Below are 63990 nucleotides of genomic sequence, written 5' to 3'. Positions count from 1 at the left end.
CGGTTCCTCTTCAAGAATTTGATGAACTTTCTTGACAGCAAGCTAAGGTTTTTCTCATCACTATCTGATCCTGCCTGTTGACCAAAACGCTGGAGCCTTGCCTCGTCAAACTTGGATCGACTTCTGCGCCGTGTTAGCCTCCGTCCTTCACCGTGATTCACCTCAAGAACCTGCAAAAGACAGAACGGCGCCGCTGCGGCCGATCACGCTCCGACGCCCAAGTCAGCGACTGAACCACCAATTACTAAGAGAAAACTCAAGAACTCTAAGGAACCGTGCAAAGTTCTCTCTCAGCGTACTCTCGACTCGCAAGCGTAAAGAAGTAATCTAAACGTGCGTACCTCAGAAGTTCGTTGGAAACTCTTATATACCTGGGCACTTTCTCTCTCCTGGCAGTTACACATCTGGACACGTGGCTCGCATCCAGCTGTACACGTGCCATCATCTGGAGCATCCTTGACTTGGGCGCCACTTCTTACTCTTCAGGTTTTGGCTAAGTTACTTATGCATGACACAACTCAGTGCATAGTTGCCTTGGAGCGTGATCTCTTCTGGGTGGCGAGTTCGGGTGCCTTCGTACACACCTTCCCTGTGGTCTCGCCGGCCGCCTTCATGATCTACTCTTCTGCTTCACCGTGTATGTTCAAGGTGCTATCTCCCGAGCTCATCCTCTGGCCAGCTGGGAAATGACTATCTGACTTCATCTTCGGCGATGTCCTTGTTTCGGCGATCTCTAATCACTTGGTCGCCTGGGTTCACATCTGGCGACTTCATCTTCAACCCGGTGACCGCCGGTTTAGGTATGCTGGAGATCGGAGCACGCCAACTTAATAACTGGCGACTACACGAGCCCCCCGACTTCCTTCCCTTCTGCCAGCCAGGTGTCCCATCCAACACGCCTATATAATAGCTCGATGCCACGTCATCACTTCCGACTACCAGGGCGGTACACAAGCCCCCCAGTCTTAAGCGAAGACTTGTCCAGCGAAAAGACTAAAGGAGTCACGTCACTACCGATCTACGTGGCGCTGGCGCAGAATTCCAAGTTTGTACTTTCTGCTTTCCTGACGCTCCACCAAACACTCTTCCAATCGCTCGACACGTGGCTTCATCAACGGTCATCTTTAGTTGTCGTTTACGCTTCCAAAAATCATTTGAAAAACCCTTAAACCCATTTCATTTCTACTGTTCCATCACCTCTTTGCCTTCTCAAACGCTCTGAGTTTCTTCTGCAAAAACCCACGACGCTCTTCAACCTTCTGAATCCTCAACTTCCTTCAGCGTTCGTTGATCATCAAAGGTACTCCCTTTACTTCTTCTGTTGAGTTTTCCTGCATTTTAACCGATTCGCATCATCCATTAACTGCCTGGTGCATACGCTGTGGGTTGTTTCTTCTGCTTCTCCCTTCTCGTAACTTAGGGCTTCGTCTTCCATTTCTATCAACAACGAACTTTCGTTCGTTCGTTTTTCATCCTTCTTCACAATCAGTCACCTCTGCAACCTTCGCTCACCTTTCTTTCTTTTTCCTTTGCAGTTCCGCGATGGCTCGTCAAAGATCACCGCGAATCCTCCTCCCTCGTCACGAAACCCTCCATCTCAAGCTCATAACCCACGCGAGCACCTGGTGCTTCCTCTTCCCAGGCTGAGAGGCCTGCAACCTCTCGCCCAACCTGGCTCAGGCAACTCCACCGTCGCCGGAGGAGCCTCCATCCCTTCCCCAGACTATAAGAAGCTATACCCATGGGCCACTCGACTTTGCTGAAGGAACTTCTTCAGTAAACTCTGCTGGGGCTTCGATTGAAGAAAGGGGACGAGCCCACCTTTCGTTCCACAAGGAGCACGATGACAAGCTGATGGTGCTACCTTGCCCCCCGACGTGCCAGTTTGCGCAGACGACAAAGGGAACAACGGCGAGTTGTTCTGCTTTGTGTACACCACCTTATTCAAGAAGGTGAAACTTAGGTTTCCCTTCACTCGTTTCGAAAGGGAGCTACTAACCGAGCTCGACATCGCCGCCGCCCAGCTCCATCCCAACAGCTGGGCATTCGTGCGGGCGTTTCAAATCATGTGCGCACATCTGGGACTGCCAGCGTCAGTGGACGTTTTCCTTTTCCTTTTGAGGCTAAGATCCAGGAGATCGCCTTTGGGTGAGTCTGAACGGGATTGCTGGGAGGTCGATCCTCTCTATCTTCCAGCAATCCTACAAGGATTGGAAAGGCAAATTTGTCCAAGTGCGCCAAACGACCAGGACGCTTCGCTGCTCGACGGCTTTCCCTTGTACTGGGTAAACAAGGGAAATAAAGACTCCAAGGGAAGCTTCAGGAGCCAAGAAGCCCTGACAACATGGGCGCTTTGGACAAGATCTGTGCCTCTTCTGGAAGAGCGTGGCAGACGCCAACATCACCTTTCCTCACACTGCGCTCATCTCCTTTGAGTTCTTCGAAGGGCCAACTCGAGGCTCGCATAGGTTAGTGCTTACTCAACTTAAGTTTGCCTGTGCTGTACCTCTGTTAACTGTTGTTGGGTCTTGTCTGTTGCACAAGACTTGGTTTATTTTCTGCACCACTTGTTTTCATTTGCATACTTACTCATGTGTTTATCTTTGTCTCTTGAGCTGACCTGTATACCTTTGTATTATGCAGATCTCATGTTGGGCAAAGGAAAACTGGCTGAATTGAGGGCGCTCGCCCGAGCCCATGGGTTGGCGTCGGGCTCCCAGACTGTGCCCAACTCAGTGGTGGAGATCGCCGCTGCCAGGGCAGATCGCCCCCAAAGGCCCAGCTCCTTCAGAGGCCCTGCCCGCCCAACAACGCAAAAAACTCATCCTCAGGAAGCCAAAGAGGAAAACCCCTCAGGTGGTCCATGAGGAAAGAAGAAGACGATGAGGCAACTGAAGATGGCCTCATCACCAAAAGAAGAAGGGTGGCGCCTTCTTCACCACCTGCTCCACCTCCTCTCCAACATCAACACCGCCTCCGCCAGCTCCAACTCCAACACTGCCTCCTCCCCAGCTCCCACAGCCAGTCCAAGCAGTTCCCTTGGCGCTGCATTTCCCGTGGTTGAGGCTGCTGAGCCCAACTTCATGGAGAACCCCCGAGCGCCTCCACGCCATATGTATCTGCTGGAGGGGGTCCTCCTTCAACTGCCTCAACGCGAAGCTGCACCAGGCGGGGATGAAGGTGCTCACAACTCGCCTATATCATCACCGAGTCCCCCTCGTCACCACCGCGCCAAGAAGCTCCAACTCAACCAATCAAGAAGGTGGTGGCGAGAACCAGCAACAGGCTCCCCAGTGCTTCCACAAGCAAACCTTCCCTTGCGGTCAAAGGTGTGGGAACCCTTCTCAGCAAAACTCAAGATGATGGCAGAGGATTTCCCCTCCATCATATCAAAAGCTGTGGAGAGTTCCAGCAAGAAACTCCAGGAGACATCTCCGTGCTCCAAGAGGAGAATCGCCTAATAAGGATCGAGGCGGAGAAGTTGTCCTGCAACCTTATGCTGGCGGAGATCGACCATTCGCGAGTGGAGGATGCTATGAGCACCGAGCTGCGGGTGGCGCGCAAGGAGGCCACCGATCTACGCCATAGGTGCACCTCTTAGCTCAAGAGAAATTGAGCTGGAGAGCAAGCTGGTCCCCTATCGCCTCAAGGTGGCTGACCTGGAGGCGTCGATCAAAGCAGATGCAGCCAAGGTAGAAAACCTTGAGAAGAGGTCAGTAGATCGGGAGGTCTTCTTGGGGAAAGTTGAAAAGGAGAGAGACGACACCATGGCCAAACTCGCCGAGGCCAAAGAGGAAAAAAAGGGATCGCCGCAGAGCTGGCCAGCGCAGGCGGAGAACAAGAGGGTTACTGAAGACCTTCTTCAAGCTCGGGAGACTGAAGAACTAAAACAGCAGAACGAGGGGCTCAAGAAGCAGATTGAAGAACTCGAGCTGAGCTCTGCCCAAATCCTCGCTGCTGGGTTTGACGCCGCCTTGGAGCAGTTCGCCTGCCAATACCCTGATTGGATCTCTCCATGGTGTCGCTAACAATGAAGTGGTGGATGGGAAGATTTCCTTCTGAAGACTAGCTGCTTCCCCTCCATCACTTATCATCTGTCTCTCTCTTACACAATTACTTGTAATAATTTTTCCCTTTTGTACATGTAATTTGAACTGATGCCACTTATGTTATGACATTTCCTTCTTTATAATCTCTCTGTTAACTTTATTTCCTTGCATAAATCTCTTAGACGAAATTGACTTAGCAACTTCGGAGCGCAATTGTATACTAACTGCTTCGAACCATCAACTTTCGAACGATAACATTCTAACAACTTGTAACTTAAGGTAATGAACCTCAGCGCGAAACCACTTTCCAAATAACGAGCTTCAACCCAACTAATAGCTTAAAACATAGCTCACCTGATCTGCCTTATCAAAACGGGCCTTGGCTTCTTGCCATCGCTTGAATTTCTCCTGGTCGCCAAAGAGTCTTGGCGATACCAGCTTCCTCTTGCCTTCACAACTTGGCCATTGTTCCCTCATCTGGGGGTAGAGGCGCCTTTCGGATCCTTCTCTACCTTCCCTGACTTCAGAACAGTAAGCCGGATAGCTAAGTGTTCTCTTCGAACCTACCTTAGCTATCCTTTAAACTTCTTCCACCCTCCACACCGTACCTGAACTCGTTCGAGACGAGAAGGATTTTATCTTGCCTGAACTCGCTCGACGGCGAGAAGGTCTTTAACTCGCCTGAACTCGCTCATCGGCGAGAAGGTCTTTAACTCGCCTGAACTCGCTCATCGGCGAGAAGGTCTTTAACTCGCCTGAACTCGCTCATCCCGAGAAGGCTTTTACTGGTGCCTCTACATTGCCCCAGAGGCTACATCTTCTCTCCCCTGGAAGCACTGAGGACTTTTCACTGGTGCCTCTACATTGCCCCAGAGGCTACATCTTCTCTCCCTCTGGAAGCACTGAGGACTTTTATTTCTAACTCGCCTGCACTCGCTCGTCGGCGAGGAGGTCTTTATCTTTTTCTCGCCTCAGGACGCGCGAGGGCGTTGAGGTCTTTATCTGGTGCCTCCGATCGCTAAAGACGATGAGGACTTTAAACTTCAACTGGTGCCGCCAATCGCCGAAAAACGATGGGGACTTAGAAACTTTTTTAGAAAGCATGCGACATAACTTCAAAACTCGCCTTAATCACGTATAAGCGACAAGATCTTTTTTCAAAACTTTCGCAATAACGACAAGCATGCAATCTAAAACAACCTTAAGCTTCGAAAACTCTTCTTTATTGGGTGGCCTCATTAAAAACCCTCCTTAGGGAAAAAAGAGTGCCCCCTTCAAACTGTTTTAACAAAAATCTTTGCAAACTCTACATGTTCGTTTTTACTTACAACGCTTTTGTACCGCCCTGGTGGTCGGGGTGATGACGTGGCATCCTGTTACAGTGTAGCGTGTTGACAAGGCGCCAGGTTGACAGTTGGGAAGGAAGTCGGGAAGCACGTGTAGTCGCCGATAGTTAAGTTGGCGTGTTCCGATCTCCAGCTTACCAGAATAGGCGATCGCCAGGTTGAGGACGAAGTCGCCAGATGCAGACTCAGGCGACCAGGCAGTCGGAGATCGCCAGAACAAGCACATCGCCGAAGTTAAAGGAGAAGCAGATTATGAAGGCGGCCGGCGAGACCACAGGGAAGGTGTATGAAGGCCCTACCTCGCCAGTTTCAGTAGAGATCGCACTCCTGAGTTAGCTATGCACTGGGCAGCACCATGCATAGGTAACTTAGCCAAAATGAGAGTAGAAGTAGCGCCAAGTCAGGGAGCCTCCAGATGATGGCACGTGTACGGTTGGATACGAGCCACGTGTCCAAGTCAGTAACTGCCAGGAGAGAGAAAATCACCAGGTATATAAGAGTTCCTAACAGATTTCCTAAAGGTACGCACGTTCAGTTCATACACTTTACGCTTGCGAGTGACAGAGCTGTTTGTGAGAGAGGTTTGCACGGTTCCAGTCCTTAGTATTTGGTGATACCGTCACTGACTTGAGCGTCGGAGTGCGATCGGCCGCAGCGGCGCCGTATCGTTTCTTTGCAGGTTCTTGAGATAGATCCAGAGGAGGAACGGAAGTGAGAAGCGGCGCGCACGTCGATCCTTTGACGAGGCATTCTCCAGCGCTCCGGTCAACAGGCAGGATCATCAGGCGCCCACCGTGGGGCCGTGTAAAACGTGCTCCCATCCACAGCGTGAGTTCGTGGAGGTTTTGAGGTTTTCTGCGCGGGTTGTGTGCTGGTGCAACCGTCGTTCTTGGTTTCTCTGAGTTTTGTTCGGTGAAGTTTGTGTTTTAAATCATTCATTCAGCTTTTCGGTCGGTGGATTCGAGTGCTTTCGAGTGGTTGTTTGGTTCGCGGGGAAACGGTGGTTTTTGGTGAAGCTGCGATTTTCTTCGAAGGTTCGCGGTGTTCTTGAAGTTCTTGCGCAGTTTCCTGAATCTTCTCCGATCGGTCGCTAGTTCGTTCGTGGTTGAAGTGTTATTTGCTGTATTTCTGTGGTTCGCTGAAGTTGATGAGAAAGATGAGGAGCAATCGTTCCAGTCCTGTGGCTCCCGTCGCAGCTGAAAGCGACGCCGCCATGACCATGGCGCAGATGGCAGAAATGATGCGCTCATTGCAGGCCACTGTAGAAGCCTCGCGCGTCGAGCAGGCGAGGATACATGAAGACCTGGTCGCCTCTCGCGCCAGGAACGAGGAGCTCAGCAAAGTAGCTGAAGAGCTACGTCGAGCTCTTCAGGAGCAGCAGGTTCGTTCTTCCGCTGAAGAGGTGGCACCGTCGACGCCGCCTCGTGTTTTCCCAATGCCTTTCATTCAGGCGATTACCGATACGCCAATTCCCACGAGCGTGGTCCGGTTAAAGCTGTTTTTACTGGCGTGGAAGACCCAGAGGCTCATCTGACCACGTTCCACACGCAGATGATGCTGTCAGGAGGGTCGGATGCTGTCTATTGTAAGATGTTCGTGAGCACGCTCCAGGGAACGGCGATGGAGTGGTTTGTGAGCCTGCCTAATGGCCACATAACTAATTTCAGCAGTTCTCGAAAATCTTTGTCGAGCAGTATATTGTGAACAAGGCACCGCCCAGGGTGTCCTATGACCTGTTTGATATAAGGCAGTACCACGGGAGTCCCTCAGAGACTACCTCAATCGCTTCGGAGCGCAGATGATCAGGTCGCCGGCCAAGGATGAAGAAATGCTGGTTTATGCCTTCAAGAAGGGCGTGCAGCCAGGGCCATTCTGCGAAGCCTTGATCAGGGCTCATCCAGCGACGTTTGCTGAAGTCAGGCGACTTGCGGTGGCTCACATCGCTGACGAGAGTGAGGTCGCCGAGAAGAGAGGCAGTGTGGCCCCCGTCAGGCCACGCGCCCAGACCAGGATCCAGCCACAGAGGGTGCTGGAAACGGCAGCGGCGGCCAGAAAGGATCAAAGGACTCGCTATCCTTACGATAGGAGAAAAAAGGGAAGAAGCCAAGCGCGCCAACCGCAAGCACGCCAACAACCAGCACGCCGGGAATACAATCGCCCGCCTAAGCACAAATTTGTCATGGGACTAGCGGACCTGATCGCTATCCCTAACATATCTGCTAGGTTGAAGGCGCCCGAGAAGGTGGGTGACAAGGTGTTAGGGTCGAAGCCGGATGTCTGGTGCGAGTTCCACCAGTGCTTTGGCCACAACCTGGACTCGTGTTTGTCTTTAGGGTACCAGCTCGACGACCTGGTTAAGAGCGGGTTCCTAAACGACTATCTGCTGGACAGAAGGACCGGAGGAGCGTCGAGTTCCCAGCCGGCAGGGGGAGAAGCCCAGCAACACGAGATGCCCATCCATGGGGAAATCCACACCATTGCAGGGGGTTTCTCAGGTGGTGGATGCACCGCGTCGCAGAGGAAAAAGTACGCGCGATCGGTGATGTCATTAGACATGTTTGAAGATCACTCGCCTGAAGTGGACATTACGTTCACCAAGCAGGATCTTCGGGACGTTGTGCTCATGACAACGATCCCATTGTTATTTCGTTGATCACGGCGGGGAGGAAGGTCCACCGAGTTCTGGTGGACCAAGGAAGTTCGGCAGACGTGATGTTCTGGCCGACTTTCACACAGTTGGAGTTGCCCCTTGACCAGCTAAGGCCCTATGGAGGGTGCTTGTATGGGTTCGCTGGCGACCAGGTGGAGGTCAGGGGGTACATCGAGCTGAGAACCACGTTTACCGATGAGGCTGGGTCGAGGACGGAGAAAATCAAGTACCTCATCGTAAACGCCCCTTCAGCATACAACATCCTGCTGGGAAGGCCACTCTCAACAGGATAGGCGCAATTCCATCGACTCGGCACATGAAGGTGAAGCTGCCGTCCATGGAAGGGGTGGTAATCACGATAAAGTCTGATCAGAAGGAAGCGAAAATGTGCTATGAAAATAGCCTGAAAAATAAAAGATCAGTGAGTTATGTCACAACCACCCCACCGCCCGGCGTGAAGCCCAGACCGCCGATAATGGAGGAGGCCGCGGGAAGGGACGTAGAGATGGTAGATGCTGCCCTGGAGGAGGAAGAGGCGCGGAATCGCCCGGAGGAAGCAAGGGAACTCGGAATCACCAAGGCGGTGATCGCCAGAGAGTCCAGGCCCAAACCCGTCGAGCAGTGGCTCGAGAAGGAGATCGGGGGAAAGGTTTTCAAGCTCGGAAGATCTCTGGAGGTCGATCTCCAGGACCAGATCGCCAAGGTGATTGAACGGCATCTGGACGCGTTTGCCTGGTCTGCTTCGGACATGCCCGGGATCGATCCCGACTTCTTGTGCCATCATCTGGCGATGGACAGCACGGTGAGACCGGTGCGGCAAAGAAGGAGGAAGTTTAATGAAGAAAGGAGGCAGGCGATCAAGGATGAAACCCAGAAACTCCTCGCTGCAGGCCACATCAGGGAAGTCCAGTACCCTGAGTGGCTGGCAAATGTCGTGCTGGTAAAGAAGAGCAACGGGAAATGGCGCATGTGCGTCGATTTCACCGACCTGAATAAGGCTTGCCCAAAGGATTCGTATCCTTTACCGAGCATTGATGCCCTAGTTGATAGTGCTGCAGGGTGCAAGCTGCTGAGTTTCCTGGACGCCTTCTCGGGCTATAATCAGATCAAGATGCATCCCATGGATGAAGAAAAAACAGCCTTCATGACGGAGAGGTCGTGCTACTGCTATAAGGTGATGCCGTTCGGGCTGAAGAACGCGGGGGCCACGTACCAGAGGCTGATGGATCGAGTACTTGCACCGATGCTGGGAAGGAACGTGCAAGCTTACGTCGATGACATGGTCGTGACCTCGCATGAGAAAAGCAAGCACGTTGCAGACTTGGAAGAATTGTTCACGACGATCGCCAAGTTCAAGCTGAAGCTCAACCCGGAGAAATGCATTTTCGGCGTGGAGGCTGGAAAATTTTTGGGTTTTCTGTTGACTGAAAGGGGGATAGAGGCCAACCCGGACAAGTGTGCCGCCATCTTGGCAATGAGGAGCCCGACTACAGTGAAAGAAGTCCAGCAGCTGACGGGTCGGATGGCGGCCCTATCCCGCTTCGTGTCAGCGAGCGGAGAGAAGGGACATCCCTATTTCCAGTGTCTGCGGCGCAATAACAAGTTCGCTTGGACGAAAGAGTGCGAGGAAGCTTTCGTCAAGCTGAAGGAATATTTGGCGAGCCCGCCGGTTTTGTGCAAGCCACTGGCGGGAATCCCTCTCAGGTTGTATTTCGCTGTGACTGAGAGGGCGGTGAGTGCGGTGCTCGCCCAAGACCAGGATCAGGCTCAGAAGCCTATTTATTTCGTGAGTAAAGTGTTGCAGGGCCCAGAAACGAGATATCAGGCCCTGGAAAAGGCTGCTTTGGCTGTGGTGTTTTCGGCGAGGAGGTTGCGCCACTATTTCCACAGTTTCACAATACTGGTGATGACTGACCTGCCCATCCAGAAGGTCTTGAAGAAACCTGACGTTGCAGGAAGAATGGTGAAGTGGGCAGTCGAGTTGTCAGAGTTTGACATTAAATATGAGCCTCGAGGACCGATCAAAGGGCAAATCTTTGCAGATTTTGTAGTCGAGCTCTCTTCAGAGGCAACGCGGGTTGAAGGAGATGATTTCCGTTGGGTACTCTCGGTGGATGGATCGTCAAACCAGCAGGGTAGCGGTGCTGGAGTCATATTGGAAGGACCCAACGGCGTGCTGATCGAACAATCGTTGAGATTCGCCTTCAAAGCCAGCAACAATCAAGCAGAGTATGAGGCACTGATCGCCGGGATTCTGCTGGCTAAAGAAATGGGAGCCAGAGTGCTGATGGCTAAGAGTGACTCGCTGCTAGTCACAGGGCAAGTAACAGGCGAGTTCCAGGCTAAAGATCCACAAATGGCGGCTTACTTGGCGTATGTGCAGGAATTGAAGAGTTCCTTTGCCTCTTTGAAGTGGTGCATGTGCCCCGAGAGCAGAATGCCCGAGCTGACTTGCTTGCTAAGCTCGCCAGCTCAGGCAAGGGGGTTAGGCAGAGGACGGTGATTCAAGAAACTTTGAAGACGCCGAGGGCATTTGTAGCAGATCACCTGGTCCTTCAGATAAGCAGGTCGACGGAGAGAGCAGCGGGAAGCCATAAGTCTTTGACACAAGAAACTCTGAGATCGCCAAGGATTAGAGCATGTCGAGGAGAGAAGGTGGACGTGATGCAGGTCTGCGCCACCCATGAGCCAGACACGTGGATAACACAGTACAAGCGGTGCCTGGCGGATGGCCTCCTCCCGCTAGATCCAACAGAAGCTAGGAAGGTAAAGAAGAATTCCAGCAAGTATACATTGATTGATGGCGATCTGTACAGATTTGGATTCACTCACCCACTCCTGGAATGCATACACGGCGAGAAGTGCACGAGGATTATGGCAGAGCTCCACGAAGGGATATGTGGAAGTCACGTCGGGGGTCGAGCTCTGGCCGCGAGGACTCTCCGTGCAGGCTACTATTGGCCATCCATGAGAGAAGATTGCAAGAAGTACGCCCAGTGCTGCAAACAATGCCAGCAGCACGCCGATTGGCACAAGGCGCCTCCCGAGGAGTTGAAGTCGATCTACAGCCCTTGGCCGTTTCATACTTGGGGAATCGACATCCTGGGGCCTTTCCCGCTGGCGATCAGGCAGATGAAGTACTTGGTGGTGGCGATTGAGTATTTCACCAAGTGGATTGAAGCAGAACCAGTGGCCCAGATCACCGCGCACAAGATCGAAGGCTTCGTATGGAAGAATATTGTGTGCCGGTTTGGAGTGCCTAAGCGCCTGGTATCAGATAATGGGACTCAGTTTGCGAGCCACCTGTTGAAGAAGCTTTGCGAAGGGGTCGGAATTCAGCAAGTGTTTGCATCCGTCGAGCACCCTCAGACTAATGGCCAGGTGGAATCGGCTAACCGGGTATTGCTGAGGGGTTTGAAGAGAAGGCTCGAGAAAGCCAAGGGAAGTTGGGCTGAGGAGGTACCCCGAATAGTTTGGGCATACCACACCACCGAGCAGTCAGGAACCCATGAGACCCCGTTTAGCTTGGTCTATGGGTGTGATGCCATGATCCCAGTCGAGATTCAGGAGAGTTCGCCGAGATTCCAGAATTTTGTGGAGGAAGACTCGAATGAAGAGCGAAGACTGAACCTGGATCTGCTGGATGAAGTCAGGGAGGAGGCAAGGCTGAAGGCTGAGGCGGTGAAGAGAAGGGTCGAGCGAAGGTACAACTCAAAGGTGATGCCAAGGCGGTTTAGAGAAGGCAATCTGGTGATGAGAAAGGCCCACCAGTACGAGATGGAGAACAAGCTATCACCCAAGTGGACTGGACCGTTCAGAATCACCGAGGCACTCGGGAACGGAGCCTATCGCTTGGAGACGTTGGAGGGGGGGGCGATTCCTCGTACTTGGAACGCCACACACCTGAAGTTGTACTATAGCTAAGAGCTTTGTAAGTAAAGACAAACACAAATATTACATTGCAATGTCTCTGTAAAAACAGTTTTAAGGGGGCACTCTTTTTTCCCTAAGGAGGGTTTTTAATGAGGCCACCCAATGAAAGAAGAGTTTTCAAAGTATACGGTGTTTTCAGATTGCATATGTGTTATTTCCAAAAGTTTCGAAGAAAGACCTTGTCATTCGTACATGATTTAAGGCACGAAAAGATATGTCGCATGTTTTCTAAAGTTTTAAAGTCCTCATCGTTTTTCGGCAATTAGAGGCACCAGTTAAGTTTTTAAAGTCCTCATCGTTTTTCGGCGATTTGAGGCGCCAGTTAAGGTTTTAAAGTCCTCATCGTTTTTCGGCGATCGGAGGCACCAGATGGAAGACCCCAACGCCCTCGCGCGTTTTGAGGCAAGTTAAAGACCTCCTCGCCGTTGAGCGAGTGCAGGCGAGAAAGAGAAAAAGTCCTCCGTGTTTCTGGGAGCGAGAAGATGTAACTCCCGGGGCAACGTAGAGGCAAGTTAAAGACCTCCTCGCCGTTGAGCGAGTGCAGGCGAGAAAGAGAAAAAGTCCTCCGTGTTTCTGGGAGCGAGAAGATGTAACTCCCGGGGCAACGTAGAGGCAAGTTAAAGACCTCCTCGCCGTTGAGCGGGCGCAGGCGAGAAAGGTCCTCAGTGCATCCGGGGGGGAGGAGATGTACGCCCTGGGCAAGTTGAGGCACCGGATAAAGTCCTTATCGCCGTTGTGCGAACTAAGGCCCATCAAAGACCTCCTCGCCGTCGAGCGAGTGCAGGCGTGAGAAAGAAAAGGTCCTCAGTGCATCCAGGGGGGGAGGAGATGTACACCCTGGGCAAGTTGAGGCACCTGATAAAGTCCTTCTCGCCGTTGAGCGAGTTAAGGCCGTTTAAAGTCCTTCTCGCCTGTGCGCGAGTATAGGCAAGATAAAATCCTTCTCGTCTTGAACGAGTTCAGGTATGGCGAAGAGGGTGGAAGAAGCTTGAAAGGTGGCTAAGGTAGGTTCGAAGAGAACGCCTAGCCAGCCAGTCTTTAGCTCTGAGGTTCAGGGGAGGTAAAGGAAGGACCCGAGGGGCATTTCTGCCTCGGATAAAGAGATGACTGCCAAAGCCTGAGGCTAAGGAAAGTTGGTGCTGCCAAGAGGTCTTGGCGATCGGGAAAAGATTGAAAGACCTGTTTGATAAAGCAGGACGAGCGGGACGTTGCTTGAACCAATGATTGAGTTACAGTTCATTGCTTGGAATTTTTCTTACGATCAGGTTAGTGCCTCAGGGGTACAAGTTGTTTAAAGCGATTATTACTTAAGTTTGAATTGGCTCGAAGCAGTTACGCCAAAGGTCATGTTTGCAAAATCGCTAAGTTAAACGCAGCAGAGTTAACATACAAAGAAAGTAAAGCGCTCAAGAGAAGTCAGAAGACATATCCAAATTTTGCTATTGAAGTAAATGGCTGTTCAAAATACATGTGCAAGAGTTTTTACAAGATAAATACAAGCGAATTCATAAAGAGGCAGATGGGGTAGAGTTGGTTGAGCCTTCGGCGGGAACGACTTTCCCATCTACCACTTCGTTGTCTAACGACACCATGCTAAGGTCAAGATCAGGGAAGAGGCATGCAAACTGTTCTCGAGCGGCATCAAACCCAGCAACCAGAATCTGAGCAGAGCTTAGCTTAAGTTCTTCGATTTGCTTTTGAAATCCTTCAACTTGCTGTTTAAGCTCCTTGTTCTGCTGCTCCAGCTCTTCGACCTGTTTTTGGAGTTGTTTGTTGGTCTCTTGAGCTTGGAGAAGGTCGTCAGCCACCTTCTTAGATTCTGTTTGAGCCTGGGCCAACTCGGCAGCCACCTTCACCTTCTCTTTGTTGGCCTCGGAGAGATCAGCCATGGCGTCGTCTCTTGCTTTCTCTACTTGCCCAAGTAGCTTCTCGCGGTCGATCGACCTCTGCTCCAGCTTCTGTACCTTGTCGGCATTGGCTTGAATTTGAGCCTCCAGGTTGCTCGCCTTGGTACGCAGAGGCACGATTCTGCTTTCAAGTTCGACCTTTTCTTGGGCAAGTTCGTGGACCTTGCGGCGCAGGTCGACAGCTTCCTTGCGCGCAAGCCTGAGCTCGGTGCTTAGGGCATCCTCTACTCGAGAATGTTCCATTTCCGCGAGCGTCAGGCTGAATGACACCTTTTCCACCTCGACCTTCATTGTGCTGTTCTCGGTCTTGAGGTTGTAGATGTCATCCTGTAGCCGCCTGGTGGAGCTCTCCACAGCTCTCGTTATGATTGATGGGATATCCTCTGCAATAGTTTTGAGTTTCGCAGTCAGAGGTTCCCACATCCTCGTCACCTCGAGGGAAAGATTTGCAGCTTGGAGAGGCGCCAGGGGGGCTTGTTGAGGGTTCTCGTCGCCGCCTTCCTTAGCAATATTTTCGGTGTTTGCTTCTTGGCGCGGCGACGCAATCGGGGACTCGGTGATTAGGATTGGAGAGGTGTGAGCGACCTCATCCCCGATTGGAGTGACTCCTGCAGCTGAGGTGTTGGAAGGAGGGCCCCCTCCTGCTGATATATGGGGAGTAGAAGCGCTCGGGGGGTCCTCTAAGAAGTTTGGCTCTTGGGCCTCAGTTGCAGGTGGCGCAGTGGCCAATGGAACCGCTTGGACTGGTGGTGAAGGGGCTCTTGGCGTTGGCGATGAGGGAGGAGGGGCAGGTGTTGACGGTGGTGTTGAAGCTAGAAGAGGGGGTGGGGCAGGTGGAGAAGGTGGTGCCACCCTACTCCTTTTTGTGACAAGGCCGTCCTCCGTGACCTCGTCGTCCTCTTCCTCATCCTCTTGGACAACTTGGGGGGCCTTCCGCTTTGGCCTCTTAAGGACCAGTTTCTTTCATTGGGCGGGCGCCTTAGGCGGTGATCGCCCCTGGATGATGGCCTTCTCGACCGCTGAGTTGGGAACCGTCTGGGAGCCGGTCGCCAACCCATGACTGCGGGCGAGCGCCTTTAAATCGGCGAGCATGTTCTTACCCAACATGGTGTCTGCATGAAATGAAAGTGCATATGTTAGCTCAAGGGAGAAAGGGGTAAGTACACAAGATAATAAGACAGCAAAGCAGGTATATGCAGAAAAGATAAAACCAAAGCCTTGTGTGTATTGCACAAGACGCCCAGAAACAATATCAGAAGCAATGTGAAGATAAGGGTGCAGCGTCCTAACCTATTTGGAATTCCAACTGGTCCTCAAAGAACTCAAAGGAAATGAGGGTGGGGGTCAAGAATGTTATGTGGGCATCCGCCACCCTCTTCCAGAAGAGACAAAGGTCTCTGTCCAAAGCTCCCATGCTATCAGGACTTCTGGGCCTCCTGAAGCAGCTCTTGGACTCTTTCTTCCCCTTGTCCACCCAGTACAAGGGGAAACCGTCGAGAAGGGAAGGGTCTTTGTCGTTTGCACGGACCTGGATGAACTTCCCCTTCCAATCCTTGTACGATTGCTGGAAGATGGTGAAGATGGATCTCCCAGCAATGGCGTTCAGACTGACCCACAGGCGATCGCCTGGGTGTTTGGCCTCAAACAGAAATAAAAATACGTCCACTGACGCAGGCAACCCCAGGTGGGCACATGTTACCTCAAAAGCTCGGACGAACGCCCAGCTGTTGGGGTGAAGCTGGGCGGCGGCGATGTTGAGCTCGGTTAAGAGTTCCCTCTCAAATCGAGTGAGAGGGAACCTGAGTTTAACTTTCTTAAAGAGAGTGGTGTAGACGAAGCAGAAGGGCCCGTCGGCGCTCACTTTATCATCAGCACACACTGGCAGGGTGGCCGGGCAAGGCAACACCATCATTCTCTCATCGTGCTCCTTGTGGAATGATTGAAAGGCCTCGTCCCCATTGGTCAGTCGCAGAACCGCTCCCGCGGTGTTCACCGACGACGTTTCCTTTAAGAGGGTTGAGTTAGCCCATGAGTATAGCGTCTTGAAGTCTGGCAGTGGGGTGGGGGCTCCTCCAGTGTTTGGTGGAGTCGCCTGGGCCAGAGTGGGTTGAGAAGACGCGGGCCTCACAGCCTGCGATGAGGAAGCACCACGAACTTGCGAAGAGTCGTGTGCTTGTGAAGGGGGGTTTCGCGCTGACGGAGGGGGGTTCGGGGTGATCTTCGTGCGAGTCATGGTAGCAACTGCAAACGAAGGAGGAAGGAAAAATGATCAGGAGGGTTACGAAGGCTGACTCAATCATGAATGGAAAGTGAAAGACGAACGAATGTGAGTTCGTTGCGACAATCGGCAAAGCCCTAAGTCACGCAGAAGGAGAAATGGAAAAACAGCCCACAACGTATGCACCAGACAGTTATAGGATGATGCAAATCGGTGAAAAATGCGAGAAAACACAACAGATGAGAGAAAGTAGTTACCTTTCGATGATCGGGAGAATATTAAGGGGAGTTGGTGATCTAGAGCGTCGAGGAACGTCGAGAGCTTTCGCAGAAGAGAGGGAGAGTGTATGCAAGTGCGAGGGAAGTGATGGAACAGTAGGAGCGTAAAGAGGTTTAAGGGTTTTCGAACGGTTTCGGGAAGCGCTAACGGCAGATAAAGATGGCCGTTGATGAGAGCCACGTGTCGAAGGATGCGCGAAGAGTTTGGTGGAGCGTCAGAGCAGTAGAAAGTACTACCGCTTGGAATTCTGCGCCCATGCCACGTAGACCGGTGTTAACGAAGGCTTTTTTCAGTCTTTTCGCTAGACAAGTCTTCGCTTAAGACTGGGGGGCTTGTGTACCGCCCTGGTGGTCGGATGCGATGACGTGGCATCCTGTTACAGTGTAGGCGTGTTGACAAGGCGCCAGGTTGACAGTTGGGAAGGAAGTCGGGAAGCACGTGTAGTCGCCGATAGTTAAGTTGGCGTGTTCCGATCTCCAGCTTACCAGAATAGGCGATCGCCAGGTTGAGGACGAAGTCGCCAGATGCAGACTCAGGCGACCAGGCAGTCGGAGATCGCCAGAACAAGCACATCGCCGAAGTTAAAGGAGAAGCAGATTATGAAGGCGGCCGGCGAGACCACAGGGAAGGTGTATGAAGGCCCTACCTCGCCAGTTTCAGTAGAGATCGCACTCCTGAGTTAGCTATGCACTGGGCAGCACCATGCATAGGTAACTTAGCCAAAATGAGAGTAGAAGTAGCGCCAAGTCAGGGAGCCTCCAGATGATGGCACGTGTACGGTTGGATACGAGCCACGTGTCCAAGTCAGTAACTGCCAGGAGAGAGAAAATCACCAGGTATATAAGAGTTCCTAACAGATTTCCTAAAGGTACGCACGTTCAGTTCATACACTTTACGCTTGCGAGTGACAGAGCTGTTTGTGAGAGAGGTTTGCACGGTTCCAGTCCTTAGTATTTGGTGATACCGTCACTGACTTGAGCGTCGGAGTGCGATCGGCCGCAGCGGCGCCGTATCGTTTCTTTGCAGGTTCTTGAGATAGATCCAGAGGAGGAACGGAAGTGAGAAGCGGCGCGCACGTCGATCCTTTGACGAGGCATTCTCCAGCGCTCCGGTCAACAGGCAGGATCAATTTCTAACTCTAATTAGTTTTAATGATTATAACTTTTATTTTAGTATACATTGGAGTATGTAACTTGCACATTAGAAATATAAATATTATATACATTGTTCTTAGTTAAAAGGGTCAAATTTTAAAGTTATGTTATGAAATATAAATTTATAACACAATTTATAAATATTATAGGAATTGAATAAATGAATAACCAAAAATTAAAATTATAAATGTGGTCTAAATGTACAATTACGTTTTAAAGTGATTTGAAAATATTGCCTAATACATAAATTATAAATTAAGAAAAGTGTTGTGTAATATAAATTGTTATCTAATATATTTCAACAACATATAAATTGCTGTCTAATATATTTCATATTTTTCCACATTAGAAAAATGTTGTGTATAAAGATAAACAACAATAAATAAGTGTTCTCTTCATGAATGACAACATTTTACAAAATGTTCTCTAAACAATAGGTAACACTTAAAATGCGTTGTCTAAACATTATGAGAAAAAATATTGCCCAAAAGTTATTCTAAAAAATGTGATCTATTCTATCCATATAAGACAACGTTTTAAAATATATGTGACCTTAGAAAAGAAATCGTTGCCTATAACTTAAGTTCACAATTACATACTTCATGGTTGTATATTCCACGACTGCATTATTCTCTAAAGTTAAGACAGCATTTTTTATTTATTTTAAAAGATGAAAAATTATATAATGTATAGTCTATTTTTTATTTGAAGAGTGGATATAATATATGCTAGCTAGTTTTCTGAAAAGCTAACATGCATGCAATTGCATAACATTGGTGTTTGTTTGCTAAGAAAGAGTGTATAGGGACATAACTTTATGCATCACAAAGTTATGTAATTTAGCATCTACAAAGTCTTTTCATATTTATTTTAAAAGAGGTAAAAGAAAAAGAAAAAAAGGGAAAAGAAAAACAGGAATTTCACAGTTTGAGAAAATTGTCCAGTCATCTAGTATAAACTTGTATGCTGGTTTTGCAAAGGATCAACCTACAAATTTGTTACCCTACAGGTTGATTGGACAAGAGGAATCTCCACTATATACCTTTTCGCTTGGCCACATCATTCTCCTCTTTTTGCTCCGACCAAATCCTCCAACAAATAGGTTAACAAAAAATGGGGCTTGCTCAGTGGCTATTTATAAAATAAGACATTGAATTTGACATCTACAAGCACGAACTAACTAGAGTTGGAGAAGAAATTTCAACCTTCTTTTTTAACAAGTCAGCGACTGAACCACCAAAATACTAAGAGAAAACTAAGAACTTCAGGAACCGTGCAATGTTCTCTCTCAGCGTACTCAAGTTCTTGCAAGCGTAAAAGAAGTATTCTAAAACGGGCGTACCTCAGAAGTTCGTTAGGATTCCTTATATACCTGTGCATTTTCTCTCTCCTCACAGTTACACATCTGGACACGTGGCTCGCATCCAGCTGTACACGTGTCACCATTTGGAGCATCCTTGACTTGAGCGTCACCTCTTACTCTTCAGGCTTTTCGACTAAGTTACTTATGCAGGAAGCAACTCAGCGTATAACTGCCTTGGAGCGCGATCTCTTTTGCGTGGCGAGTACGGGTGTCTTCATACACACCTACCCTGTGGTCTCGCCGGCCGCCATTATATTCTACTTTACTTACTTCACCGTGCATGCTCGGGTAAGCTGTTCCCCGACCTCAACCTCTAGCCAGCTAGGGAATGACCATCTGACGACTTCATCCTTTGCTTCGAAAGCCTGGAACAAGCTTTCTTGATCCTTCGGCGATGTCATCCTCTCGGCGATCTCCGATCGCCTTGTCGCCTGGGTTCGCACCCGGCGACTACACGAACCTCCCGACGTCCTTCCCTTCTAGCAGCCAGGTGTCCCGTTCAACACGCCTATCCTATTGCTTGCGGCCACGTCATCAATTCCGACTACCTGGGCGGTACACAAGCCCCCCAGTCTTAAGCAAAGACTTGTCCAGCGAAAAGACTAAGAGGTCACGTCACTGCCGATCTACGTGGCGCTGGCACGGAATTCCAAACGTTCGTACCCTCTGCTTTTCTGACACTCCACCAAACCCCTTTTTCCAATCGCTCGACACGTGGCTTCATCAACGGTCATCTTCAGTTGTCGTTTGCGCTTCCAAAAACGTTTGAAAAACCCTTAAACCCCTTCATTTCTACTGTTTCATCATCTCTCTGCATTCTCAAAACGCTTTGAGTTTTCTCTGCAAACCCACAACGCTTCTCAACTCCCTCAATCTCCAACTCCCTTCAACGCTCATCTGATCATCGAAAGGTACCTCTTTTACTTCTTCTGTTGATACTTGCTGTATTTTAACCGATTCGCATCATCCATTATCTGTCTGGTGCATACGCTGTGGGTTGTTTCCTCTTCTTCTTCCTTCTCGTAACTTAGGGCTTCGTCTTCCATTACATTCATCACAACGAACTCCCGTTCGTTCGTTCTCCATTCTTCGTCCACAATCGAGTCGATCGCTGTAACCTTTGTTCATCCTTTTTCCTTTTTCCTTTGCAGTTCCCGCGATGGCTCGTACGAAAACCACCGCGAATCCTCCTCCTTCATCACGAAACCCTCCACCCCAAGCGCATAACTTACCACGAGCATCTGGTGCTCCTTCTTCCCAGGCTGAGAGGCCTGCAACCTCTCACCCCAATCTCGCTCAGGCAACTCCACCAGTCGCCGGAGGAGCCTCCGTCGCCACACAAGACTACAAGAAACTTTATCCGTGGGCCACCTCAGCTCTGTTGAAAGAAACCTCTTCCATAAACACAACGTTGGGCGTGCACCGACTAAGGAAAGGGGACCAATCTGATCTTTCATTCCATAAGGAGCATGACAGCAAAATGGCCGTGCTGCCCTGCCACCCGGATGAACCAATCTGCGCTGACGATAAAGCGAGCAATGGCGAGTTGTTCTGCTTTCTCTACACGACGTTCTTCAAGAAGGTGAAACTCCGACTTCCCTTTACTCGCTTCGAGAGGGAATTACTAACTGAGCTCGACATCGCCCCCGCCCAGCTTCACCCCAACAGCTGGGCGTTCGTAAGGGCGTTCCAGATCATGTGCGCACACCTGGGACTGCCAGCTTCGGTTGACGTTTTCCTCTTCCTCTTTGAAGCTAAGAATCCAGGAGACCGCCTCTGGATCAGCTTGAACGGGATCGCTGGGAGGTCAATCCTCTCCATCTTCCAGCAATCTTACAAAGATTGGAAAGGAAAATTCGTGAAGGTGTGCGCCAACGACCAAGATCCTTCCCTGCTCGACGGCTTCCCCTTGTACTGGGTACACAAGGGGAACAAAGACGCCAAAGAGAGCTTTAGGAGGCCCAAAAGTCCCGACAACATGGGCGAGCTAGACACAGATCTATGCCTTTTCTGGAAGAGAGTAGCAGCCGCCAACATCACCTTTCCCACCTCCGCCATAATATCCTTCGAGTTCCTCGAGGACCAACTCGAAGCTCACATAGGTTAGCACTTACCTCGACATTTAGGTTTTCGTTTTGTGTTGGAACTGATTGCGCATCTCTGTTATCTACCATCGGGCGTCCTGCTTGTTGCGCACTGGACTTGGTTTTTAATTCATGCGCCATTTGTTTGTATTATTCGCACACATACTCGTATATTTTGCTTTTGCTTTTGTGCTTACTTGTATATTTTTACCCTGTGCAGACCTCATGTTGGGCAAAGGCAAATTAGCTGAACTGAGGGCGCTCGCCCGAACTCATAAGTTGGCGACGGGTTCCCAAACCGTGCCCAACTCGGTGGTGGAGATCGCCGCTACCCAGGGCAGATCGCCTCCTCAAGGCCCAACCCCTTCAGAGACACTGCCCGCCCCTCAACGAAAAAAGCTCATCTTAAGGAAACCAAAGAGGAAAACTCCTCAAGTGGTTCAAGAAGATGAGGATGAGGATGATGAGGCGACTGAGGACGGCCTTGTCACCAAAAGGAAAAGGGTAGCACCTTCTTCACCACCCGCTCTCCCAACACCAACACCGCCCTCTCCTCCAGCTCCAACACCGCCCTCTCCCCCAGCCCCAGCAGCGCCGGTCCAATCAACACCTTTGGCAGTCGCGCTTCCTGCGGTTGAAGGCAACGAGCCCAACTTCATGGAGAACCCTCCTAGTGCCTCCACGCCGTTGTATCTGCTGGAGAGGGTCCTCCTTCGACCGCCTCAATTGCTAAAGCCGCACCAGGTGGGGATGAAGGCGCTCACAACTCACCGATACTCACAACCGAGTCCCCCACTTCACCACCACGCCAGGAAGCCCCCCTTGCTCAAACAATTCAAGAGGGTGGTGGTGAGAGTCAGCACCTCCACCAACAGCAGCTGCAAGCCTTCCCCCCTTGGTCAAAGAAGTCTGGGGGCCTTTCACAGCTAAGCTAAAGATGATGGCAGAGGACCTTCCCTCAATCATAACAAAGGCTGTGAAGAGCTCCAACAAAAAGCTTCAGGACGAGATCTCCACACTCCAGAAGGAGAATCGCCTGATAAGGATCGAGGCGGAAAAGCTGTCTTGCAACCTGATGATGGCAGAGATCGATCACTCAAGGGTGGAGGACGCCATGAGTGCCGAGTTGAGGGTTGCGCGCAAGGAGGCCTCCGATCTGCGTCAGAAACTGCACCTCCTAGCTCAAGAGAAAATCGAGCTGGAGAGCAAGCTGATTCCCTACAGGCTTAAGGTGGCCAACTTGGAGGCATCGATGAAAGCGGATGCAGCCAAGGTAGAGAACCTTGTAAAGAGGTCGGCTGATCGGGAGGTTCTCCTTGGAAAGGTCAAGAAGGAGAGGGACGACGTCGTGGACGAGCTCGCCAAGGCTCAAGAGGAAAACGAGAAAATTGCTTCAGAGCTGGCCCAGGCGCGAGACGAAGGCAAGAAGGTTGCTGACGACCTTGCTCAGGCTCGTGGGGAAACTGAAGAACTGAAGAAACGAGCTGACGAGTTGAAGCAGCAAACCGAGGGGCTCAAACAACAAAACGAAGAGCTCGAACTAAGCTCTGCCCAAGTCCTTGCCGCCCTGGAGCAAGTCACCTGCTAGTACCCCGAGCTTGACCTCTCCATGGTGTCGATATGCAATGAAGTGGTGGATGGGAAGATCGTGCCTTCTGAAGATTAGTCGTCTCCCTCCATCACTTACTCCCTGGGAATTAATGCTTATTCCTTTTTGCACAAACTTTATCTGTAATAACTCTTCTTTCTTCTTATGCATTTGAACTGATACCACCTTTATTATAACTTCTCCCGCTTCTGCACATGGTCTCTCTGTTTACTTTGCTTTTCCTTGTAGAAACCGCTTAATCAAATTAACTTAACGATTATGCGGGCTCAATCGTTTACTTACTGCTTCAAACTCGAGCCAACTATCAACTCTTAAACGATGGCATTTTAATAACTTGTGAACTTAAGGCAACGAACATCATCATGAAACTACTTACTAAACAGCAAGTTTCAATCCAACTGATAGTTTAAGATATAGTTCACCTGATCTGCTCCATCGAAAAGGGGCCTTACTCTTGCCATCGCCTGGACTTCTTCTGATCGCCATAGGGTCCCGGCGATGTAAGCTTCCTTTTGCCTTCATAACCTGGCTATTGTTCCCTCATCTGGGGGTAGAGGCGCCTTTCGGATCCTTCTCTACCTCCCTGAGTTTCAGAACAATAAGCCGGATAGCTAGGCGTTCTCTTTGAACCTACCTTAGCCATCCTTTAAACTTCTTCCACCCTCCACACCATACCTGAACTTGTTCGAGACGAGAAGGATTTTATCTTGCCTGAACTCGCTCGATGGCGAGAAGGTCTTTATCTTGCCTGAACTCGCTCGACGGCGAGAAGGTCTTTATCTTGCCTGAACTCGCTCGACTGCAAGAAGATCTTTATCTTGCCTGAACTCGCTCGATGGCGAGAAGGTCTTTATCTTGCCTGATCTCGCTCGACGACGAGAAGGTCTTTATCTTGCCTGAACTCGCTCGACGGCGAGAAGGTCTTTATCTGGTGCCTCTACTTTGCCCAGGGATTACTTCTCCTCTTCCCTGGATGCACTGAGGACTTTTAACTTGTTCTCGCCTGCACTCGCACAAAGTCGAGGAGGACTTTAATCCCTTTCTCGCCTCAGGACGCGCGAGGGCGTTGAGGTCTTTTAAACATTGTTGGTGCCTCCGATCACCGAAAGACGATGAGGACTTTTAACTTTAACTGATGCTGATGCCGCCAATCGTCGAAAAGCGATGGGGACTTTAAAACTTTTAGAAAGCATGCAGCATAACTTCAAACTTGCCTTAAATCACATACGAGTGACAAGGTCTTTTTCTAAAACTTTCGAAACAACAATCATGCAATCTTAGAAACTTTAAACTTTGAAAACTCTTCTTTATTGGGTGGCCTCATTAAAAACCCTCTTTAGGGAAAAAAGAGTGCCCCCTTCAAACTGTTTTAACAGAAAACTTGCAAATCTCTTCGTGTTTGTTTTTACTTACAAAGCTTCAACTGTAATATAACTTGAGGTGTGTGGCGTTCCAAGTGCGAGGAATCGCCCCTCCTTCCAATGTTTCTAAGCGGTAGGCGCCGTTCCCGAGTGTCTCGGTTATTCTGAACGGTCTCGTCCACTTAGGCGACAACTTGTTTTCCATCTCGTACTGATGGGCCTTCCTCATCACCAGGTCGCCTTGTTTAAACTGCCTCGGCATCACCTTCGAGTTATACCTTCGTTCAATCCTCCTTTTCACTGCCTCGGCTTTTACTCTCGCCTCCTCCCTGACCTCATCCAGCAAATCTAGATTCAACCTTCTTTCCTCATTCGAGTCTTCCACTACAAAGTTTTGGAATCTCGGCGAGCTCTCCTGGATTTCCACTGGAATCATTGCGTCGCATCCATAGACCAGGCTAAACGGGGTCTCATGGGTTCCTGATTGCTCGGTGGTGTGGTACGCCCAAACTATGCGGGGTACCTCCTCAGCCCACGATCCCTTGGCTTTCTCCAGCCTCCTCTTCAAGCCTCTTAGCAACACCCGATTGGCGGACTCTACTTGGCCATTTGTCTGAGGGTGCTCGACGGATGCAAATACTTGTTGAATTCCTACCTCTTCGCACAGCTTCTTCAACAGGTGACTCGCAAACTGAGTCCCGTTGTCTCACACCAGACGCTTAGGCACACCAAACCGACACACGATGTTCTTCCACACAAAGCTCTCGATCTTGTGTGCGGTGATCTTGGCTACTGGTTCTGCTTCGATCCACTTGGTGAAATATTCAATTGCCACCACCAAGTACTTCATCTGCCTGATCGCCAATGGGAAAGGTCCCAGGATGTCGATTCCCCACGTATGAAACGGCCAAGGGCTGTAAATCGATTTTAACTCTTCTGGAGGCGCTTTGTGCCAATCGGCGTGCTGCTGACATTGCTTGCAACATTGTGCATACTTCTTGCAGTCCTCCCTCATTGTTGGCCAGTAGTAACCTGCACGGAGGGTTCTTGCAGCCAGAGCTCGACCCCCAACATGACTTCCGCATATCCCTTCATGGAGCTCGGCCATAATTCTTGTACATTTCTCTCCGTGCACACATTCCAGGAGTGGGTGTGTGAACCCAAACCTATACAACTCGCCATCAATCATTGTGAACTTGCTGGAATTCTTCTTTATCTTCCTAGCCTCCGTCGGATCCAGCGGGAGAAGGCCATCTGCCAGGCATCGCTAGTATTGTGTTATCCATGTGTCTGGCTCATGCGTAGCGCAGACCTGCGTCATGTTCACCTTCCCCCCCCCCCCCCCCCCCCCCGACATGCTCTTATTCTCGGCGATCTCAAGGTTTCCTGAGTCAAAGACCTGTGACTCCTCACCGCTTTCTCCGTCGACTTGTTTATTTGAAGGACCATGTGATCTGCCACAAACGCTCTAGGCGTCTTCAGAGTTTTTTGGATCACCGTCCTCTGCCTACCCCCCTTGCCCGAACTGGCGAGCTTAGCTAGCAAGTCTGCTCGGGCATTCTGCTCTCTGGGCACATGCACCACTTCAAAGGAGACAAAGGAAACCTTCAATTCCTGCACGTACGCTAAGTAAGCCGCCATTTGTGGATCCTTGGCCTGGAACTCGCCTGTTACTTGTCCCGTGACCAACAGCGAGTCACTCTTAGCCATCAGTACTCTAGCTCCCATCTCCTTGGTCAGCAAGATTCCGGCGATCAGCGCCTCATATTCTGCTTGATTGTTGCTGGCTTTGAAGGCAAACCTCAGGGACTGTTCAATCAACACACCGTTGGGCCCTTCCAGGATGACTCCAGCACCGCTACCCTGCTGGTTTGACGATCCGTCCACCGAGAGCACCCAACGAAAACCATCCCCTTCAACTCGTGTTGCCTCCGACAAGAGCTCGACCACGAAATCGGCGAAAACTTGCCCCTTGATCGGTCCTCGGGGCTCATACTTGATGTCGAACTCCGACAGCTCCACTGCCCATTTCACCATCCTCCCAGCTACATCAGGCTTCTTCAGGACTTTCTGGATGGGCAAGTCGGTCATCACCAGTATTGTAAAACTGTGAAAATAGTTGCGCAACCTCCTCGCCGAAAACACCACAGCCAGTGCAGCTTTCTCCAAGGCCTGATACCTCACCTCCGGGCCTTGCAACACCTTGCTGACGAAATAAATAGGCTTCTGAGCCTGGTCTTGGGCGAGCACCGCACTCACCGCCCTCTCAGTCACAGCGAAATACAACCTGAGAGGGGTTCCCATCAACGGTTTGCACAAGACCGGCGGGCTCGCCAGGTACTCTTTAAGCTTGACGAAGGCCTCTTCACACTCCTTTGTCCAGGCAAACTTATTGTTTCGCCTTAAACACTGGAAGTACGGGTGGCCTTTCTCTCCGCTAGCCGACACGAAACGAGACAGGGCGGCCATCCGACCTATAAGCTGCTGCACCTCCTTCACGGTAGCCGGGCTCCTCATCGCCAAGATGGCAGCACACTTATCAGGATTTGCCTCTATTCCTCTTTCAGTTAAGAGGAATCCCAAGAACTTCCCTGCCTCCACACCAAAAATGCACTTCTCGAGGTTCAGCTTCAACCTGAACTTGGCGATTGTGGTGAACAACTCCTCCAGGTCCGCAACGTGCTTGCTTGTTTCCGGCGAGGTCACGACCATATCATCTACATACGCTTGCACATTCCTACCCAGCATTGGTGCAAGTACCCTATCCATCAATCTTTGGTACGTGGCCCCCGCGTTCTTCAGCCCAAAGGGCATCACTTTGTAGCAGTAGCACGATCTCTCGGTCATGAAGGCGGTCTTCTCTTCGTCCATAGGATGCATTTTTATCTGGTTGTACCCCGAGAAGGCGTCCAGGAAACTCAGCAACTTACACCCTGCAGCACTGTCGACCAGGGCATCTATGCTTGGCAAAGGATACGAGTCCTTTGGGCAAGCCTTGTTCATATCAGTGAAGTCGACGCACATGCGCCACTTCCCATTGCTTTTCTTCACCAGCACGACATTGGCCAACCACTCAGGGTACTGAACTTCCCTGATATGGCCTGCGGCGAGGAGCTTCTGCGTTTCATCCCTGATCGCCTGCCTCCTCTCCTCGTTAAACTTCCTTATTCTCTGCCGCACTAGTCTGACCTGGTTGTCCATTGCTAGGTGAGGGCACAAGAAGTCGGGATCGATTCCCGGCATGTCTGAAGCAGACCATGCAAAAGCATCCAGATGCCGCTCTATCACCTTGGCGATCTGGTCTTGGAGTTCAGCCTCCAAAGATCTTCCCAGCTTGAAGACCTTTCCCCCGATCTCCCTTTCGAACCACTCCTCGACGGGTTTGGGTCGGGTTTCCCTGGCGATCACCGCCTTGGAGATTCCCAGCTCCCTCGCTTCCTCTGGGCGGTTCCTCGCCTCTTCTTCCCGATCGGCGTTCTCCTCCCTTGCTTCAGCATCTACCATCACGACATCGCTACCGGCGGTCTCCTCCACCAGCGTCGACCTGGGCTTCACCCCGGGAGGCGGGGTGGTCGTGATGTAACTTACTGACCTCTTATTTTTCAGGCTATTCTCATAGCACTTCTTCGCTTCCTTCTGGTTAGATTTGATGGTGATCACCACCCCCTCCATAGACGGCAACTTCACCTTCATGTGCCTGGTCGAGGGCACAGCTCCTATTCTGTTGAGTGTTGGTCTTCCCAACAGAATGTTATATGCTGAGGGAGCATTCACGACGAGGTACTTGATTTTCTCCGTCCTCGAGCCCGCCTCATCTGTGAATGTAGTTCTTAACTCGATGTACCCCCTAACCTCCACCTGCTCACCAGCGAAACCGTATAAGCACCCCCCATAGGGCCTCAGCTGGTCAAGGGGTAGTTGCAGCTGTGTGAAAGTCGGCCAGAACATCACATCTGTCGAGCTTCCTTGGTCCACCAGTACCCTGTGGACCTTCCTTCCCGCCGTGACAAGCGAGATAACTATGGGATCGTTGTCATGAGGCACAACGTCCCTGAGATCTTCTCTTGTGAACGTGATGTCCACATCTGGCGAGTGGTCCTCGAACATGTCCACCGTCATCACAGACCTTGCATACTTCTTCCTCTGTGATGCGGTGCATCCACCACCCGAGAAACCTCCTGCGATGGTGTGGATCTCTCCATGAGTGGGCATCTCATGCTGCTGAGCCTCACCACCCGCCGGCTGGGAGCTCGACGTGCCCCCCGTCCTCCTGTCCAGCAGGTAATCGTTCAGGAAACCGCTCTTGACCAGGTCGTCGAGCTGGTATCCCAGTGCCAAACATGAATCGACGGTGTGACCAAAACTCTGGTGGAATTCGCACCAGGCGTCTGGTTTTGGCCCTAACACCTTGTCGCCCACTTTCTCAGGTGCCTTGAGCCTGGCTGCTATATTGGGGATGGCGATCAGGTCCGCCAACCCCATGACAAACTTATGCTTTGGCGGGCGATTGTACTCCCTGGGGCATCCTGGGCCCCTGCCCTTGTTTTTCCTTGGATCATAAGGATGGCGAGTCCTTTGATCCCTCTTGGCCGCCGCTGTCTCCGGCACCCTCTGTGGCTGGATCCTGGTCTGGGCACGTGGCCTAGCGGGGGCCACGCTCCCTCTCTTCTCGGCGACCTCACTCTCATCGGCGATGTGGGCCACCGCAAGTCGCCTAACCTCAGCAAACGTGGCGGGGTGAGCCCTGATCAGCGCCTCACAGAAAGGTCCCGGCAGCACGCCCTTTTTAAAGGCGTATACCAGCATCTCCTCGTCTTTCGCAGGCGAGCGGACCATCTGTGCTCCAAAACGATTCAGATAGTCCCTGAGGGACTCTCCCTGGTATTGCCTTATGTCGAACAGGTCGTAAGACACCCTAGGTGGTGCCTTGTTCACAATGTACTGCTCGACGAAAAGCTTCGAAAACTGCTAGAAATTGGTTATGTGACCGGTAGGCAAGCTCACAAACCATTCCAGCGTTGTTCCCTGGAGCGTGCTCACAAACATTTTGCAATATACAGCATCCGAGCCTCCTGACAGCATCATCTGCGTGTGGAACGTGGTGAGATGTGCCTCAGGATCCTCCACGCCAGTGAAAATAGCCTTCACGGGTACCACGCTCGCAGGGATAGGCGTGTCTGTGATCGCCTGAGCAAATGGCATAGGGAAAACGCGAGGTGGCGACGACGGTGCGACCTCTTCAGCGACTGGGCGGCCTATCTGCTCCTGAAGAGCTTGGCGCAACTCTTCAGTCACTTTGCTGAGCTCTTCATTCCTGGCCTGAGAGGCGACTAGGTCCTCATGCATCTTTGCCTGCTCTACGCGCGAGGCCTCCACATTCGCCTGCAGTGCACGCAAAATCTCCATCATCTGCGCCATGGTCATGGCGCCTTCAGCAGCAACTGGCACAACTGGACTTGAACGGTTGCTTCTCATCTTTCTCATGAAAACTCAGGAAACCAAAATTCGACGAACAAAATCTCCTCAGAACCACCACTTCTTCAGCAAACCCCCGATTCCCTAACCAGAAACGCAATCAAACAGAAACACACCGAACGGCCGATTGAACACCGCGCGAACGGCAAGAAACTCCAAGAAAACCGATCGAAAGCTTGAACGAACGGTGGAGAACCTCACTCCACCGATTAAAACTCGAACAACGGTAGAAACCTCAAATTCACCGAACAAGACTCAAACGAACGGTGAAAAACCCGAGTTTACCGAACAACAGCTTGAGCGAACGACGGAAAATGGTTGCACCAGCGCACAACCACACAGAAACTACTGAAACTTCAAGAACTCACGCTGTGGAGAGGGACAGGTTTTACACGGCCCCACGGTGGGCGCCTGATGATCCTGCCTATTGACCAAAACGCAAGAGCCTTGCCTCGTCAAATCTGGATCGACTTCGCACCGTGCTAGCTTCCGTCTTTCACCTTGATTCACCTCAAGAACCTGCAAAAGACAGAACGGCACCGCTGCGGCCGATCGCGCTCCGACGCCCAAGTCAGCGACTGAACCACCAAAATACTAAGAGAAAACTAAGAACTTCAGGAACCGTGCAATGTTCTCTCTCAACATACTCAAGTTCTTGCAAGCGTAAAAGAAGTATTCTAAAACGCGCGTACCTCAGAAGTTCGTTAGAATTCCTTATATACCTGTGCATTTTCTCTCTCCTGACAGTTACACATCTGGACACGTGGCTCGCATCCAGCTGTACACGTGTCACCATCTGGAGCATCCTTGACTTGAGCGTCACCTCTTACTCTTCAGGCTTTTCGACTAAGTTACTTATGCAGGAAGCAACTCAGCGTATAACTGCCTTGGAGCGCGATCTCTTTTGCGTGGCGAGTACGGGTGTCTTCATACACACCTACCCTGTGGTCTCGCCGGCCGCCATTATATTCTACTTTACTTACTTCACCGTGCATGCTCGGGTAAGCTGTTCCCCGACCTCAACCTCTGGCCAGCTAGGGAATGACCATCTGACGACTTCATCCTTTGCTTCGAAAGCCTGGAACAAGCTTTCCTGATCCTTCGGCGATGTCATCCTCTCGGCGATCTTCGATCGCCTTGTCGCCTGGGTTCGCACCCGGCGACTACAACACAAACTTGGTGACCGCCGGTTTAGGTATGTCAGAGATCGGGGCACGCCAACTTAACGACTGGCGATCGCACGAACCTCCCGACGTCCTTCCCTTCTAACAGCCAGGTGTCCCGTTCAACACGCCTATACTATTGCTTGCGGCCACGTCATCAATTCCGATTACCTGGGCAGTACAGTGAACGAGAAAAAGTTTCGTTGAAAATTTTAGAAGATAAAAGGTTATGATTTTCATAGTTTATGACAAATGAATTATATTTGTACCTTCATTTAGTACGTATACTTTATTAAAAAGTTAAAATAATAGATAGAATTGGTTTCACCAATGTATTCAATAAGAAAATTTAATTTAGTGGAGTAAACTAAACTAACATAATACTTTTTGTTAAAAAAAACCTCTTGACTAGACCAACGTTAGAAATAAAATTTTAATACATTTTTTAACGTGTTAAAAAAATTAAATATTTTATTTTATCATAAATTTGTTTAAAAGTTTAATATCATATAATTTTACATAATAAAAATAAAATGTTAAATAATTTAAAGTTTTTAATTTATAAAAAGAATAATTTTTTATATATTACTCTGACATTGGATTAAGTGACTCTAGTAAAATCCTATGTAAGGGATTCTTTTTAGAAGCTAATTGTCTTCTCTAGTTACTCAAGCCGTTGGAAAAGGTGTAAAAGTATTATATACTGCTTGCCAAATAATTATTCCACTCACTTCTGTATTATTTATGTACTACTTGCTATATTAAAAAATAAAAATATAATTCACACTCATTTTAAAATCTTGAAATTTTTTTATTAAACTTTTTTTAATAAAAAAAATCTAAATTAAATAAAACATTTACGAATACTCCAACCATATAAGAAAAAAACCAAAAATATCTTACAGTTCATTGACTATATCCTCGATTCTCCATCTTTCTCTCACTTTCTTCTCACTGCCTAGGTGCGTGGAGAATACACACAAGGACATGCAAACGCATTAGATATATAAAATGAAATGATAAAACCAAGACATTGACCAGAATTTGTAGTAAATTTAGTGGTAATGTTTTTCATAAATCGATATCAACATCTATGTCTCTACCCACAACAACCCTAAGCAGAACTATAAAGAATGAGCAAGATTGTCCCCGTATATAATAATTATTACTGTGCTCGGAGATCATGTTTTAGAAATCCGAAGAATGAACTGATACTAGTAAAATATATGTCTCGTGGTCGTTTCGTACCATCATATCAACCTCCATGATGGACTAAATTAATTAATCCTTACATTTCAAGTGGTAAGAGTTGACATTTTCCATCGTAATGCTGTCCATGTGCTAAAATGTAAGACTATCCACGTGTTTTTTCATAAATTCCGAATTATAAAATTAGTGCCCTCTAATTTGGTGTCTTTCTCATTGGCGTCTACTTTAATATTTCTCATAAAATATTATGGACCAAAATATATGCCTTTCACATTTAACTCAGATTTTAATTCATCAAGATCCTCTGTTTGGAAATTGGAAAACTGTAAAGTGGAATTTCTTTTTTACATCTACTTGAAAGCAAGGGTTTAAAATATAATTTTTTTTCCTTACTTAATTAGACAACTTGATAATATACAGATAGAGCTTGTATTTCATGAGAGACAAATTATGTGATTAGATATTTCTAATTCTAATAATTTTTTACATGATTGTATGATTTAAATTCACTTTTTTTATTGTGTGATACTCATAAACACACACATATATATTCCAACGGTTTATTCTAGTTGTTTGAATAGGGGAAAAAAACGAACCATAGTAGCAAGAATTGTTTACCCAAACATTGTGTACATTATTGTTAAATGGTGTTTTCTTTTCCCGAACCCGGCATGAAAGTAGGAGTATTACAGATATTAAGATTCATGCAAGAGATTGATACGTTTAAAATAAGCTATTTTTAAGTATAGAACTTCTACTGATGCACATACTTAAAGGACACATGGTGGTGGATTTTATTTTCTTAGTGCTTCATCCAATTGTGGAAAACCAGTAAGTTACGTAGGGCTCTTTTCACCTCCTAAAAGCATCGTTTTATTTTCTAAATCCATCATTTTATTATATTTCAACTAATTGCTTAGGCTCCTCTAATTGATGAGAAGTACTTAATAATATTCCCACCAATAATATTAGTTAACACTTAAAAGCCTCATTAAGCTTTTTGTATTACTGATTTTTACGTCGTGCAACTTAAAAGTCACATTCTTTGTGCAGTGCTTCACTAAGTATGAGTATAGGGGAAAGGCTAAACCATGGAGTCTAAGTAATTGGTATCATGAAACCTCAGAGCAACATATATATAAGAGTATCGAGTATGTATGTTGAATAACAGCAGCATAAATAGTACAGTAAAATAAAATAAAAACAGAATCTTGAAATGATCTGGTTTAGTTAATTAAAGATTCTGGCTCTACCTAGGTGCTTGCATTCTATGTTTTGGAGGTTAAAATATGTGTTATAATAAGAAAATAATAAGAGTAGCTGGGTAGAAGAAAAACATGGGAAGTAATTTGGTTGAAGAGAATTAAAAATATTATGTGGGTAGCAGCTAGGTAGCTTGAATAGTTTGCAATCGAAATGTACGGTTGGTATTGATTTAAATGATTGCATTGAAGAAGGGAATTGACTAAGAAATTGCATGTGGAATGAGCATTATTGCATGTATAAATATGTGTTAGATCCTACATTTGGAAAGTTGCTTGTAAGTTGGACAAGGAAAGGTAGAGGGGATGAAGAGGAGCGAAGCAAGCACGTGAGTGATCTTGATGATGGATTAGAAAGAAAGGAAAGTGTGTGAATAGATGAAGGAGACCGCTACTGGGGTCATCATGTGTTTATTGTACCAAGTTTACTCAATCCCCCAAATAAGGGTCACATGAAAGTTAGACACATGACAAGAACATGAAGGAACAAAAGGAGATGATGATGGTGCTTGTGATAATATGAGAGAGAGATGCTAAACTGATGCTTATATGCAGTGTCTCAAATTCACTAATAGGCACTGTTGGCCTTTGTTACTGGCACAGTGGCACATATAAAGTTCATCTCTTTGTTGTCACTTCAGAAGGTCCCCAAACCGTATAGGAATTGGACTAACATGAGGGTCAGACAAAGATATGGAAAAGAGAGAAAGAGAGTGTGAATTTTGCTAGGTGAAACTTTAGAGAAGGGAAGGGGAAAAGAGGAATTGGTTGCAGGGTAACCATGAATTTATTGTCTCTTCAAAAGCCCAACAAGAAAGCATTTGTTGGTTTCTAATAAATAGGCACAACAGGCACAGGGAGAGAGGCTTTATCAGTTTATGTACTTTAGAGATATTTCACAAACTACGGGTCAACACTGTACAAACTTTTGCTTGAAAAATATCAACACATTTTCACGACATAAATGTATGGTCTACAAACAACCACCGCAACTGGAAACTCTACTTCGTCTAATCACTCAACTCTTCAACACTTTCTTTTTCCACCAACAACTTGATACTAAAAATAATAATACAAGAAAAGACCTGCAAGGAAATTTCTTGCGTAGACTTTCATCTCCATCTCTTATAAGCATGGTCATTACGATTGCAGAAGGCTAAGGGGAGTGCTTTATGAAAGAAAATAAATAGGGAAAAAGGAAAAGAAAAAAATTAGGTACCCATACTATCTAACTTAAGTGTGAAAATCCTTCACTTCTTTTAAATCAAAGAACCTTCATTTTCTTTGACATGGACAATAATAGAGAGGGCCTAGCAATTAAAGGCTATCAATGAATCTGAAAAAGTTATGGCAGGCTTTCTGGTACTATGAAATCTTCGCCCAAAAGGAAACCAATGCATTCAATTCATCTCAAGAGCCTTAAGTTAACCAAGCAAACCATGAAAAGAAAGAACATAGTTAAAAGTTGAATTTCATTTGAGTAATATTTCTTATGGACTAAAACTTGCATCAGTAGACATACAATAGTGCTTAATATATAGCTTTAGCTTTTATATGTGTGTCAACTGAATTAACCTTTGCGTCTCGAAGTTGGATTCCATTAAAATATTATTTTTCAATCACTTCAGTTAACCAATCTCATGCACGAAACCTACTTCATGTGTACCATGCATTATCCTCGGCAGTCTTTTTTAGAAAAAGAAACGTAAGAAAAATCAGCATGATTAGCTTTGGTGATGCAATTTGTGAATATACTTTATGCTTAATTACATAGTATATACAGTTAAAAACACAAGGATTAATTATAATAGATAAGAAGTGGTGAGAAGAGCCGTAAACTTAATAATTATGCCATAGATTACGGGACTATTGTAGATACTAAAGTAGCATTGTTTTATTCACAACTTGCTTCAAAAACCACTCAAAACGAAAGGATCATAGTAGAGAAAAACACTTAAGAAACACACTCTTTGCAAAGCTACTAAACGCTATTAACACAAAAAAACATCTTTAAAAGACACAAAAGTCACCTATAATATTGTCTTTTCTTTCTTCTTCTTCTTCTTCTCCTTGGGTTCCTTTCCCTCTCTTAACACATTACATCCTTGAGAAGCTTGTACCTGCGTGTGCCGGGTCGTGGCGACGGTGTGGGACTCTTCCCCTTCTCGGAACCGCTCTCTTCACGATGATCATGCTGTTTGATCATTTTCTCGCCGGAATATTCCGAACGGTGGGTGGCTCCGGCCTCGTTTCCAGTCACCGGTTTCTTCGAATTAGGGCCAATAATATGTCTCAAGTTCTTCTCTTCGCTCTGGCACCAATCGCACAGTTCTATCTCCGGTAATTCTCCGTAGTAGTTGCTACAATACCTGAAAGACAAGATTGATTAAACTTGATTCCTTAAAAGTGAAAAGTAGAAAGGTAAAATAAAAATTAAAAGCCATACATGTTCTATACGAACCTACAGATGAAGACAAGAGCTAGCATGAGTATGGCTATGATCGTGGTTTGTGAATTGTGAAAACAATAGAGGTTGTTAAAATTAAAGAAGACTATGATATGATAAAGGAAAGGAAGAGTGGAGTAAATGATGTGTGTGAGCACGTGTGTTGGTGTGAGTGATTAGGTAAAGGGAAAGAATGGGATGATTGAGAAGAAGAAAGGGAGCCTACGAGTGCTGGAAGCGATGACGGCATTTGTTGCAGCGAAAAAGCTTGTCAGGGAAACCCACGTCGCCGCACATGCAGCAAACGGTTTGAAGATCCACCATTGTTTTTGGTGTGCACCGAAGATTAAAACAAGAGGGAAAAAGAGAATTTCGAGGGGAGAAAGGAGAGAGAAAACACACCCAGAAACCCCAAGAGCACACGAACACAAAAAAGAGAGAGAGAGAGAGAGAGAGAAATAGAGATAGGAAGAGTTTACAATTTATATAGAGAAAAGATTACGGGGGTGCGCATGTTGAGTCGGTGTGTGAAACTGATGTATAAGTCATTTTTCATTTATAAAATTAATTAAAAAAAGTTCTATTTATTATCGCACAACTGATATCGATTTCAATTTCTTCATCAATTGCCATAAAATTCGAATTTTGATGATAAAAAGTGACACTGAAAAAATATATATTTAAAATGAAAAATTTATAATTGTAACCTAAAGAGAGGAACAAAATTAAATAGAAATAGAGAAAATAAAAACAATTGTAGAAAAATATTGATAAAACTAGAATTAAAGAGAGGGAAAGTGGGGGAAAAGACAGTTATGACCCATTGCTGAGGTTGTTTGATTATCATTTCTTACCTATCTTTTTATATGTATTTCTTTCTTTCCTTTTTCATAAGGTTTTGTCCAGTTTGTGGATTTTGGAATTGCCATATAAATTTTGTAAGGTAGTAGCCATGTCATGACCATTTCACTCTCACACAAATCACCATTTCGATAACTACCAATGCAAACCAAAACAACCTATTAGTAACTAGTCAAAACACAGGGACAAACGTGTGCATTCACATAACTCTTTTATTAAATTTACGGGTGATAAAAATCTAACATACATTTGAAAATAATGTTGGATGAGTTAAAAATGAAAAACAAAAAATAATATGTAAAAAACATGATGAATTGATTAAACAACCTTTTTTTTCTTTTTTTTTATTTAAGTCTCTTTTTCTTCAAGTTTTTTCTCTACTTTCATTGGTAGTTTTAGGATCAGAGAGTGTGATGATGTTCACGTTAAAGTTAGTGCTGATTTGATGATATATACAAAAGAATAATGGTTTTAGAGTGAATACAATGATTGAAAATGAAGGTTATTTTATTTAATATATGAAAATTGGTGTGAAAACGTGTGAGTATGCTCTCTCTTTCTTCCTATTGTTGCCTTAAAATAAGAAATTAAGGAAAGAGTGAGGGAATCAATTTACATATAAAAACTGTACATTAATATTAAATTAAAATATAATTTTATTTTTTAAATAATTCATATAAAATGAAAAAATATTCAATTATATACATGTATAAATAATAATCCGACTCCATTGTTAATATGTATATAACATTTAGATTGCCCAATTATATTTTACTCACACTTTCCTATTTAATACATGTTCCACAAAAAATATGTCATTATGAGTGTTATCAATCTCTTAAACACGATTTTTTTATTTTGGTCAGAGATACAAAGCACTTCTCATCAAATGAAGACATTTTATTAAAAAATTTATTATTTTTCACTCATATTTTTTTCTTACTTTATCTTATAAATTCTATTAATAATAAAATATTATATTTAAAATAAATATAAAATATATTTGAAATAAAATAATAATATCTTAATTATTAACTAAAAATATAAAATAGTAATGGTGTGAAACTGTCATCTTCTTCCTTGTTAAAAACTAGTCAAATTTTCAAAATTATAATAACACAAAAGCAGGTGCTTCTATATTAATTAACAATGTAATAAGTATAATAGATAATACTTTAACAACATCTCGTAAGATAACAACTCTCAATCAATTATTATTATTATTATTTAAAAAATTATTATTATTTAATATAAAGAAACTAAAAATAAGATAGAGGAGGAAAGAAGTATGGAAATAAGACTATTAATATTTCATGAATTTAAGATAAATAAATTCTAATTAATTATGAAATCATGAGCTCATGATAGTAAAGTTTATAAGAGTGGTCGGCTCGTGAACGAAAACATTGATTAATAAGATAGAACTAATTGTAGAAATGATTTACGAAATATCCCTAAACGTTTATTTAATATAGGTAATCCTTGTATTGTTATTTTTATTAAAACATTCATTTTTATTCATGTTTTACGAGTAAAAAAGAATGAAGACAGTGATATGGATGTTTAACTCGATGCTATGTTAGATCTCAATGTTTTCCCGAAAGTCGTTTTGGGGATTGCTTAATCCCAAACTCATTATGGTAATCTTTACTTTAACGTATCTTCTTCACTCAAACATTGGGTAGACTTCCTTAGTAACCGAAAACAAAATTTCATGATATGGAAATACTAACAATTATTTTTTTAAGAAAAATATTTTTAAAACTTACTTAACCTTGTAATTATTTCATTTCGTTTTATTCCCTTCCAATATACTCAATTCTGGTATACGTCTCTTGGTTCAATCGATTAATTATTGTCCATGAGCTAAAACTATCAACCAAATCATGAGAGGTGTAATCTAGTATGGATTTAGTAATATTTCGCATGAACAATAATCAATATATATATATATATATATTTATATAATGTATGGTTGTTTACGATTGGACAAAATAAATGGGATTTTATGTGTCTTGTAATTAGTGACAGAGATAGAAAAAAACAATTTCTCTTCAACTACTTGGATGTGAATGGCGACAATCAAATCCGCATATCCCCAACAACAGACAATTACCTGCGAATCCTTGGAAGGCAAATTCAATCCGAGTCAGTAGCTCCAGCTGCTCGTGAGAAGGACAATTTGCAAACACCAACTATTTTCACAATGGATAAAACCTTGATAAAATTCTACGTATTGTCTTTGGAATTTCTTATACTTTGTGTTTGGTATTGTTTTGGTCAAAGTTAGCGACTTCAAAATGGCAATCGGTATGTTTTCTCTTGTTTAGAGAACACCCAATTTATTGATAGATATAAGATGTTTATTGTTTCAAGTAGTGATATCTATGGGATATCGAATCTCCATCAGGAGGTTGCATAAATTTGGATTTTTTATTGAATACTATATTCATTTAGAATAAAAAAGTCTTTTTTTTTATGTTGTTTGACAAGATTCACTATCCCATTGCCTATAAATAAAATGGTAAATATTAAGTGATGGAGGACCATCTTAGAGATCTCACGTTGAGTTTTTCACAAGTTTCATGACTAAGGATTGAAAAAGAAGAAAACTCTTCTTTTTTTTAAGTGTAGACTATTAATTAGGACATCTCTTCATTCTTCTTAGTTTTAGAGAAATGGTGTAGGTGTATTTTCCTTTGTATATTTTGTAGAGACTTGTTTGGAATAGCATTGTGCCCTAATTGAGCTTCCTATTAGGCCTTGTTGGAAGCTTAAAGAATACATTATCTAGGACTACCCAACACGTGAAGGAGAAGAAGCTTGGAGTCTCACATGGAAAAGAATTTTTAGACCAAATTGAGGTGTTCCATGCAACCAAGGGGGAGACACCAGTTTTTCTTGCATTTGTGATCATTACTACCAGATTTTTTGTAACATGGGCTGGGAAAAACCCACCTTTTGTCCATATATAGAATATTTTGTCTCTTGCAAAACCCACCTTGATTGAATGAGAATTGATATTCTATTAAAATGTTGTCTTCTTGTTCTTAAGCTTGAGAGTAATCTTCTCCTAGTTATTTGTTCTTGCTTGCTGACCTCGGTCGGACTTGGAAGTGGGCTCTACGCTGAAGTGACTTTGCTTGGTTGTTGAACCGAGATGAAGACGCTTTGTGACGAAGGGGGCTTTACCTGTTGATCACACTCCGACGATCAAGTCAGTGAGAGCATTCAAACTATAAATTTGTATCAGTGTAGGGTTCAGAAAAACTTACCTTTACTCGGGGTCTTAAACCCCTTTTATAGACATTCCTTCAACGATTTTCATCAATCAAAATATTATTTCAACAACAAGAATATAATTTCAATAACAACAATATAATTTCAACAGTAAGGACATTATGTTAACGTGTACCTTTTATTTTCGGTTACAATGCCACATCATTCCTAACAACTTTTATTTGAATTTAAAATATATATATATATATATGCTTTAACTAATTCAGTTATTCCTTCTATTGTTTTTACTTTAATCATCTTTTCCATATGGACTGTCAAATATCTGGGCCAACCTCATAACATGTCATTGGGCCCATACCTGCCCTAAGCCGAGCTGGGTATTTCTCTCATGGGCTGTCTAACCGAGCTACTACACTTAAGTGCTTGAGCTAAGGATCTAAGCATGTCTGGCCAGTACACAAGCCTCCCATGCTTGAGCCGAGCTTGACAAGGCGAAAAGGCTCTTCTGCATCGACGACTGACAAGACATTTCCTCAAGGGGTAGTTGGTGCGCATTCATTCTGCCATGTCTTGAACTGTATTTTTTATTTTGCCTTTGTTTATGCTTTAGGTGCTTTCGATAATGAATTATAGTTCTACATATTCTTCGACTAAAAATAAACTACTTAAAGAGACCTCTTATTATACCTCTCGTTTACGAATTAGGGAGTTAAGGGAAGCAAGGTGTTGTTTGAGTAAGAAACATGAGGGTTTAGTTAAAGTAGCAAAGTGTAAGGAAGGGGAACCTATTTGTTGTGATGAGTCATCGGACTCTAATGGTCCATTCTGTTTTTTCTATGCCACATTCTTTAAAAAGGTTCTACTCCGTTTCCCCTGTCCATTTTTGAAAAGAAGTTATTGACCGAGCTAAACGTAGCTTTCGCCTAGCTACATCCGAATAGCTAGGCATTCATCCGAGGTTTTATAACTTTATGTTCCCAGCTCGACATTTCGCCGACTGTGGAGGTTTCCCTATATTTTTTCGAAGCCAAACACTCAGGTCGCCAACTGTGGGTCTCTCTAAATGGTGCCCCTAGGAGAGGTTTAGTTACCCTCTTCCAGTCGTCCTACAAAAATTTCAAAGGCCGATTTCGCAAAATCTGAGCTTCGATAGGAGATTCGTCCCTACTGGACGACTTCCCTTTGTATTGGACGCCCAATTCTCGGTTCCAAAGTGCTCGACGCTTGGAAGATTTGCCCCCAAATGACCAAGGCATTTGTGAATTTTTTATGAGTTTGAAAGTCGTCTTTGATACCACAACACTGTTGACTAAAGAATTTCTCTCTAGTGCCCTCAAAGCCTATACCGGTACACCTCCTTTCTTACCTTTGAAGAAAAAACTTAAAATCATAACCACTAACCATCTATTCGTTTTTGCAGATAGGATGCTCTCCAACATTAGCAAGGCTAAGCTGGCTGAGCTCACCAGGAAGATGAGGGCAGCTGCAAGCCTGCCTAAGGAGTCCTTGTCGCAAAAAAGGAGAGCTCCAACTGTGGTTGCACAAATTCAATCTAACCAACACGAGCATACTACCTTAAGGCTCGTCTTCGAAAGGAAAAGACCAACAACCACTTCTCCTACTGAACATTCTCATTTGGACGGCTGAGCTCCAAACCAAAAGGTCATCACGATTTAGGAGTGCAAGGCCGAGAGCTCACGGGAAAAAGCTTGTGGGACCCCGACTTTGACGTCCCAGCTCATGGTGAGTCATTCTTTTTACCTAGCGAGGACACAACTAGAATAATGGCTCATGACGAATATCACCTTCGTCATGATACTGAGAAGCTACTCGAACAAGCATTTGCTCTGACTTGCTTGGTCAATGTGAAAGCAAAAGATAAAAAAAGAGTTGAGGACCAAAGGATAAAGGAGAACATGGAGCTCCACAAAGAATTGGAACACCTCCAGGCTGAGGTTAACCGATTGAGTGGTCTACATCAAGAAGTCGAACGAACCCGAGCTGAGAAGACCCAAGAGGCACTAAGCTTGGTTGAAGAGAAGAGGAAGCTTTCAAATGAATTTGAAGACCTGAAGAAAGAGGTGACTCGCAAGGGGGAAGATCTTGTCAAGGCCACTGATTCTTTCAAACAAGATTCCGCTCAATCCTACCTTGTCGGATTTGAGGCGGCTTTGGAGCAAGCAGCGGTCGTCCATCCCACAATAGACTTCTTAGAGCTAGACCCGAGCAAGATCATGGTCAATGGCAAACTAGTGGGGGATTAATTCAAACTTTTATGAACTTTATTTATTTTTTATTTGCCGAACCTACTGAACACTTAACTCTTCACCGATGTTTATTTAGTGTTTTGAAACTTAGACGATTATGGGCATGTTATTTATTTTGAAATCAAAGATTTTACCTATAGTCCATGAACGTGTATCCAAACGCTTTACCATATAAGATGATTTCCACCTAAACACAACATGTCTAGCATGTTATCGCATGGTTAACCCATATGGGGTTGTAGTATCTTTGAATGTTAGAGGGTTAGGGAACCCTACAAAGTGGCATTATATAAAGGATCTTATTACAGTAGAAGGTGTTAAAATGGTTTCTCTTCAGGAAACAAAAGTAGATTTTATAAGTACAGAAAAATGTTATCACCTGTGTGGTGACGATAATATTGATTGCATTTACAGTGAACCAGTTAATGGGGTAGGGAGAATCTTAACTGCATGGCCTACTAAGTATTTTGAGTGTGTTAGATATATCATAAACAAATGGTTTGTAGTTTTTATCAGATGCTTTAAGGAGAAAAATCTTCTGGTTATAATCTTGAAAAACACTTTAAGGAGAAAAATATTCCCATGCCTGAATTAAAGGGAAGGGATTGAAAAATGAGATCAAAAGGGTAAATAGTCTTGATTCTTGGGTGGAAGAACTGAAGATGGTTATGGAATCAATTAATGATTTCTTTTCGAAGAAGATGTCTGCTATGGAGTATCCCGGTGTCAGGTTAGATAATGTTGTTTTTAAAAGTTTATCGGACTCTGATAATATGTTTTTAACTTCTCCTTTTGAGGAGATAGAGATTAAGAATTCCATTTGGGAATGTGGGAGTGGCAAAAGTTCAGGCTTTGATGGAGTATCTTTTATCTTTATTAAGAAACATTGGGAGATCCTTAAAAAGGATGTTGTTGTTGCAGTACAATCCTTTCATAGTGAGGGTCCAATTCCGAGGGGTTGCAACGCTTCTTTCATCACATTGATGCCAAAAATTGATAACCCTCAAGTTTTAGATGAATATAGACCCATTGCCTTAGTAGGTTGCATCTATAAGACTTTGTCTAAAGTTCTATTCATTAGAATTAAGAAAGTTATTGATAAAGTGATTGGTGTATCACAATGTGCTTTCCCATCACAAAGAGGAATCTTAGATAATGTCCTTGTAGCAAACGAAGTGGTGGATGAGCTAAAAAGAAAGAAAGGGACTGGGGTGATTATAAAGTTAGCTTATGAGAAAGCCTATGATCCCGTAAGTTGGTTTTCCTCTTCTATATGATGGATAAAGTTGGTTTTTGTCGTAAGTGGATTCAATGGATTAGAGTATGCCTAGAATCCTCAACTATTTCGGTTATGGTAAATGGTAGCCTAACAAAAGAATTCAATCCATCTAGAGGCCTTAGCCAAGGAGATCTGATTGCACCTTTTTTGTTCCTAATTATAGCTCAGGGCTTGTCAGTATTAGTTGATTAGGCAGCTAGGAAGAATTTGTTTTCAGGTTTGAAAGTCAGGACCAATGAGGTACATGTGAAACTTCTCTAGTTCGTTGATGACGCACTCTTCATGTGTGAACCTAGCTTACAAAACATTTTGACTATCTAATCCATTCTTAGATGTTTGGAATTAGCTTTGGGTTTAAGAATTAATTTTCATAAAACCAAGATAGGCGTTGTAGGTGTAGAAAGAAATATAGTTGAACTATACTCATATATTCTTCATTTTAGCCTAATGAACATCTCATTTACCTATCTAGTGCTACCTGTAGGAGGCAATACTTCTAGATGTTCGTTTTGGGAGCCTGTCATATCAAAAATAAAAATAAAAACTATTTGTATAGAAAGGTAAAAGTTTATCCTTTGCGAGAAGAATGTGTCTCATTAAATTTGTCTTCAATGCCATCCCATTATACTATTTGTCTTTCTTCAAGGTTCAAATTGGAGTATGCAAAGATATTACAAAGTTACGGAGAACATATATAAATCCAAACAGGAAGGTGGGTTAGGAATTAGACAAGTAGATCTGTTTAACAAGGCCTTCTTGGAAAAGTGGAAGTGGAGGTTGGGTTCCTCAGAGTAAGGTTTATGGAAGGAAGTCCTCGAATCAAAATATGGTACATGGAGGAATCTATTTGTTGCTTCTTTGAGCCAAAATAAGCATTATTTTAGTGATGGTCTGACCTATGTAAAATTTGTGCCACAAAGCAAGGAAAAAACCTATGGTTGCAGAATTCATGAAATGTCTTTCCCAATATCCATAGGACTTGAAACCAAACCCCAAATTATATTGCAAGCAAACTGCAACAACCAAGATTTTAACCCAAGTCTTTCCAGTGACCAGGGGGAAGAATTGACCACTAGACCAGACAAGTTCTTTGGTCATATTATCATTTTTATTATACTTATACATATTAATATAATTTATACATATTAATATAATTTATACATATTAATATAATTTATACATATTAATATAATTTATACATATTAATATAATTTATACATATTAATATAATTTATACATATTAATATAATTAATAATAATAATAATAATAATAATAATAAAATAAATTATATTCATATTATTAATATTATATTTATATTATTAATATTTATTAATATTATTCATATTATTGATATTTATTAATATTATAATTAATATTATTATTAATATTATAATTAATATTATTATTAATATTATTAATATTATTATTAATATTATTAGTATTAATATTCATATTATTAATATTATATTCATATTATCAATATTATATTCGTATTATTAATATTAATTTTGATATAAATATACATTTAGATATTTATTGTGTGTGTATAGTAGTTTTATTTGACTTGAATAATATTACTTTTATCCGGATATAGATAGATAGAGAGAAAAAGGAAGAAATTATATAATATTAATATAACTTTAATACTATAAATACATATATATTGATTAATATATTTTTTTATTTAATCATTAATTTTTTAAAACTCATGGTTAAATTTAAATTTACTTTCATATTATATATATATATATATATTAATATAAAATTATTTGATATCTTATTTTCAAATATAGGTTATTATAGGTAGTTGTGAAGTTTTTGTTAGATGGCTATATAGGTGCTTCTATCTTACACTTCTTTTCTGATTTAAGATTCTTGTATAAGGATTGAAATATCCTTAAAATGTTTCCTTTAAATTTTTTTATTCTTTGTCGATAAAAAAAATCTTATTTTCAAATATTTACTTACATAGATTAAAATTGATATAATGTATAATTTTTAAAATATTTTAAATTATAAATTATTTAATCACTTTGTCATTATGATTTATATATTAGTAGAAAAGGTTATTTAGTAACAACTTTTTACATGGATTTATGGAATAATTAATATAGTTTAAACTATAATGATATGCTAACTAGTAATCTGTATTAGAGATTTAATTAATAGTTAATGTAAAAGTCATCATTCTATGTTAAAAGATAATATTGTTTGTTGACAATATTCTTTGCTATAACACACAAGTAAAACCAACTACCTATAATGAACTTAATTAAGTCAATATGATCGTAAAATAATAATTAATATGATAGTTGATTTTAATGTAATAGGTAATATGATGACTATGAGTATGACATATATTAAATGTGATTCATACTAATAGATAATATAATAAATTATGTTTAGATTCAAGTAGATTATAGATAAATTAAATGTGATTCATATGTTAATATTGTTAGTATTATTAATATTGTTAGTATTATTATTATTGTTAGTATTATTAATATTATTAGTATTGTTAATTTTATTAGTATTGTTAATATTATTAGTATTGTTAATATTATTAATAATAATAAGTATAATAAAAATCATATTAAAACTAAATAATTTGCTTGGTGTAGTGGTTAAATTTTCTTTTGTTGCTGAAGGAACCTTGCTTTAAATCCCATTCACTGCTAATTTTATTTTATGGTGCCAATATTTACATACGGATTATATCCGTATGTAATTACATACGGAAAAAATCTGTATGTAAACCTGTTTACATACGGATTTTAATTCCCACTCCATGGCGCCAAAAATTACATACGGATATAATCCGTATGTAATTACATACGGAAAAATCCGTATGTAATACCTGTTTACATACGGAATTTAATCCGTATGTAAAAATCCGTATGTAATGTTGATCCGTATGTAATAATCTGTATGTAATTCGCGTTTTTCTTGTAGTGATTGTCTTTGCAGAATAGGGAAGCTTCCTCAATGGCCCGAGAGTGGGAGAACCTATGTAGAAGGAGAGTTATATCTTCCCTGCTTAAATTTGATCTCCTTCCAGCTTGTAGACACTGATATGCATGGAGGGAGACATTCTTTTTCTGTTACAGAGTCATAAATCAACATTGATAAAAGGAGTAACAACAATTGGCTACAGGTCTTTACAACAACAGATGTAGAGTTGTGGTTGCAGATCTGAGGATGTCCTTAATACAGATTTTGGCTTTGATGAGTGCATTTTTCCTTTTATGGTTAGAGTTGTAATATTTTAGTGGAGATTATACTTGGCAACAACCACTGAAAGAATTTGTGGTTTTTTATAAGTAACATTGTTTTGGCTATGTGGCAAGAAGGAAATAACAATAAAAAGGTGGTTACAATTTGGGTTTCATTGGGAGAGAAAGTTGAGAAGGAAAACTATCACATAAAGTTTTGGTCTCCAATAGAATGTGTTGAATTTAAAGTAGCAGAAATTGATGCAATATTATTGTAAAATATAGAGTAGTTTCTAGTTTTTAATCTGTGAAATTTGTGATAGCAAAAATGTTATATGCGCAAAAACAGTTTTAGCTAGGTATTAATCAATTGTAGAGTTTAGTTGCTCCAAACAAGTTGTTGTTGTGGGAGATGCAACATTCTGCCACAATTTGTAGTTTGATTTGACAACACTTTGGTCAACTTATGGAAAGACCATTTGGTTTAGATACTTTCTTTGATTAGAGGAACTTTGTTCTTTGAAAGTTTTTCTTTGAAAATTCTAGATTAGCCTTTTTAATGTTGTGGTAGTATCTTTTTGTATAAGGATTGAGATATATTTACCGTATTCCCTTTTATTAAATTTATTTATAGAAACACCATTTGGTTTAGATACCCTCTTTGATTACAAAAACTCTCTTCTTTAAAGGTTTTTCTTTGAAAATTCTAGATTAGCCTTTTTAATGTTTTAGTAATATCTTTTCGTATAAGGATTGAGATATCTTTACAAAATTTCCTTTTATTAAATTTATTTTTTGCTGGAAAAAAAACATAAATACTACACTTGGAGAAACAATTAATGAATTGAGAAGGAAGGGAAAATTGTTGATAGGAAATTATTTGATGTTGAGGAAAATAATTTTACAACGGTTGCACGCATCAACTGATGGGGCTCATTCAGAAAAGAATGCTACAATAAGAAGGGTGAAGACAATGATTTATTGAGAAAGGTTGAATAAAGATATTAAACATTTTATTCAACAGGCCTACAAGCTAGAACTTATAATGAATTCAAAGATTCATAATGTATGTATTCCATGTATCAAAGAAAAGAAAAAATGTAGTAGTCTTCATAAACTGCCTTATGAAGAGGGGAGGAGAGGTTGAAGGAGCAATTGAAGTGGGATTAAGAGTAGCTTATACGAGAGTTTTATGATATGAATCAAATACATACCTTTCTCTCTTTCGCGTGTTCTCTCTACCCTTCTTTTCTTATGCAACTGCTTCTAAGGTTCCCTCTTGGCTCGGTGATCTTTGGTGGCTCTCAGTAACAGCCCTAGGTTCCGCTTTTGTCTTATCATATTGCTGTTGTGCGCTTGCCACGAATTCAACCGCGGGGTTCTTCATTATTTTGGCTCCACCCTACCGATCAAACAAAATTTTGTTTCAGTCAAACTCATTTGAAACTCGTCTAGTCAAACTGTATCAGAAAAACCGATAGTTGTCAACTCAAGAGGATCTGCTTCTGATTTGCGGATTCATGTTCCATTTTAGTTGAATCTAAAAACGTTGAATAATATGAAATCAACAAAATAGTGCATAATTAAATAACTACTAAAAAAATTATTAAATATAAATTAATATTTAAAAATAATTAATTTTTATATTAATTAAATTAGTTTCTATTATTAATAAATAATTTTTAAATTAATATTTAATTAGTCATCGAATCATGGAATGCGTCTATCAAACACGTTCAAAATCACTCGATTAGGATCACCCAAGTCGATATTCATTTCAATCCAAAATTGCTATTTGTAACACCAAAATTAGTTACAAAAAATTTTCAGAAATATTATTAAAATTTCTTAATGCCAAATGGTTACAGACTAACTTCGAGTCTAAAATGCAGGACAGAAAAATAAATAAAACATTATTTTAATTCACCTTAGAATCAAGAGAAATTGATAAGTGAATAAATCAAAAGTTCTAATAAAACACCTAGATAAAATTCTCACTGATTCAAATTTAGAAATAAACAGTTTTAAATAAGTTTAGCAAGTCTTAATACTATTAACATTGTACTAAAAAATCTTATTACTAATAAAACTCATCTAACAAGTCTCTTAAAAGGAATAATATATAAAAAATCTCTAGTTACAAAAATGATAAAAATAAAACAATTATAAGATTCTATAAAAGCCCAATACAAAGCATCACAAAATAATTACAAGACAAATAAAAGTTCATCACAAAAAACATTACAAAAATACAAATTTTTTATCTTAACCTCAATTATTTTTCATAGCTTTTATTATTTCCTCCATCATTTGTCACACCAAAAGAAGACCTTCAAGATTATCTATGCAATGAGAATTCATGTTTTGAATTTTATTACATACAAAAATTTGTTGTTGGGTCAACAGTGAGAATATCGTAATCGAAATTAATATATAGTCGAGTGAGTTCGGAAAAAGCAAAGTAGGACAAAAACAATCCTTTTTTTAAGAGAATTTGATGTAATAATAGGTTTAAAACTTGAAATTGAGACGCATATCTAGCAACTATATTATTGATTATTACACGTTTGGTGGTGACTTTGCAAACAAAACCATCCATTCAATGACGATTTTGATTTCGACCGTTATAGATAGAGGAATGCCAAAAATAAATAAATAAATAAATCAACTTGAAGGAGTTGAAGAAAACAAGTTACTAATTAATGAGATAGTTAAACACAATTAAAAGTTGAAATGAAACGTATAAATGATTTAATATATGGTGGAGTGGAGTTTAGGCAAAGCTTTAACTCTTTCGGATTTTGATTAAGTATAATTCTTTAATCATAGTGGACGACTTGGACAATAAGGCGTGTGGGGTTCAAATATTTAATAAGAAGAAATTGGCAATGGCAAGTGTCTCGTCCTATTTGGCAAAGCTTTTCAAAATTCAGTCAAAATATATATATATATATATATATATATATATATATATATATATATATATATATATTTCTTACTGGGTTTGACGTTCAACCTTTTGAGGTGTTAAATTCGTATTGTTGATGATGCTCGCTTTATTTCTTGGAGGATTGTTGAGCTTTATCACCGAATACAAAATAGAGTCAATATACAGAAGAATCTCTGACGCTCAAGACAGTAAGAGTATATTAATATTTGAATAATATGAGTATGAAATATTTAGTGAGTGAGAAGTACTCTCTGAGTTTTGTATTTATGGATGGTAAGAGTCCAATGCGTAGGTCAATAATCTCATAGATAGATGTCGAGTTTCACATATATATCCCGAGATTTATAGTACTTTTAAGTAAATATCGCTACTATAGACGTTACAGTGATTTTTAAGATACTTTGTAGGTGGTTAATATCTATATAGTATAACCAACCCGAATTTTATGGACTGGTTATAAGCGAGTAATATTTGTGTTATTAAATGGATATTAACAACCTAGATTTCATAGGTTGAGTATTACACAAGTCCACAAGCTAAAAAATTCGACTATCAACACTGATTTGAAAATATATTGCCTATCTCGGGTTTCTCTTTGCCACCTTAGTAATTCTTCAAACCGAGTTTGTTCAACTTAGGTCCTATATTTCCATGGAATTAAATTATAATAAAGATAATGATGATTGTCATTACTGTCATAAATAACTAACCCTTATGTACATTAATGAGGAATTTTAAGTTAATGATTACTTATGCATTTTCGAGGAAGGCTCATTAGTGGGAATTGTGATGTTTCACTTTAAAGTTTAAAATTTTAAACTTTATAACCTTTCAATTTTGCGTTGAGTCCTTCTAAAAGTTTCTTGAACTCCTACTTTTGATTTCTTATTTAAGGGTTTTCTTCATTTCGACTTTTCACCTTCATCTTCTTCCTTTTATAAGGTTTGTGACGTTTGTGTTTGCTTATGGTTCTTCAGTTCTCTCCTTCCTTCAAGTTTATCACAGTCATTCTATTTCTTCCTAGATGTGTTTTAATGTCTTCTCCTTATCCTTCCTCGCCATCTTACTCTGTTAACGGGGTTAACCGCTTAGTTGATAGGGAAATCAATCATATCGAAGTAAGTTCTTCATTTGAGTCGTTCTCTGCTGAGAGTGATTTTCTAGAGATGGAATCTCATCCAGTTAGTGTGGTTGAGACTGCCATTGCCATAACTACAGGTCCTTCCAGCAAAATCCCTAGTGGGATTTCCTTAGCCCAAGCGACGAATGGGAAGCATCAAGCTTCCCCTTGAGAAAACTGAGGAAATCTTTGAGACCGTTATAGTGAAGGGAACTAGGAAAGGTAGGTTTCCCCCATTGTTGATCCCAAGTATTCCAGGGTACTCGGTGAAGTAAATCACTATTCTTCAAGATTGGAGAGTTTATATATTTTTTTCATGTTTGTTCATATGAGTTGGTTGACTTTGTTGCGGTCAAACCTTGCTCCCCATCTTATCGTGTTTACATGGACTCCCCAGATGAGGAGGATTTTACTTTTTTTTATGAATAATTTTTAAAGGAGTTACATATTTTCTTTCCGTAGTCGATTTTGAGTGTTGCCTACTGATGGAGATTAACGTGGCTCTGAGTCAACTCCACCCCAATAGTTTGGCTTTCATGAAGGCCTTTCAAATTTTGTGTAGTCATCTCCGTATCAGGATCACCATGAACACTTTCATGTATTTTTATCAACTAAAGCATGGTGTCGAGGTTGGTTGAATATCCTTCAATGGAACCCAATATAGGTCCCGCTTTCCATTATACTGGCAATAACTAGAATATTTTAAGTCTAAAGTTTCTCAGGTTCTCTCTCCCAAGGCCTATAAATTGTAAGGGCCTCCTAAGTATTCCTCTGGTCGAGGACTCCACAACAATGTTTATAGGTAGCATTTAAATATATTCAATTTTTCTTTGTTTGCATATTTTTATGTTGCTTAACTCTTGTAAATTTTCTTTGTTTGTTTTATGTGGCAGAGGTAATGGGAACAAGCTTTGATCTGAAGAAGATGATAACTATGTCTAGGGCATCCAAAGATACTAAGGTGGATGACAACCCTAGAGGTAGCCCTCGTAATCCTTCCAAATGACCGAGGTTAGCGATTATCCCTGACCCTACCCCCACTAAAAGAGTTGTAGAAATGGTGAAGGACAAAGTGATCACTGAAGTATTTCTAGACCCCTCTATTCAAGTAAATCAAGTCGGTGAAGATACAAATTCGGTTTGAGGGATCCTCCAGCAAGTTCCCGTTGTGGCAAAAGTGAATATTGTCTCCAAGGCTCCTCAGCTCGAGCATATTTCAACAATAGCTCAGGAAATGACATATAGAGGAGGCTTCCCCAATGAATATGTTTTCGAGTTTATCAATGTGGAGCCATTCCAGAGTCTAGACGATATCGAAGTCATGATGATGAGGTGTATGGATGGCGTGCACCATTATAAGGAGATGTTAGGTAAAAGGTTGGAGGGAGAAGCCCGATTAAAATTTCTTCAAGAGCAAACCCAAGAGTTGCTAAAGTATAAGGCGGAAGCATATGTTGTTGCCCAAGCTCGGTTATTGCAGTTCACACAAAATGCAACTCGAAATAAAACTTTAGAGGCTCACGAGGTCCAAGTTTCTAAGGTGGTCATGGAGAATGTGATGGAGAGTGCCAAAAAGGTCGAGGAAGACTTAACAACCATGTCATCCACATAAACCTCCATGGTTATTTCGATGAGGTCTAAAAAGACCTTGCCCCTCAAGCGGTAAGTAACACCTACAATTTTAAGGCCAAATGGCATAAACTTTATTTAAGTTTGTGTATTTGGTACACAGTCTCCACTTTCCATTGACTTTTCTTATCATTACCACATTAGACAACCATGTGGTGTATATAACCTCTCTAATGAAGCTGACTTCCACTAATTTTTCGACTTCCTGCTTAGCTGCCTCTCACCTTTCCTCACCGAGCTTGTGTTTGCATTGAGCCACTGCCTTTGCCTTGGGTAGGATGGCAAGCTAGTGGCACATCAAATTTGGGTCTGTACTAGCCATGTCATCTGGGCCCCAAGAAAACAAGTTAGTTTTATTGTAGAGGACACTTTCAATTTCCTTCCTTAGTGGTTGGTGAATGATCTTTCCTACTCGATTAATTTGAGTAAGAAGGGTGTCGATCTGGAGGTTAATCACCGGCTCAGAAAAGTAGGACAAGTCTCCTCGAACTCGGCCCTAGGATCTAGGTCAACTTTGCATTGTTTTCTAAGTTGTCCTTTGTATTGTAGCATACCTCGACATAATGAACTTTTCGGAATGCATCTTGTTAATCGGGAATTTGAAGAATAGGTTCAATTTGTGTGTTGTTGGAGGTTGTGCCCTTCATTGAGTATGAGGTCACTCACAAGCTTTGTACATAGCATTTTCGAGTTGTCTTCGAGTCGACTTTTACTGTATTAATTGAGTTGTTCACTGTTGGGAACTTTATGGCCATATGAGGTGTAGAGACCACAACACAAAGTTAGTTGAGAGTTCGACGCCTGATGAACATATTGTATGAGGTGTTTACTTTCACCAAAATATACCTCACCATCAAGGTATGGTGAGCCTATGGTGAGCCTCTTTGGTTTCAAATGTAGTAAGGAGATTTATGTAGCCTCTACTGAATACTTATTCTCCAACGAAGCCAAGTAGTGGGTCTGGGTAGGATTTAATTATAGTATGGGGAGATATAGCTTTAAAAATTGTGACCAATATAGTACATCGGCTGAGTTGCCCTGACTAAAAAGAATTTTGCAGACTCGTCAGTTTGCGATGGTGGTTGTGACGACCATTAGATTGTCATGGTCGGTAATGGCAGAGGCCCCAACTCAGGACCAATCACTAAAGCTATGACAAGGAGAATCAAGAAGATTGGGACTCTACTACTGATGGTAGAGACACTCTTTTATATATGTTCAAAAAATGTCATAACCTAGTGTAAATCTTTCTAGAATAGAATTTATTTTCTTGCTTAAATTAGAGTAGGAAATTTACTTGTAATTTTACTTTAAGTGAATTAGGGTTTGGGTTAGGCACTTGCTGCAATTGTTGTAGCACTAGGTTGGTTGAAAAGCTTAATTTTCAAGTTATACCCCACCCCAAACCTTATAAATTGCAATGGCTAAATGAATATTAGAATTTAACGGTAGATAAGACTTTGAAGAGCCTCACTCTCACAAGATAAGACCTAAGCTAAGAATTCACAAATCTCTCACAAATTGTGCAGAGTTTCCTTTCTTCTATAAATTTCAACATGTAAATACATGGAGTAAGGCACCCTATTCATAGGAATGGGTGCCTTGGTGGGCAAGAAGAGCAAGGGTAGGGTGGTAAATGTGTGAAGGGCTACCTTTAAGGTTTGACTAAGTCAAAACCACACCCTAGGCCCATTATATACTAGGTCAAATTTCTTTCATAAAGAGCTAGAAACAAGCTAAAATGATAACTACACCCCCTATTATGCTATAGGCACCTATTCCAGCTTATTATACTATTTGGACCCCTCAAGAGAGCCCAAATTATTTACAACATATTTGTATCTTATAAGAATACCAAAATGAAGAATAGTTGGTGTGCTGGTTTATGCTCAGCTCCTCTGGTGAGGTCCATGTGATCCTTAGTGAGGTCATGAATTGTTCGTTGAGACCATGTGCTTTGTCTTTTGTTTCCTTGTTCATCTTCACAGCTACTTGGGTTGTATCAATTAGTGACTCATGTTGGCCATTACAGGCATGGAAAACAAGAAAAAAAGATCCAGGATGTTTCTCCTTGACGACTATCTCTTCTAGGGTTTTCTATCACCTTTTATTCTTCTCATTCGTGTCTAGAGTTGTGCCTCACGCCTCATATTTAACCTAGTTGGGTTTGGGCTAAGTGACTCCTCACTTAGGCGAGTTGGACGAAAACAAGCCCAACATCTATGGAGTGATCTTGCCTGGGCGAGATTGGGCTCACTTGGGTGAGATCCTCTGGAAGCTTTTGCCTTGGGCGAGTTCGGGCGAGTGTTTGAAGTGTTCCAACTTTCCTTTCTTATCTTGAATATTCTCATTTTACCCTTTCATCTCCATTCTTCTCTAGAATCGTGAAATTAATACAAATTTAGGAATAAATTGTTCTTATTGATATTATAATCACAAAATATGTAAAAGGATTTAAATTCATAAATTAGGGGTTATATTATAGTTATTTTATCAATTAATATCCATAAGTGTTTGTATTTTAATATGAAATATTACTGAAATATGACACTTATTAGGTATACCCCTCAAGCCTAATGAGTTATGGAGAAATAACAAGCTGAGTATGTCTCAACCGAAACGTCTCAGTCAAGGAAACCTCAGAGGGACAAAATTTTCTTGCAAAAATTCTTATCTTTGAAATCGAAAACTTTTCGAGCTTGAGTTAGGCTTAAAGTCTACTTCTTAATATGGTATTAGAGTAATTTCGAGTCTATTCTAGCGATTGATTGTTGGGCTTATCAGGCCACCCACTATCGGACCATTATCGAACCACCCATAATATATAGTCCTACGCACGAGTTGGTAGTCTCGGCGTGAGAAGTGTGTGTTGGAGATCCCACATCTACTAGAGATTAGGACATTTCATAGTATATAAGTGGGTGCAAACCCCACCTTATAAACTAGTTTTATGAGGTTGAGTTAAGATTAAAGTTCACTTCTTAATAATTATTTAATTTTATATCCATTTTAGTGTTCCCCAAATCTATGTTATAGTTAAATAATATATTTTTCTTTATGTAAGCTTAGTCAACACTACCTTGTAAATTTGTGCCCCATTGAAAACCGTCTCTAATGCATAGCCACCAAAAGATTAACTTCCATTTATATTAGAATGCTAAGCCCACACTAGCCCTATGTAGCACCTCTCTTTTCCTTTGTATCGCTCTTTTGAAAACTCTACTATCATTATTTTTTGTAATGAAACATAGTAAATCGTCAACTCTTATGTTAAAATGAGTTAAACACACTCATATGTATTTATCAAGACCCATTCACTAAATACAATAACATTAAACATGTATACTACAAATTCAATAACATTTATTATTTTTATATTTATCCAACTGACTTAAGCTCAAAATAACTCTTAAGTATACCTTCATTCAAACTCAAGACATATAAATGCAACTATTTAAAAAAAAATCACAAAATCTACATAAAGTAATTAGAAGATAGTTGCAAGATAGTAAGAGAGGTTCTTCTCGACTCGTGTAACAACATAAACTAATCAAGAAGAAGATTCCACCAAAAGCCAATCTTCATCTTCTTTTTCTTCTCGAACTTGATCCATCCGAAATGAAACCCCCATTTCAGAAGTGCATTTGTTATCATTCTTCTTCTCCCAATCATAATCATCTTTGCTGCCCTCATCTGCCGTGTAATCATTAGAAATATGGTCAAGTGTCAGCGTCGCCGACAACCCAAAGAAATCTGAATCGGGTTGATCTAGGACCCGCCATTGTTTGTGTTTTTGAGAACCTTTGGTTTTACCCTTGGACTTGCAAGCTGGGTGGAAGTGGCAGCCGGTGCAATGTGGTTTGGCACACTTGCCGGTGAACTTGGAGTGATTGGCTGGTTTAGATGACACCTTGACGAATAATCCAGCAGTGGGAGGAGAATCAAACTGGGTGATGATTCGGGTATTGGGTCTCGGGTTAACTGGAGTTGGTAGGATCCGATAAGACCTCACCATTCCATGTTGACGACCCTCTCTCTTCATATTTGTTGGTGAAGGTGTGGGCTAAGCAAATTGAAAAAAGAAAAAAAGAAGAAAAAAAAGGCTAAGAATTGAGGAATTGATGAGAGATGTGGATTTTCCTATACCTATATATAGTGTTTGATTTGGGACGGAGTTGAACTTGCGGAGCAAGTACATTGGGATAAACTTGTTCCTCAAGTACTCATGCATATATTTTTTGACAACTCATTCTCATTAAATATACTATACAATGCCTTTTTTAATCATTTAAGATGTATTCCCTTTCTTCTTCTTTCTTATTTATTTCGCCTTGATTTTTTATGTACATAATATATAATTTATTAATATTTTAAGGTTCTGAATAATTTGAACCATAGTTCATCATATTAATTATTTCTATATAAGAGTTTGGTTTCTTTCACCTATATCATGGGGATTTTTAAGGTGCAATTTTATTAACGAGTAAAATTTTTAAAATTTTTTAAAATAAATAAATCATATTAAAGTGATATGAGTTAAAACGTGTTTATATTGAAGTTATGTCGCTTTGTATGACTTTAATTTTAACATGTTGATATATTTTTTTATAATAAAATTATATCATATTAACACGATTCATTTATTTTAATAATTTTTTAAAATTTTATTTATTTTAATAATTAATATGTGAAATTATACTTATTTAGTAAAAAAATGTATTTATTATTATTATTATTATTATTTTTTTTTTTTGATCAGCAATAAAAATAAAAGTAAATAAAATGTAAAATGGTAAGAATATTAACAAACTCAAGTTATTATTTTAATTTTATTTTATAATATCGCATAAATTTAATTATTTTATAAAAATAATTATTCTAGTAATAGGTCTGTTAAAGTCAGTATTCAATTTTATGGATCTTACATGTGCAATTACTGCACTACTGCATATAATTATTTAATTACGTACCGACAACTTGTTTACGTTGAATAAAAATGTGAAAGAAAGAAAGAAATGTGTAAATGGATTCTGCTATATATTGTTGTTTTATATGAACTTTTACTCAATATATTATTTAAGCAAAAAACAAATATAATTTATGATTTTTTTTTATCTATAGTAACAATATTAAATATTTCTATTTTTTGAGTTTTTTTTTTCAAATACTTATATAAACTAATAAGAGTTAATACAGGCATTAGATTCTGAAAAAAAAAAATATCTTAACACTTACTTTTTCAATTACTTTTCATAAAAGGCCAGAAAAATATATTTCTGTTATAACTCTCTCTTATAAACTAGCTAGTAAAACCAATATAATGGTACTAGCTAGTAAAACCAATATAATGGTTTTTGTGTAGTGAGGAGACACAAAATGATATTACAGTAATTTTTTCCTTGGTTAAGTTCTTTCAATATTTTCTTCTTTTTTCTTTGTCTTTCTTCCCCCTCCTATCCCCCATGGTAATATTTTTGGTGTTTTCATTGAGTCCTCTACATGCCTCCCAAACAACCAAGGATATGGGGGATACCCTCCAAGCCATCTTTAAAAACTGGCCAACCTTCAAGCTCAACTAAACACCACACAAGAAAACCAGAAGGGTCATTACTTGACTGTCCAAAAAGATATGGAGTCCCGATAAACTACTTTGGAATCCAAACATGATACACTCACCCATACCCTCAATGGTCTTTTTCCAACCTTGTCCTCACAAACCACCACACTTTCGTCCCATACGAACTCAACTTCTCCTTTTAATCAATTTTACATGGATGCCACTTCTTCTATCTCAACCCCGACTGGGAACAACAATCACACTGCTTACACTACTACAACAACTACAACCATTCCACCATTTTCTTCTTCTCCTATACGACCACCAAAAATACAACCATCTTTCTTTGATGGAACTGGCCCCTTAGACTGGTTATTCTAAGCTGACCAATTTTTTCAGTTCTATAATATTCCTTGGGATTCTCGTTTAAGTATGGCTGTGATTCAAACCAAGTAGCTACGAAGATGACCAAGGAAGCAAAAGACAAGGCACATGGTGAGCAGTCATCTCAACGAACAATTCAAGACCTCACCAAGGATCTTATGGACCTCACCATAAGAGAAGGGCATAAACTGGAACACCAACTATTCTTCCTTCTGGTCTTCTTAAAAGTTAGAATATGTTGTAAATAATTTGGGCTCACTTTAGGGGTCCAAATAGCAAATATAGGCTAGAATAAGGTGCCTTTAGCATAATAGGGGGTGTAGTTATCATTTTAGCTTATTCCTAGCCCTTTAGGAAGGAAATTTGACCTAGTTTCTAGAAGAACAACCCTATGGTGCGGTTTTGACTTAGTTAAACCCTAAGGCTGCCCCTTTTTTAGTGTTTCACATCCTACCCTTGCTTCTTGTTCTCTAAGGCTCCTTCACCAATAAATAGGAGGCCTCCCTCATTGTATTTTACAAGTTGAATTTTGAGAATTAAAGAAACTCTGCACAATTTGTGAGAGCTTATAGTGAGGCTTGTTTCCTCTTTTCATGGTCTTATCTTTAATAGTGTGAGGCTCTCAAGTGGCAGCCCTTCCACTCATCTTGGTGGCCTCCACACCCCAAGTGGCGTGATCATCCTCACCATCCCTTCCCTAAGTTCCTTCTTCCATTTTCCTTCCCATTTCTCCATTCCATTTATGCTATTCATTTTTGTATTTGTCTTTGAATTGTGTTCTTGGGTTTTGGCTCATTTATTGAGTATGGATCATCATTTGGATTGGTAATGACCACCATTGATGCTTACCATGTTCCCATTTCATTTTCGTAATTGCATTCCATATTCACTATATCTTGTTTTTCCATCTTTGCCTTTGTGAAGTGAACCTTCACACTTACTTAACCATTTGGTGAAGTTCGTGTCCAGTGAGAATCTTCCTTAGATCCTCACCATTAATTTTTAAAATCTCAATCTTAAGTAAAGTGTCACATCTAAAAATGGCTAAATCTAAAATCAACTCACATTGATGGAGATGTGCCTTCATAGTTTTCAGATGTTTTTGGTGAATGGCGGAAGCATCATGGATTGAAGATGAAGCAAGGTCCTCCTAAGAGTGGTGGTGACCTTGAAGGTGCATGAGAGGTAGGGATTGAGAGTGGTGAGGCCAATTCTACTTGGAAAAGGGAAATTTGTGAAGATTAAAAGCCTAACTTAGGAGGTTTTGGGCAAGAAGTGAAATTGGCACAATTTGGCAGCAATTCACTAAGTATATTAATCTTGCAAAACAAAGAGCCAAGGCACTCCTTAAATAGCTAAGGAGGCCAGTTTACACAAGGCACAAATGAGAGGGAAATTCAAATGTTGGGCACATGGAGATGGCGCCTAAAATTCAGCACATGAGAGGTAGGTTCTAGAATTCTATCATGTGCAATGAGCTCTAGAATCCTTACGCTCCTCCTTGGGCGAAGGTGAGCCGGTCCTAAGTTTAATTAGGAGTAGGAAACTCTAATTAAACTTAGGTTATCATTTTAGGTACCATTTTGCATGTTCAACAAAATTACAAAAGAAATAATCTATGCTACTTTTGACAAGAATGTAAAAGTCTATTCTACGCTAGAAACTTGGCTTCTTGGAGCATGTAGAGGTAGGTCTCTCTGCCATTAGTAGCAGTGTTCCAATCCTCTTCAAGCTTTCTAGCCATGGCCCTAGTAGTTGGCCCCATATGACATGGTGGTTGGCTTTCAGTTGTAGTGATGCTTGACCCTCTTCCATCACACATGAGGCTGCCTTTTACATTCGAGGTGATGCACTTAGTTGGTTTAAATGCATGTACCAAAACCATCAACTTAGTGATTTGATCTCTTATAGTCACGCTCTTGAAATTCGCTTTGGGCCGTCAACCTATGCTAATCATCAGGCCGAGTTGTTTAAACTGGGTCAAAACACCACAATTTCGGAATATAAAAAAAGTTTTGAAAAACTTTGCAACTGAGTGTTGGGCTTAAATCCTGAGATGATACTTAACTGTTTTATATTTGGCCTCCTTCCGGAGATTCGAAAAGAAATAGTTGTTTTGCAACCCACTTCCATTACCCAAGCCATGGGCCTAGGCAAGCTTTTAGAATCTAAAATCAATGATTATAAACGGTCTTTCCGTTTTTCCCATACTTTACCCCAACCATTTATTAGCCCCACCATGTCCCTCTCCTTCCACTAATACACCACCACATGCAACCCCTCCCATCCCTATAAAAAAGAATCACATCAGCCCAACTTCAAGAGTGTAGAGTCATTGGTTTATGTTATAACTATGATGATTTTTTTTTCTAGGGCATAAATGCACCACCCATCGTTTTCTTCTCTTACTAAGTGAAGATTCCCCAGTATAAAACGCTATAGAGGACTACCCTAGCACTTTCCATGGCATGCCCACAGATCCACCTACACACATTCACCTCTCCTCCTAAGCCTTATGCGGAGCTCCCTCAGCCCACACTTTTACCTTTGATGGATACATTGGCCATCTATTACCATTCTAATAGATAGAGGTAGTTCCCATAACATTGTCTAAACATGTCTAGCCTTTCACCTCCAACCTTGCACCATTCCTATCACCCCTTTCTTTGTTATGGTTGACAATGGAAACCGAATTCAATGTTCCTTTTTTTGCCCAGATTTCCTAGTTTCTATAGATACTCACACTTTTCCCATTTCCTTTTACCTCCTTCCTATCGAAGGTGCTGATGTTGTCCTGGGTATGGACTGGTTGCACTCATTGGGCTCTTTAATGGCTGATTTTTCTAAACCACAAATATCATTTACCCACAATGGGTTACCCATTACCTTACACGACACACCCAAACTTCTACGCCGTCAGTCTTCTTTCACTCATCTTTGCCACCTTTTACACACAAATGAAATTTCTTCTCTACACCTTATCACTATTGGCCCACTGCCATCACCTCCTTCCCCATACAAATTATCCAACGACCCAGATATCTCCACACTTTTAAAAGCATACAACTCTGTTTTCTCTTCTCCCCATGGATTACCCCCAAAAAGGCCTCACAACCGTCATATTCCCCTTCTTCCCCAATCTGCCCAGGTTAACATTACCGCTACCCACACACTCACAAGTTGATGTGAGTTGATTTTAGATTTATCCATTTTTAGATGTGACACTTTACTTAAGATTGAGATTTTAACAATTAATGGTGAGGACCTAAGGAAGATTCCCACTGGACACGAACTTAACCAAATGGTTAAGTAAGTGTGTATGTTCACTTCACAAAGGCAAAGATGGAAAAACAAGATATGGTGAATATGGAATGCAATTGCGAAAGTGAATTGGAAACATGGCAAGCATCAATGGTGGTCATTGCCAAACCAAATGATGATCCATACTCAATAAATGAGCCAAAACCCAAGAACACAATTCAAGGAAACATATGAAAATTAAGAGCATAAATGGAATGGAAAATGGAATGGAAAATGGAAGAAGAAACTTAAGGAAGGGATGGTGAGGATGATCACGCCACTTGGGGTGTGGAGGCCACCAAGATAAGTGGAAGGGCCGCCACTTGAGATCCTCACACTCTTCAAGATAAGACCATGTAAAGATGAAACAAGCCTCACTATAAGCTCTCACAAAATATGCAGAGTTTCTTTACTTATCAAAATTCAACATGTAAAATACAATGGGTAGACCTCCTATTTATAGGTGAAGGAGTCTTGGAAAACAAGCAAGAAGGGTAGGATGGAAAAAGGGAAAAAATAGGCAGCCTTAGGGTTTGACTAAGTCAAACCCGCATCCTAGGCTTGTCCTTCTAGAAACTAGGTCAAATTGCCTTCCTAAAGGGCTAGGAACAAGCTAAAATGATACTTACACCCCCTATTATGCTAAAGGCACATTATTCTAGCCTATCTTTGCTATTTGGACCCCTAAAGTGAGCCCAAAATTATTTACAACATATTCTATCTCTTAAGAAGACCAAAAGGAAGAATAGTTGGTGCTTTGGTTTATGCCCATCTTCTTTGGTCGGGTCCATGAGATCCTTGGTGGGGTCTTGAATTGTTTACTGAGATGAATGCTCGCCATGTGCTTTGTCTTTTTCTTCCTTGGTCATCTTCATAGCTACTTGGTTTATATCACAAGCACACCATGACTTCCTTCATTCACGAAATGCTTAAAGAAGGCATTATCCATCCTAGCACAAGTCCTTTTTCATCCCCAATTATCCTCATAAAATAATGATGGAACCTGGCGTTTTTGTGTGGATTATAGAGGTCTAAACGCTATTACAGTCAAAGACCATTTTCCTATCCCAATTATTGTTGAATTGTTAGACGAATTGACCTCTGCCAAGGTTTTCACCAAACTTGACCTACATTCAGGCTACCATTAGATATAACTTAATCCTACAGATTGCCACAAGACAGCATTCAAATATTTTGATGGCCACTATGAATTCCTAGTTATGCCATTCGGTCTTGCTAATGCCCCATCGACCTTCCGTGCAGCCTTGAATGATTTACTCAGGCCCCACTTTTGACACTTTGTCCTAGTTTTTTTTATGACATTCTCATTTACAGCAAGTCCGTGCAAGAACATATTCAACACCTCACATTGATCCTTCGATTACTAGACACTCATAAATTCTTTGTTAAGGAATCAAAATGTGTATTTGCTACCACCAGGGTCTCATATTTAGGCCATCTATTGAAAGGTGGCACAGTGGCTCCAGATCCAGATAAAATTCAGGCTATCTTACTTTGGCCTAAACCTATATCCTTTACTATCCTATGGGTGTTTCAGGGTATTACAGGATTTTATCGAAAGTTCATCCGCAGTTATGCCACTCTTGCCTCGCCACTCACGGATTTACTCAAATCATCAACATTTATATGGGCTACAAATGTGCAAGAGGCCTTTACAAAACTGAAAAATATTCTAACTACAACTCCTGTGTTGAGTCTTCCACATTTCTCCATACCATTTGAGGTTGAGACAGATGTTTCCAACATAGCCATTGGCGTTGTGCTGTCCCAAGAAGTTCACCCCATTGCTTTCTTCAGCAAAAAAAACTTTGTCCAAAAATGCAAGCTAGCTCAGTATATGTAAAAGAAATACTAGTTATAACAAAAGAAGTCAAAAAGTAGCGTCATTATCTCATAGGTACGCATTTTACAATAATAACATATCAACAAAGTCTAAAGGGGTTACTCACCAATGCATGCCACACACCGGAACAACTAAAGTGGGCTACCAAGATGTTAGGATACAATTTTGGCATCTGGTACCGCCCAGGCCGCCAAAATCAAGCTGCAGATTTCTTGTCCTGCCCACCACAATATCTCCTTTTTGCATAAAAGGTGTTTAATGAAAGTCCTTTGAAAGAGATTTGCGTTTATGTTTGCTTCGTGAACAAATGAATGAATTTTTGCCTGAATTCTCTTTTGGCACCAAAAAGGAAAAAGATGGACTCTCTTTTACAAGCACCAAATGAAGTCCTCAACACCAACACTTTGCACCAAAAGTGATACAATCTAGGTAGACAAGAAGATGACCAAGGACTCAAGAGACCATTCACATTATGAGCATTCATCTCAACAATTAAGTCAAGACCCCACTAAAGATCTAATGGACCTCATCAGAGGAAGAACTGGGCATAGACCAGAACACCAAATGTTCTTTCTTCTGGTCTTCTTAAAAATTAAACATGTTGTAAATAATTTTGGATCACTTTAGGCAGTGTTCTTAGTGAAATGTGCTTGTTCCAAGCCCACTTTTTCAAGACAAGGCATCTAGGTTTTGGAAAATTGACCTACCTTCTAGAAGAACAAGCCTAGGGTGTGGTTTAACTTAGTCAAACCCTTAAGGCCGCCCCTCACTATTTTACCATCATACCCCTGCTTATCTTGTTTTCCAAGACACTCATT

General features: G+C 42.2%; 4 protein-coding genes across 4 annotated transcripts; 2 read left to right on the top strand and 2 right to left on the bottom strand.

Annotated features, from left to right (window-relative positions):
- The first annotated feature begins 21923 nt into the window (after positions 1-21923).
- LOC137824896 (filament-like plant protein 1) lies at positions 21924-22571 on the top strand. The gene has a single exon (XM_068630574.1). It carries the CDS (start codon positions 21924-21926, stop codon positions 22569-22571), a length of 648 nt encoding a protein of 215 aa, XP_068486675.1.
- A 12325-nt stretch (positions 22572-34896) lies between these two features.
- On the bottom strand, positions 34897-35964 carry LOC137826533 (uncharacterized). The gene is made up of 2 exons (XM_068632526.1): positions 35735-35964; positions 34897-35431 (listed from the first exon to the last, which is right to left on the bottom strand). Exons 1-2 carry the CDS (start codon positions 35830-35832, stop codon positions 35152-35154), a joined length of 378 nt encoding a protein of 125 aa, XP_068488627.1. The 5' UTR covers positions 35833-35964; the 3' UTR covers positions 34897-35151.
- Positions 35965-55617: 19653 nt separating this feature from the next.
- LOC137824895 (uncharacterized) lies at positions 55618-56109 on the bottom strand. Its single transcript, XM_068630573.1, has one exon. It carries the CDS (start codon positions 56107-56109, stop codon positions 55618-55620), a length of 492 nt encoding a protein of 163 aa, XP_068486674.1.
- A 1728-nt stretch (positions 56110-57837) lies between these two features.
- Positions 57838-63172, top strand: LOC137824894 (uncharacterized mitochondrial protein AtMg00860-like). Its single transcript, XM_068630572.1, has 2 exons — positions 57838-57995; positions 62644-63172. Exons 1-2 carry the CDS (start codon positions 57838-57840, stop codon positions 63170-63172), a joined length of 687 nt encoding a protein of 228 aa, XP_068486673.1.
- The last annotated feature ends 818 nt before the right edge of the window (positions 63173-63990 follow it).

Source organism: Phaseolus vulgaris, chromosome 8 (genome assembly GCF_000499845.2).
Source record: "Phaseolus vulgaris cultivar G19833 chromosome 8, P. vulgaris v2.0, whole genome shotgun sequence".
Lineage (NCBI taxonomy): Eukaryota > Viridiplantae > Streptophyta > Magnoliopsida > Fabales > Fabaceae > Phaseolus > Phaseolus vulgaris.
The sequence above is the reverse complement of the archived record's forward strand: the minus strand, read 5'-3'. Positions and strand labels throughout refer to the sequence as shown.

Coding starts and splice junctions, on each gene's coding strand:
- LOC137824896 (XM_068630574.1), top strand. CDS start 21,924: ATGGCAGAGGACCTTCCCTCAATCATAACAAAGGCTGTGAAGAGCTCC.
- LOC137826533 (XM_068632526.1), bottom strand. CDS start 35,832: ATGGTGGATCTTCAAACCGTTTGCTGCATGTGCGGCGACGTGGGTTTC. Junction 35,432..35,734: donor CGTCATCGCTTCCAGCACTC/GTAGGCTCCCTT, acceptor CTTGTCTTTCAG/GTATTGTAGCAACTACTACG.
- LOC137824895 (XM_068630573.1), bottom strand. CDS start 56,109: ATGAAGAGAGAGGGTCGTCAACATGGAATGGTGAGGTCTTATCGGATC.
- LOC137824894 (XM_068630572.1), top strand. CDS start 57,838: ATGGATGCCACTTCTTCTATCTCAACCCCGACTGGGAACAACAATCAC. Junction 57,996..62,643: donor GGAACTGGCCCCTTAGACTG/GTTATTCTAAGC, acceptor TCTCATTTACAG/CAAGTCCGTGCAAGAACATA.